At 40.4% G+C, this 52,857-nt stretch overlaps 8 protein-coding genes across 14 annotated transcripts; 4 read left to right on the forward strand and 4 right to left on the reverse strand.

The window, feature by feature from the left end:
- Positions 1-2,680: 2,680 nt before the first annotated feature.
- LOC135649462 (eukaryotic translation initiation factor 3 subunit D-like) lies at positions 2,681-5,054 on the forward strand. The gene has a single exon (XM_065167826.1). It carries the CDS (start codon positions 2,996-2,998, stop codon positions 4,952-4,954), a length of 1,959 nt encoding a protein of 652 aa, XP_065023898.1. The 5' UTR covers positions 2,681-2,995; the 3' UTR covers positions 4,955-5,054.
- A 3,044-nt stretch (positions 5,055-8,098) lies between these two features.
- Positions 8,099-23,630, reverse strand: LOC135582203 (pre-mRNA-processing factor 39-2-like). 5 transcript variants are annotated; one of them, XR_010501272.1, is made up of 14 exons: positions 23,160-23,421; positions 22,285-22,385; positions 19,520-19,749; positions 17,576-17,743; positions 16,930-17,287; positions 16,699-16,842; positions 15,883-16,035; positions 15,687-15,803; positions 15,332-15,409; positions 14,033-14,182; positions 10,607-12,502; positions 9,030-9,141; positions 8,658-8,890; positions 8,099-8,561 (listed from the first exon to the last, which is right to left on the reverse strand). XR_010501272.1 is itself a non-coding variant. In XM_065167825.1 (14 exons), exons 2-13 carry the CDS (start codon positions 23,242-23,244, stop codon positions 9,058-9,060), a joined length of 3,564 nt encoding a protein of 1,187 aa, XP_065023897.1. In that variant the 5' UTR covers positions 23,245-23,278; positions 23,509-23,630; the 3' UTR covers positions 8,488-8,890; positions 9,030-9,057. The 5 variants fall into 5 exon arrangements, 4 of the variants coding, with proteins under 4 accessions (XP_065023897.1, XP_065023896.1, XP_065023894.1 ...); XM_065167825.1 differs by adding an exon at positions 23,509-23,630 and having other exon boundaries at positions 8,488-8,890; positions 23,160-23,278; XM_065167824.1 differs by having other exon boundaries at positions 8,488-8,890; positions 22,285-22,349.
- Positions 23,631-24,175: 545 nt separating this feature from the next.
- LOC103997125 (elongator complex protein 4) lies at positions 24,176-29,627 on the reverse strand. Its single transcript, XM_009418270.3, has 8 exons — positions 29,355-29,627; positions 29,018-29,262; positions 28,860-28,935; positions 28,627-28,777; positions 27,363-27,441; positions 27,064-27,223; positions 26,884-26,975; positions 24,176-24,809 (listed from the first exon to the last, which is right to left on the reverse strand). Exons 1-8 carry the CDS (start codon positions 29,524-29,526, stop codon positions 24,642-24,644), a joined length of 1,143 nt encoding a protein of 380 aa, XP_009416545.2. The 5' UTR covers positions 29,527-29,627; the 3' UTR covers positions 24,176-24,641.
- Positions 29,628-30,880: 1,253 nt separating this feature from the next.
- LOC135649463 (probable receptor-like protein kinase At2g42960) lies at positions 30,881-35,253 on the forward strand. The gene is made up of 9 exons (XM_065167830.1): positions 30,881-31,170; positions 31,254-31,346; positions 31,942-32,617; positions 32,719-32,823; positions 33,541-33,663; positions 33,795-33,965; positions 34,096-34,225; positions 34,456-34,650; positions 34,747-35,253. The coding sequence occupies exons 3-9, from the start codon at positions 31,950-31,952 to the stop codon at positions 34,876-34,878; spliced, it is 1,524 nt and encodes a 507-aa protein (XP_065023902.1). The 5' UTR covers positions 30,881-31,170; positions 31,254-31,346; positions 31,942-31,949; the 3' UTR covers positions 34,879-35,253.
- A 1,709-nt stretch (positions 35,254-36,962) lies between these two features.
- Positions 36,963-37,973, forward strand: LOC135650163 (chlorophyll a-b binding protein of LHCII type 1-like). The gene has a single exon (XM_065169353.1). It carries the CDS (start codon positions 37,026-37,028, stop codon positions 37,821-37,823), a length of 798 nt encoding a protein of 265 aa, XP_065025425.1. The 5' UTR covers positions 36,963-37,025; the 3' UTR covers positions 37,824-37,973.
- Positions 37,974-38,861: 888 nt separating this feature from the next.
- On the forward strand, positions 38,862-43,949 carry LOC135582210 (glucose-1-phosphate adenylyltransferase large subunit 1-like). 2 transcript variants are annotated; one of them, XM_065167828.1, is made up of 16 exons: positions 38,862-39,168; positions 39,301-39,559; positions 39,819-39,941; positions 40,387-40,560; positions 40,633-40,725; positions 40,820-40,903; positions 40,992-41,047; positions 42,066-42,159; positions 42,274-42,386; positions 42,455-42,527; positions 42,615-42,695; positions 42,863-42,949; positions 43,018-43,122; positions 43,319-43,425; positions 43,493-43,553; positions 43,631-43,949. In XM_065167828.1, the coding sequence occupies exons 2-16, from the start codon at positions 39,323-39,325 to the stop codon at positions 43,730-43,732; spliced, it is 1,590 nt and encodes a 529-aa protein (XP_065023900.1). In that variant the 5' UTR covers positions 38,862-39,168; positions 39,301-39,322; the 3' UTR covers positions 43,733-43,949. The 2 variants fall into 2 exon arrangements, with proteins under 2 accessions (XP_065023900.1, XP_065023899.1); XM_065167827.1 differs by having other exon boundaries at positions 38,862-39,559.
- A 5-nt stretch (positions 43,950-43,954) lies between these two features.
- Positions 43,955-45,950, reverse strand: LOC103997291 (mannan endo-1,4-beta-mannosidase 1-like). Its single transcript, XM_065167831.1, has 5 exons — positions 45,429-45,950; positions 45,161-45,355; positions 44,967-45,089; positions 44,680-44,879; positions 43,955-44,604 (listed from the first exon to the last, which is right to left on the reverse strand). The coding sequence occupies exons 1-5, from the start codon at positions 45,738-45,740 to the stop codon at positions 44,148-44,150; spliced, it is 1,287 nt and encodes a 428-aa protein (XP_065023903.1). The 5' UTR covers positions 45,741-45,950; the 3' UTR covers positions 43,955-44,147.
- A 1,146-nt stretch (positions 45,951-47,096) lies between these two features.
- On the reverse strand, positions 47,097-52,618 carry LOC135649001 (GTPase ERA1, chloroplastic-like). Of its 2 annotated transcripts, none has more exons than XM_065167083.1 (9): positions 52,204-52,618; positions 51,124-51,269; positions 50,847-50,987; positions 50,654-50,767; positions 50,403-50,528; positions 50,139-50,237; positions 49,938-50,039; positions 47,384-47,464; positions 47,097-47,290 (listed from the first exon to the last, which is right to left on the reverse strand). In XM_065167083.1, exons 1-9 carry the CDS (start codon positions 52,589-52,591, stop codon positions 47,204-47,206), a joined length of 1,284 nt encoding a protein of 427 aa, XP_065023155.1. In that variant the 5' UTR covers positions 52,592-52,618; the 3' UTR covers positions 47,097-47,203. The 2 variants fall into 2 exon arrangements, with proteins under 2 accessions (XP_065023155.1, XP_065023156.1); XM_065167084.1 differs by having other exon boundaries at positions 47,371-47,464.
- Positions 52,619-52,857: the final 239 nt, after the last annotated feature.

The raw sequence follows: 52,857 nt of genomic DNA on the forward strand, positions 1-52,857 counted from the left end.
AGAGATTCAATCTCGTTAGTCAAATATCCGTATCATAATTCATCCATGTAATGTCTGCATATTATTTATCAGGAGAAGGGCAAGAAATCAGGAAAGTAAATGATCTTTTTCAGAACCGACACGATGAATTATAAGTTATCCTGTGACGCAAGTTTCTTTCCACGTGCTGCGTGCTTCGTGCTTCGTCTTCACTCCTACTGTATCAGATCCTGCTGCTCTTATTTCTCCTCGGCAACGGCATCCCACGGAAGTCTACGGATCAGCACACAACGTAAAGGGGAAAGCCGTCTTCACTTGTTTATTTCCTCTTCGGCTTTCCTGTAATTTGCATGCGTCGACGTCGACGTCGTCGTCGTCGGTGCCTCTCTTGGCCACTCGAGAGATATGGCACATTAAATGTCTCTATCAGAGGCTTCCAAGCCACAACTTGCCGAGCCATGAATGGTGATGCTGTGTCCACGCTGTGACCGGGAATAAAGTGGGATTTATCCTCCGAAGGTCGTGTGCAGATGAAGCCACGCAGGAACAAGCAATATATATATATATATATGGAGATGTGTTTGGTACACCCACCTCCTCAATTTGGAATATAAGACCCCTAATATTTTTTTTATTATAACTTTTATTTTAAAATTTTTAATAAATAATAATGAATACATTATTAGTTAATCATCGATGGAAAAAAAAATATCTAAGTCACCTTCCACCCATTAATTCGTGTTGACAAGAGTCCAAAATAAGTCAAAGGTAAATAGTTCATGATTATCTCTCTCTCTCTCGTCACTCATATAAGAGGTCAAATGGAGATTATTGAAAGCAATTAGAGATTATTTTTCTCATAAAATATTTTATATAAACGTTTATTTTCAATACATGAGAGGAATTTATTTATTTTGACTACTTTCGTTCGAACTTATATTTAGGGTTACAAATTTGGGTAGGATTGGATCATGAAACATTTTTTGATCTCGATCTTCGTGTAGATGATACATCAATAACTTAATGTTTTCATCTTAGAGTCACATCAAACTATCCTACTGACCAAGATGTAAACGATACTTTCCCTCAACAATTGGTTATATGAGATATAATATATCAATTTATATTTTTACTATCAAAAATAATTTTTGGAGTGTTCGAGTCAAATTGATTTATTATTCCACACACTATAGAATAATACGCGTCATGAAGAATATTAATATATATATATATATAAATATATATAAAATAGAAAAAAGAGATATGTGGATATATAGATGATAGAGAATAATCAAATATCATATCATTATCTTTAATAAAAAATAAATAAGTTGATCATTAACATCGAAAATCAAATTACCCACGATTCAAGTTGGAACCATAAATACCAATTTGTATGATCCGATTAAGTTCTTTTTTCTAATGTTGAGTAGTAAAATTTGAATTCATCAATATCATTTTATATAATAGATAAATTGATTAGATGTCTGCATGAGCTAATGATTTATAATCTTATCACATCCACCAATCTCAAGCGACCATATCATACCAATTGAGTTCACGTACACTCCATCTTTGTAAATTTCGATCCATGAGGTCGGAAAAAATCATGAACATGAGATAACTATAAACCCCTATATCTAAGAATAAAAGGATGGCGAGTCAATTATTGTCATCAATCATGATGGATAAAAAGGCTCGAGCACTTGCTCCTTAGACTTCCATCGACTACTCTCTCACATCCCATTTAGCCAAATAAACATCTAGCCATTTTCCCTCGAATCATTGGAAGTGATGTTGTCGTATGTGAAGTTGGCAGCCAAGAGGCTAATTAGCACAAACAATGTGGCCATGGGATACAAGTAGGTGTCGGCTGCCCCTCCGCTTCAAGAAGATTAGATGCATCAGACAAAATCTAGAAAAAAAGGGGGAAAAAAATGAAAGAAAAGATCTACTGTCATCAATGTTATGTAAAGTGTGGATAACATAAGAAAGTACACGAGAGAAGTTTGGAGATTGGATTCAGATGCAAGAGAGAGTATTACCTCTCAGGGACGCACCATTCATTCTCTCTCTCTCTCTCTTCGTTGTCGCTCTCACCGACAAGCACGCTTCGTGGTCTCATGTAATGGCTGCTTTGAGCAACTGAGGTTAAGAGCATGAAAGAGATGGAAGAAACCATCGGAACCTGCACTTATCTTCTTCTTCGTTCTGCTGTCTTCCTCTCCCTACTGTTGCTGTGAGAGGGCACAACTCACACCTCTCGATGAAGCATTTCAGATTCTACAAGGAAGCCTCCGCAATCCATAAAAGCTCACTTATTGATCCTAATGCACACTAGTGGCTTCCACCGATGACCTAACCGGTTGGGCACTGTGCTAAGCCACACCATATACGTGCAATGGACCTTCTAAAAGCTCAGAGGTAGTGGACGGTGGGAGAGCTTAATGCTCAGCCACCAAAGTCCTTTTCAAGAACACCACCACCACCACCACCAACAAAAAGAAAAGTTGTACAGCATATAAGGGAAGACTCACTGGCAACGAAGATTTGTATATCCAACTGAGATCTATCACCACGCATCCATGCATGCCATCTTTGGGACCTGAAGCTATCAAGAGAGATTAAATTGCCGGCCATTTGTCCTCCAAAGTAGGGCAGTGGTCTGTCTCAGGCAATGGAAAATCCTTGCTCCGATAACAGCAACCGAACGAAAGGAGAGCCCCAATGAATTAATGGTTTGTGGCTGTGGCCTCGAGATGGTGAGAAGTGCACCTCCTATGGTAGATGAAGACCACCAAACTTGGCGCAGGCCATACGAAGGCGAAGGTATTGTGTCCATGTCGAAGCAATCTTTAACGAAGGTATCGGTTTCAGTTTCCAAAGGAGGAGGAGGACGGCGATAAATTTTTAGTCCCACATTGGAATCTTTAGAGGCTGGTTTCCATAAATAAGGGGCTAGAAATGGATTGGGCCCGTTATCGCTTCGCCAAAGTCCGGCCCGTTTTATCATCACATGATTGCCAGCGTTCGTCGTTTCCTGACCGTTGGATCAAAAAGCCAGCCTTCGAAAACTGACGAAGGATCTCCAACCCGAAACCGACCTGAAACCCTACAGAAGGCGTCCCCTCCCCGTCGAAGCCGCCGTCGTCTCTGTCTGAAACCCTGCCGAGGTGGCAGCGAAGCGGCGATGGGCTTCGACGTGGGCGTTGTCCCCTTCAATCTCGACGGATGGGGTCCGCCCAAGAGTCCCGCCGCTCCCCTCCTCCTCTCCAGGAACGACGGGGAATCCACCCAGCCGGCCAACATCCCCTTCGCCCCCTTCTCCCGATCCGAGAAGCTTGGACGCGTTGCCGACTGGACTCGCAATCCTAATTTCGGCAACAACGCTGCCCGGTCTGCTGGAGGCCGCGACGCCGTCTTCGACTTCGCCCTTGACGAGTCCTCCGCCCTCTCTGGCGCTGCTGCTGACGATTCTTCCTTCCGCCTTGTCGATGGTAAGCCCCCTCCGCGACCCAAGTTCGGCCCTCGCTGGCGCTTCCAGCAGCGCCCGCAGCTGCCGCAGCGCCGCGACGAGGAGGTCGAGGCTCGGAAACGGGAGGCCGAGAAGGAGCGTGCCCGCCGCGACCGTCTCTATCGCCTTCACCACCGCTCCTACGCTTCCGCCGGTGGTCACGGCGCCGCTGGCTCCCACCGCGATGCCCCTGCCCGCAAGTCCTCCGTCGACATACAGCCCGAATGGACCATGCTCGACCAGATCCCCTTTTCCACCTTCTCCAAGCTCTCCTTCTCCGTCCCTGACCCGCCCGAGGACCTCCTCGTCTGTGGCGCCCTCGAGTTTTACGACCGCTCCTTCGACCGCGTCAACCCCAAGAACGAGCGCCGCCTGGAGCGCTTCAAGTCCCGCAACTTCTTCAAGGTCACCACCTCCGACGACCCTGTCATCCGCCGCCTCGCCGCCGATGACAAGGCCACTGTGTTCGCCACCGATGCCATCCTTTCCGCGCTCATGTGCGCCCCACGATCTGTGTACTCCTGGGACATTGTCATCCAGCGTGTCGGTAACAAGCTCTTCTTCGACAAGCGCGACAGGTCTCAGCTCGACCTCCTCTCCGTCCATGAGACCTCGCAGGAGCTCCTCCCTGATGCCAAGGAGGACATCAACTCAGCATACTCCCTCGCCGTCGAGGCCACGTACATCAACCAGAACTTCTCCCAGCAGGTGCTTGTGCGTGACGGAAACAAGGTTACCTTCGATGAACCCAACCCCTTTGCTTCCGAAGGCGAGGAAGTTGCCTCCGTTGCATACCGGTACCGACGCTGGAAGCTCGACGAAGACACTCATATCATCGCTCGCTGTGAGGTGCATAGCGTGACCGACGTGAAGGGGCAGCGAGCCTTCATGACCCTGAACGCTCTCAACGAGTTTGACCCCAAGTTCTCAGGGGTTGACTGGAGGCAGAAACTTGAGACACAGAGGGGAGCAGTTCTCGCTACCGAGCTAAAGAACAATGCCAACAAGCTCGCGAAGTGGACGGCTCAAGCCCTCCTTGGTGGTGCTGATTTGATGAAGCTGGGGTATGTCTCAAGGGTCCATCCCCGAGACCACTTCAACCATGTTATTTTGAGCGTGATCGGGTACAAGCCCAAGGACTTTGCAACCCAGATCAATCTCAATACCTCTAACATGTGGGGGATTGTGAAGTCGATCGTGGACCTCTGCATGAAGCTCAACGAGGGGAAGTATGTGCTTGTGAAGGACCCGGTCAAGCCGCAGGTCAGGATCTATGAGGTTCCAGCAGATGCATTTGAAAATGAATACGTGGAAGAGCCACTGCCGGAGGAGGAGCAGGTGCAGCCACCTGCGGAGGAAGATGCCACTGTGGGAGCTACGGATGCAGCAGCAGAAGCAGAGCCCAACACGGCAGCTGGAGCAGCGGAGGGGGAGAGGGACGCTATTGCCTCTGCCGTCTGAGGGGTATCCGCAGTTCATCTTTTATTTTTCTTCTTCTTTGGAAATAATATCTTTGTCAACTAATACTATATTATACTTGTGGGGTTGTCTTTGTCATGCATGATTGGTGTGTTGAGGGTCCTCAGACAGTCTTCATATATATATATATATATATATAGTGTTGCAGCTATTACCACGTCTCTTCCTGTCTCCATGAAGACAGGGGACACTAGGTTTCCTCCTGCGGGTTCTGTGGGCTCCGCGAGGCGTTATGACGTCATGGATTAAATAAGAAGCCGATTCTTACGTCATCCCATGCCGCCGGCGTCTCGTCTCCAAAAAAAAAAAGCAGAGCATGCGGATGCGAGATCCACCGTACAATCTTCATAAGCATTGAATCGAACGGTGACTGCTGCGCCAATGCGTAATATACTGCAATTTTCTCCTCCCACTAAATGGGGGAGGACAAACGAACCCGAGATTCCAGAAACCCATCACCGACCTTCCGCCCATCTCTCCCTCCTCCCTCTCTCCGACCGCTCCCGTGGGAGGGCGACTTCTCTGCCGATCCATTCTGACCCTTCTTCCCTCTCTGGCTCTATTTGGTGGCCTTCGTCGGTTGCTCCTGCCCCGTTCTTGCTTTGGCTCTTCGATTCTTCCCGTGTTGAAGAAGCTCCACCTGGGGTCCCTCTGATCCCTGAAGAATAATGAGGGGGAGAACTCTCGCTCGGTTTCTTTGGTTCCTCTTTATTCTTGGATCTTCATGCGGTCGTTTCTTGCAGTTCTCGTTAGGGTTTGATTGTAGAGGAAGATGGTGGTGTCCGATCGAGTGACACCCGGTCAGGTATGGGAAATCTCTGTGCTCTTTTTTCTGTTTTCGGGTACCAGTATATGGGTATTTTGCAAGGATTTCATGGATTCTTGGTTCCCTTTTTTTGTTTGTACGAGAAATTGCTTTGGGGATTCTAGAAAATTGCGGACTCATAAATGCTAATAACAATGGGGTTGATATACGGTAGGCAGATTGGTAGATCCAGATGTTCTTGCATCATCTGGGTGTGAGGAAGTCTCGACATTGGTTGGTGTTGACCTGCTTTTGGTGCTCTGTTTCTGATACTGATGTGGTGAAGAACTTTTGAGTAGATAACATGAGATAGATACACTCGGTATTCATTGGATGAATTGGCCCTGTTTGGATGGTCGTTGTTTGGCCTGTCAGCTAATTGTTTGGGTGAATGCAAGCGACAGAAATTTGTGATTTGAATGCAATCTCACAACTGATGCTCGGAGAAATATAACTTTGGACACTTTTGGTGCAAGCAAGTTTCTCAACCCCTATGTGTATGAGAACTTAGTTATCAAGGTTCCCATGTCAATGGTGTGGGATTTGCTTAGGACCCCTAAGAAAGCAAAGATGTTTGAGGATTTTTGAGGTGAATTATCATCTGAATCTTGAAGATCTTCCTTCCCACCTTTATCGAGTCGCACTCTATTGCGAGGTACCAGTGGGACAGCTGGGTCCACAAAGCTGCCTCCTTCTTCTCCTCTTTGCTTCTTCGTTCAACGCCTCGTCCTCCTCGAGCTCAAGAAGCTCCTTGAGGCTCTCAACCTGTGCTTCTTAGTGAGTGAGATCAACCAGCTTAACCTGTTCCAGAGTATGCGACTTTGCAACCGTTTCTTTTGTTTTTTAGGAATAGGATGGTTAGATTCTTTCTACTTTGTCTTTGAAACTATACCAAGTATATTTGTGCCAGAGTTTTCTGATGTGATGTTAATCCTAAGATGCTATGAGAGCCTGAAATTATGGAGTCATTATTTACTATTGATTAGCTTTATGTCTGACAATCAAATTGAATCAGAACAAGACTCACCGATCCTTATGTGCTTTGAACAATTCCATCTAGGTGTTCTTTTTTGTTTTTTTTAAAGAGAATAGATACAATGGGTTTGCTCCTAATGTCATGTACTATAATTTTGAATATTTGCATACAAATCTACAAAATTTATGCAAATGATACCTTCTCTTCGCTCAACTGTTTGCTGATGTTATAATGGAATCTAAGGGGATTCCATTTTTTCAAAATTTAGATGTTTCATGCAATGTTAAATCATTTATGGAATGCGGTGTCCGGGTGATATACTTGTTATGCTACAATTGTTAAATGTAACATAGTTGAAAGTCGAATTTAGGTTGGGAGAAAATGAGAGCAGAACAATTACTGGACACAGAACAGCTGTCATATATTGTTGGAAAAGAGTTTCACATATATTTAATCTTGTGGAAAAGAAATCCACAGCTAAATAATACTTAACCACGCGTGCAAGCTTTTTAGGTTCTCTTACTATGGAAGAGCTGTTTTGTCTGCTAAAAGCGTTGGGCTTCAGGTTCGTCATCACATGACCACTGATCGTACTCGATAGGTATTAGGTAGAGGTGGAGAGGAGATGGATACCTTCAAGGAGTTAAATGTTAAGATTGTTCAGAGGTACACAGGAACTTCTCAGTTAGCCTTCTGTTTCCATGAATGAATACTGTCGATAAATTCTGATCAAATTGTCATACATTTAGGTATAACTTGCTTCTGGAATAGCAGCAGAGCTTGGAATTGTGATGGTCCTCATCATATGAGTGTTATGATGCAATCGGATGTTTCTTGTTGAACTTTTGAAGCTTTTACCTTCGGTGGGTTGTTGGTTAAGTTAGTTTGTGGGGGGTTTTCAACAGACACCAAATTCTCTGGCGCCGTTTACAATGATCAGTTTCTCTGTGTGACCAACTTGCAGGTATCAAGTCCCTTTATTATAATAGTGTAACCCTGATTATTTAGTGTTGAAACGCAGTTTATTGATGTTGGTGCTGTAGATTTCATTGTGCTACTGCTCTTTGAAACTCTGCAGTATCCATTAATGCATTTGTGTCCTTGATCTTAAGGACTACGATGCTTCTATAATTTTGCAAGATTTGACTGTTCATTATCAGTGATGATTTATTTAGTTGAACTTCCTATTCTCTCTTTTATAAGAAGGCAAAAAGAAGAAGAAAAAAAAAAGGGACCTTTTTATTCCGTGGTCATCTCCAGATTGATCAATCATGGCTTGGCTTATCCCCAAATACTCCATTTGTTGGAGTGAAACAAGTACTCCAGTAGTTACTATGGATACAAATATGAAAAGTATAGATATTTGTGTTTGTTGCAGGTCTTTCCAAGCTGAACAATCTTCTAATGAGGTTAGAGATCCAGGAAGAAGAACTAGATTAGCAAGCATCCACCAGAAACAGCATGATAATGGAGGTGACGACTGCAATGACAGTCAGAGGATTCTGAGACACAATGGTTTTCATTATCGGGATCATACCCAATGAATGGGAGAAGGCGCTCAAAGGAATGTTTCTTTCTCAGCACATTCATCAACATTTGTCTGCGGTTAAATTCTACTGGAGAATTTAACGTTTCTTTCTCAGCACATTCATCTGCTTTTAGTGTCGACTGTTGCTATTCTTGCAATTCGCCGGTGGCTATTGCCATCCTTCAGCATCAAAACACTAGGAGACAGACACGACGCAAGCCATCTGCTGTGCGGCTTTTCCACATGTTGGCATCACTAATATTCAGAACAATTTTAAACCCTAAGAACATTTATAATTAGTGATGATTTCATATGTTAGTCTCATAGGCGATCAAGAATTTCCAATAATATCCAACGATACAAGTTGGCAAATCACCTGGTGCACTCGAACATCTGGAATACTTGATTCTATCAAATCTAGTTCACTTCATGGAACCTGGGCGATCATTAGTACGTCCGCATCACGAATTTCCCCAATGCGAGTCAGTCGGCATATCATTTGGTGCACTCACTCGAACATCCGGAATACTTGATTCTATCAAATCTAGTTCAACTCGGAGGCGGCCCCAAATCATCCTTCGACCGAAGAAACGAAACTTCAACAGATGCCTACATAACCATCTACAACAGGATCAATATAATTTTAATGAGTCAAGACGTAGCTATCGAATCATGGACAATGACACATGCATGATGGCTATTCTAACCTAACGGTACAGCCATCTCAAATGTGCAAGATGTCTCATACCGTAAGTTTTGGACTTGGACAAACATAATCACTGCTTGGTGGGAGTCCGCTGGGGGGTCGATGACTGAGAACCCGTAGTTTGCTCAACTTTCATCAAGTTGGCCTCTTCAGCCTACAAAAGAAATGATCTCATCAGGCATTTTAGAGAGTAAAAGTAATGCATCAGTCGTAAATTTTCTCCATCCTAATTATTCATCACCCAAATTGTCAACTTAGAAAAGATTTCACCTTCTCATTTCTAATGCATCAATACGTAATAAATGCTATCTTATAGCAGTAAGTTCTTTGTACTCCCAACATGTAGGAGTAATTCTATCAACTGCACAGATCCAAGGAGATTTCCCATTAATATAGGTTCTATAAAAACAGTAGAAACTTTATGAAAAGCAACAACCTCATCAATTCTCCACAATCGATGCCAAATTTAGTAGTGTGCAAGAAAAGAATTGCTAAAAGATCAACTAAACTTCAATGGGTAAAAAAATATACCATAATGGCTGCTGCCTAGTACAATCATTATGCATCCTCACAAAATTCAGCTAGATATTGGTGCATCTTAGGGGGGGATGCAACAACGTTTGCTACGTGCAATTATACTACTAATTATAATCCCATAGACATAAATAAGCCAATTTTCTATCAACGACAACCTGATGCATTAGTTTTTTCATGTTCAGACATCAAACAGAAGAAGCCTGGTTATCTTAAAGAAGCTAGGTTCACGTTATGTCAACTGCTAAAAGATCAGGGCTGGGTTTAGGTTTAATTACTATTCAACTAAGTCAATTTCCTGTTGAAGTCTGATTAGGCTTTTAAATGTCAAAATTCAATTTAGGTCAGCTTTATATGTTACAGTCAAATTTAACTTGAGTTTTGTTCAGGTTTATTATTTTGTATCAGTACCAAGTCTATTAAGTCAAATTTAGGTCAGTTTTGTGTTGCGTAAATACTTAGTATATGATACTTATTTTTATTCTTATTTTCTGGTTGAACCCTCTAATTGAAATCTCTTGATATTCCAACTACATATAAATAAGTAGGTTGAGTCTATGGTAATTATAATGAATTATGGATGAAATTCAAGTTTCTTTTAAGACCTATGGCCCAGTCATCGTCTCCATCTTCTTCTTCCTCTAAGCCTGCTTGTTTTAGATCACGGCAAACACCTAAGAGAACTACAAGTTTTGGAATTTACAAGAGAATTGTCAACTTTCTGACGATGATCTTCCTTTTGCTTATTGGTTGCATAGTGTTCAGGCATAATTTGGTGTTCTAAGATTGTGAACTAAGAAACTAATTAATATCTAGAAAATTTCTTGAAATGGTAACAAAAGAACTGAAATCTAATGAAAGTTAGACTTATTACCTAAAAGGAATATGCATCATTCTCCACCTTTCCAAATCTAATTTTAGAAAGCATATAGTCTTCGAATAATTATGGCTTGTTTTTGTTGTTGTCATATAACCTTTGAATACACATGAAATGGCAGTTTGTATAGATGGCATGGTCCGAACAAGAAAATTAATAGATAAGTTAATAAATACTTGTATTTATTACTGTGAAATAAATGGCCTACCTGAAGATGAGAACTAGTCGGTTGAACTTGAATTTCTGATGCATCGAATCTCTGCTGCTGTTGGTGCTCTAGCTGCTGCACCTGTAATAGTTGCTGCTGTTGGTGCTGCTGCTGTAGTAGCAAAAGTTGTTGTTGCTGTTGTTGTAGTAGCTGCTGCTGTTGGAAAAATTGTTGTGGTGCTTGTTGCTGTTGCTGCTGGAGCATCTGCTGTTGAAGTAGCTGCTGTTGCTGCTGCAGGTACAGCTGCTGATGAAGATACATCTGTTGCTGCTGTTGTTGCAGGTATAAAAGCTGCTGCTGTTCTTGTGTCTGATTAGCCTGCTCATTCTGTTGCTGAAGATGAGATGGTTTTTGCTGCGGCTGATGTTGATGGTTCTGGTTTTGCGTTGGCGAAGAAAGGTTTTGTTGCGGCTCCTGTTGGTTAAGTTGTTGGTATTGTTGCTGCTGTAGTTGGAGGAGCAATTGTTGGGTCTCCAGTGACAGCTGCTGAGAGAGAGATTCTTGTGGTTGTTGTGCCTGTGAAATCTGTGATGACTGTTGTTGCTGCTGCTGCTGCTGCTGTTGCTGTTGCAGATAGTACAATTGTTGCTGATAATAATGCCAGATATGAGGTGCAAACACTTGGCCACTTTGAGAATATCCATATTGTTCACTGTTCTGGTGCAGTTGCTGGTAAACTAGAGTTTGGGCTTGAGAAGCAGGTTGAGGGCTGGGTTGGGGTTGCACATATACCAAACCCTGATGCTGCATATTTTGCCCTGCCCAAGCATAGTTGCCATTTTGGTAGGCTTGAGCAGCAGCCATCTGATACAGAAGCTGGATTTGGTTAGCCTGCTGAGCTTGCGTGCTTGTCCAAACCTGAGACTGACATGGATGACTTTGATCCATAAGAAGCTGTGAGCTAGTTCCAGCAGAAGGGTTCTGGATCTGTGCAGGAACCTGCCCTTGCTGAGGTTGTGATGCTTGGCTATGCTGATGAGATGAGGTAACTTCTTCAGGAGCCTGCCTTCCATAGCTCATCTGGGTCCAGCTTCCTCCGCTGCTATCAAGTTGAGGAGATGCAATACTAACAGGTAAATCATGCTTCAATTTAGACTTTGATTGAGCGCTCTGTTGCTGTTGCAATTTCAATTCTGCAGCTATAGCAGGAGGCTCAGTAGCTTGATGCGAATGTGACTCATCTTTCTGAAAATCAGCTTGAGAAGATGTGCTTAATTTCATGTCCAATGGATCAGGTTCATCACATCCAGAGGCCTCAACTGTGTCCATACCATCGTGAACTTTGCTGCCACATGGAACCGTAATTACTTGTTCTGAAAGTTCAGTCTCAACTAGAGTGTTCAAAGTCACCTGCCGACTGTCAGAGTCTGGAGAATTCATTTGGAGATTGTCGCGCGAAGGTGGTCTTATGTTGTCATCTGAATTGTGTTCAGGTTTATCATTTTCAATCTTAGAGCATTCCAAGGGGACATCTGTTACTTGAGCCGTAGCAGGAGCTTCATGAACTTGCTCATTAGTGATGACATGCGGTTCACTCTGTTCCATCATAGGCTGCTCTGGTAATTTAGCATCCTGTCCCTGTATTTCCTTTGCACTATTTTTATCTATCTCCAAATGCAAGTTGCTAGTTGCATCCCTTTCTGAAAGGATATCAACATTATATTGTGCAGGTGAGTGTTTCACCTGATGCATACCCAGGGCTGGATTGCTGTTATCAAAACAACCACTACGAGAAACAGCACTCACTGTTCCCTTCCTTCCGTCCTTGCTCTTGTGTATACTGCTTTTCTCCACAAATGTACGGTCGAGTGGTACTCTCATAATATGCGAGAAAAGTTTCCTATGGCGATCCCATGCCTTTCTAATTTCATGAATATTTCCATAAAGGTCCATGAACTGCTGGTAGCAATCAGAAATAATTAGCAGCAAATATCAAAAGTGGTGTAAAAATATAAATCAAGAGTTAATAACTAGAGAATGAACCATTCTTAAATATCTATGAACTGAGCATATAAGTAAAAGCTTAAATTATTACCCTAATGAGACTCACTGTACTAAAAATTAACAATAGTAACGAAACATTGCAACAATATCAACAATCCACTTGCAGTTGCAGAAAAATTTGAATTTGCCCGTTCACAGCCTATCACAAAAAGGATAGATGATACGAAAGAGTTGGTGCACTAAAATGTCCAGTATTGTGGCAATTGTGCAAAAGATTAACATGTGAGCTACATTCACATGATCATGCACATACAAATCCTAAAAAAAATATGATGATTTTCACTTACAAGTTTTAGAGTGACTACCACCATACATAAGTAAGCAGGTATCCCTAAGAACAGTCCAAGAAGAAACAACTGAAAGCATGATACCATAGTAATGCCCATCCTCGTGGCATTCCTGATGTCTAATGGAAAAAGGGAAAAGAATTCAAAAAATGGGTTTGGGGGTCTATATAACCGTATAGAGTGTCACATGAGCAGTGTTCATGTCATTTAATAATTAATATCCATATAAGCATTAAGAGAGCTAACATCAAGTGACAACAACACTACTGGGCAACTAAGATTCATTGATTTAATAGTTGTGCTTTTTCTTTAAATTAAATGCAGTGAGTTACATTAACAATCATCATAAAAATATCTAGCTTCTAATAAAAGTATATTCAATTTAGTCTTAATTTATCTTATACATTTTAAATTCCAGTCAATAATCATTATTCAGTTTTTCCAAGTGTAAAGAATAGTATAAACAATAAAGTAAAAACATATAGCACTAGACCACTTGTAGTTACATTAGCAATCTTCCTCTGACCCTTCACTGTAGAATTGAGAAGCACTAATCTTGACATAAGTTGAAGTCAAACACCATCCCAGACACTTACAGAACTTTACATGTGCAACTCCTGTAGTTTCTCAAATAGATTGAGGTTTAAAAAATTATTAACTCCACCACACCAGTACTTATCATATTTATGTTTCTGATCAATCATATAAGGCCAAGCTATCTTTGTTCCCACAATCTGTTTATCAGATAAGAGTCAAGACAAGAGTTTATCAGATAAAAAACCATCCAAATGGCTGTTTATCAGAGGAGTCAAGATTTTAAACCTCCGTAACGTATCAGTAATCTGCCGTACTGATATGGTACCAGTGTACCAGGTGGAATATCGACCCCCCACAATGCCTAGTACCAGTAAAAGAAAGCAATTAAAAACAAAACCAACTGGTACTGTCTGCTATGGTCCAATTCCACTCCTTCATTGGATCATTAAATACCAGCCAGTGACCAGTATTTGAAACCCTGATCTTAGTTGCATCCTATACAAACATTCAGGTAGTTGTTGCTAGACATATATTCTTCTGAACATAAGACTCGTACATTTGTTTTAATGAACTCGTGGTCTTGAAAAGGCAATCTTACCTCTAAGAACGACCTAGATATGTCTTCACGATCTTGCAAACCCAAAGCTCCATATACATTTGATTCTGGCTCTATTACATTTGCAATAATTGTGTCCAGTACAGGTATCTCAGAAGCTCCACCATGAATTGTTGCAAAGTGTATCAATCCCTGTAGAATATAAATGAGTTAAATAGAAACATAAAAAAATAAACAAAGTAGAAGAAAAAAAATCCAATACAAAAGTGTCGTTATCAGTAACAATTCTATGAACAAGATAAACTGATGTTCCCAACTAATTGGGGCAGACCACATGGATTCTTTCCCACCAGTGAGCTCTATTGGGCACAATGTCACTGTGTAGACGAAGAATGATCACATTTTTCTTGCTGTTTCTAACCAAGTTTTCTTTAGTTTAGTTTGTGATCCTCAATTAGCACTACACCTAATTTTTTAATAAATACAATCATTTTTTTGTCCTATTCTTTTCCCTCCTGTAGAAAGGCTTTTAGTGGTTAGTATCATCGATATGAATATTCAAAAATATCATAATTTGTAGAAGTATGTACATGACATTCATAATTTTCTTCATTTAAAGGATCTATTTTAGAGAAAACATGGTAAGTATGAACAGAAAACGAAAAAACTTCAGCTTCTGCTGTGATACAGATCTCTGTATTATAACTGTCCCTTAAGGAAGAATCCCCAGCATGCTTATCAATCAAATACTGAGACTAAAGAAAAAAAGTAACACTTCAGCATGAAAGTTTTTGCAACTTAATATGTTGCTTCTGATGGAAGATCAGTAAAAGTCTTCAAATTGGTTACAACTGACATAAAAACAGGACAACACAAAAGAATCATAGAGCACAGAGCATTATTTAGTTCCTTAAGGATATTACTTCAGGTGGATAAAGGGCAAAAAAAGCTCTACGAGAACTTGGAAGGGGAACACAATTCAGAATCATACTTGGCATCTGAGATGTTAATAAGTTTTATTTTTCCATGATCTACCTAACACAAGGCATAACTTCAAGAATACTCTCAAATTTTAAATACACAGGACAGAAAGTGAAGTTCCAACATGAAATACACATTTGGAACTGAAAAACATGATGGTAAAGCTAAAGAAGTAATATTATAATTAACGGATAAGAATACATGCACAAGACTGTATACAAGATATTCCATGTCAGTAGAACTCTACGGTGGCAAGCATACAATCAGCAGCCACTACTTGATCTTCACAGACAAACATATAAACGAATAAATGGAATAGGTTCTAATATAACAAGAAAGCAAATATCAGAAGAATTGGACCTCCAGGATTGATTTGCATGGTAATTGCTGAATACCCTTGACGAAAACTCCTCTAGCTGCCTCAAAGCTACCACTTGCCTGAAAAAAGAGTGAAGTCAAGAAACAAAAAGAAAAGGTGATTAAAAACCTCAAAGCTACCACTGCTTGTAAACGGTTTTCCCTCTAATTAGGACTACACCTAAAAAACAATCTGCATCTGAAGAAAAAGTAGTTTATCTGCAGATCTATACATTTCCTTTGTTGACAGTTAAAAGGAAAACAACACACACAACAATTGTAAGACAACATTTATGCTGTCTGCTGGATATAGTTAAGGTGAGATACAGCCATGACAAAGAATCCCCAGCAGGCTTACCACAAATGTAAAACGAGCAAAATTAGTGTACAAATTTGGAATGATTTTCAGATTCCCCTTTTCTTTAGCCAATTCAATTGCTTTTTCATATATCAGGTAAGCTACATCAGTGTTCCCCTGCAGGAGTATGATGACATTTATTAGTACTGACAATTCCATCTCTCAAAAAATAATAATAATTGCAGCTATCTTGTACCATGCGCTTTTCCATGTTTGCTTCTCTATAAACAGTTTCAACCAAGTTAGAAGCTAAATCCATATCCCGCTGAAGAAATAGAGCACGTGCACCAGAGACATCACCAATTTTCTCCTTAAACATGGCGCTGTAGATGCAAAAAGCTGGGACTTTCTACTGGCAATAACATACAATGACATAAACAACTGACACACAATGACAAAGAAAAAAATAAAAGTTAAATATAGTGTGCCATCTACATGCATAATTCCCATAATGTACTATCAATTACCATCATGGCTTTTGGTGCTTGAATTTCAACAAAATAGCCAAATAATCCTGTTGATGCTGCATAAATACTTCACTATCAGGAACCAATCATCCATGCATGATGCATCAGACATTTAGTAACACGTAAGCATGTTATGGTGATTGTTTGAACAATTAGATCCACTAAAAGGCTACATTAAATGACCCCCAAAAAAAAGGTTCACAGAATTAGATGTCAACATTATGTAATTTGGACCTTAATAATGCACACAGTTATTCTATTTCAAAAGTCTCACTTTAGATGCCTGTAAGTAATAGAATACCAAGAAAATTCAAAAGAAAAAACATTGTGGAATTATGCAAAAGATTACGTATGCAAGATGACAAATGGTAACATATATAAACAGCTTGAATGTCCTTGTAAATACCATCACAGCAAATAAAAGGAGCCAAAAAAATGACAACTTTTCGATGAAATGTAATACAAGTCTGTCCAAACAACTTTTTGCTGAAATGTAATACAAGTCTGTCCAAACAAATCATGTGTGTGTGTGTTTTGGGGGATACCTTAAGAAAGACAGTCACTGCTCGAGTCAGTGCATGATTTGCTAACTCGCGGCCACCCTTTGCTTCCACAAATTCAACATATCGAATCCAGAACTCTGAGTAATTAGCACAAGCAATCAAACATCTCTCGTAAAGTTTTACAATCTGTCATAGGAAAATGTGGTCATTCAGATGGTAAAAGGAAACAGATCAAATTTGAGATAATTAGCATAATATCAGTAGAATTTATACCCAGTCAAAATCTCCTTGTGTTTCAACAAAGTCAAGATAATGATGCCAGTTCTCAAGCTGACCAGAATCCAATGGCTTCACATGAAAATAATTCCTTCTGATATGTGCTTCAAAACAACTGATCTTTTCATCTATCTGTCTTGATCTCTGATATAATTGTTGTCCGATGGATAGGAATTTTTTAAATGCATACTTTGAAGCTTTCTGATCCATAAATTCTCTAATTAGGTTTGAGATTTCTACATATTCACTATCCTTGATATCTATCAGCCCATGACTATGTGTATTTTCTCTTGGAAAATCAAGATCATGCTGGCAACCCATCTCTTTTGACCACATATCAATCAACCTTTTAAATCTGAAATATTTCAAGTGCAGTTTCAAGTTATATAATATCATCACAAACTTGATTCTTCAGAAGTAATTTATGTACTCAAGATAGTACCAAATTTACTATGTTCCCGACATCAAAGTTATATCAAATCAATGACTTAACAGAACAAATGAATTCACATTACCAGTGCTAATAACTAAAAAAACAATTTTGTGACAAGCAAGAAGAGTGTAGCACAATCTTGTATCTTCACCAACATGAGACTAAAGCATTTCATATTTCCCAGATTGGGGAATAAAACAAGATACGTACCTTTCATAATAGCTTTGCAGTTTCTTTGTGGGAAATACTAGTGTTCTAATGTAAAGATGAGCTAGCTGACTCCACTGCTTCAGTGAATATTCAAATTCAATGTATTTATCCCACAGCTGATAGCACAAGTAGTCTTTCTTAACAAAGGACAAAGCTCTCTCATATAATCTGGCAAGTGGTACCATAAATATTAATGCAAAAAAGAATTTTGAAAATGTTAGCACAGAAAATAGAGAAAGTGGTATAAACCAGAAAGTAAGTAAATTTTAACATATAATCAAATGTGAGTTGTGTACTTAAACTTCAAGTCGACTAGATTTCAGCTCTTCCAACAGGAACTCCCCAGTTCAATTACAAATGCGAATATTCTCAAATATTCTAAACAATCATATTACCTAGCCATGAACTTTAGCTTTCTAATCAAGATTTATCCACATTGTAAACCCCCTGCTCTCCAATTATGCATGTAAAGATATGATTTGTTCTGTTTGATGCATTCTTTTCTTAAAATAAAGGAACTCTCTAGTTCAGACCTAAGCAAGATATTTCATTACCTGTCAAGCAATTGGATTATTTTCAACAATAGTTCCAACAAGTAACCATGTTTCACACAATACATTTTGGCTATTCAACTCATTCGATTAGCGAGTGCCCCACCATAATACGTAGCACCTACATTATTCTAGTGAGTTAAGACCTACCAAATCATGAGTACAAACCAAATCCTCATCCATAATTTTATGGAATGCAGATGTCAGATCAGTACTAAGAACAATTATAAGAAGTCCATGTTCATTCCTATTAAACAAAGAGAAGAAGAATTTCTCATGTAAATCAAACAATTCCCCATAAATGTAATGCCTTGCTGAAGCACCTCCGCTATCCTTTTCTAATTCAAATGCAATATGATAAGTTTCTCATGCAAATCATATATCTTCCGTGGCAACATTTTTTTTTTTTTCTTTTGTAGTGTCACTAAAAGCATCAATTCCAGAAGGTATGTAACAGTAGATATGTTAAATTATGAATATGTGAACCAGGGTTTAAAATCCTGATACCGGACCTAACCAGATCGGGATGGGCCCGAGTATGTACAAGCATACCACCACGTGGTAAGCCAGCATTACCAATTGGCACCAAGAGTGGGAAGGAGGAGAAGGAGAAGAGGAGGAGGAGAAGGATTAGGAAAAGTACTGGGGATGGCACGATAGTGGGATTAGTGTGATAGCAGGCGACGATGGTCAGCAGCAGGCGGAGAGAGAAAGAGGGAGGGGGGGGAGGGGGGGGAGAGAGAGAGAGAGAGAGAGAGAGACCAGGACTCGAGAGAATCAAGAGAGACAGAGAGAGATAAGACAAATAAAGACATACCATCAAAACTACAAAAAGGATCATTTCAAACCAGACCTTTTGAACTGAGCTAGGCTAACCACTCAGTTCAAGCCCAATAATGAGTAAAATCCGGTGGCAAACTTGATTTCTTCTGGTTACCAGACTGGACCAAATGAAAAACCCTGGTCTGCAAGTAATAACTTTTAAGCACTTTAAGAAAAGTTTGGAGACCTATAAAATCATAGGCTTCATATGCATCCACAATTAACTGCAATTAAAGTAATGAAACTCTAGAATCCTACATGACGATTGAGAAATGAAATCCTATTAAGCCAAATTATTCATTCGTCCATGCAGACAATCAACTCAATGTTCCAATTTTATCAAAGTTTCTACCGCATAAATAACCTCACAATTTTATCTTGTTATACTTCATCAAGCTTTATTATATTAATTTCAAATCTGTTGCTTGAAAAATTTTCCCCTAAACTTAGCTAAATATGATGTAAGGCACCAGAAACCGTTACCAGAATTTTATATTAAAAAATGGCATATGGAATAAAGCAATATGATTGCATATTTTGTTATTATCAAGTAGAAACTTATATTAAGTACCTCCGTACGTCAGCAGGATCTTCAAATGATAAGGCACCAAATGTACAGTAACTGACCCACAGATTAACAGAATATGGTATTGCTTGGACAGCCCGTTCATAGATTTCCTCAACCTCATGTAAAGTGCATAGTCGTGCCCTATTACTTGCATACTTATTCCAATAACCATAGCATAAAGGATACTCAGACAAGAAGGCATCATAAACCAAACATATCCTTTCCAGGTCATTCTGCAGCACATATATCAAAATGTCAATAACAGAAAAGACGAAATCACAGATAAATTTAATATTTTATCTCATAACAAAAAACAGACAAACTATGACAATTCAGAATGTCACAGTAAATAACGGAAAAAAGAAACAGGCTTCAACGTCACAACAATGAGATTGTTAGTATCCACTGGACCATGATTTTCTTGCTATCTCTGCCATCAACTCGTCACTTTTTGCAATTACAACGGGTCAGGTAGCATGATAACCCTTCTTCAGGTTATATGCCTACAACAAAAGGAATTTGCTAAACTAACCTGGAGATCAAGTCGAATGCATGATGACATGGTTCATCATAGGAATACTGCAATACAGCTGTACGTGTATAATTGCAATACTATTTTGGTCAGAAGCTATTTCCCTTGTATGAGGTTCTGTAAGTTCGATTCTCTTGTTTAAGTGTTCTATGGTCTTCAAATGATATGAGCCATCAAATCTAGTTAAACCACCATTCCTAAGTTTCTTGGGGATAATTTTGTACTCACCAACAGGTAAAACTTTTAACTGCTGTGAGCCATTACTGATCTCCTTGGAAAAAAATGCAGCCTGGGAGCATAAGTGGCAGGTCTGGTTATATACCTACTCCCTAAAACTCTCAACCAATAACCCACAATCATCAAATGCTTGTTTCTATTGCCTCCAATGTAATTTTACCTTTCAAGCAGCTTTCTTTTAAAACTTGATCTTATATTAGGCTTTTTACCAGAATTCTAGAATTTAAGAAAAACATGTTTTCTTCCTACATTTTCCTCCATTTTATTTTGATATAATGTATACTTTGCTATATGCACACATTTAGAAGATTTTAAGTTCTACTATACAAGTTCTTCGCTGTTTGTTTAATTATTGATTGAGTGTTCTAGGAACCAGTTTTGATTGAGATTCTTCACTTTTGTAGGCTTGACCTTGGCAAGTTAAGACATTGATAAGTCATCCTTTCATTTAAAAATCATGTTGATTCATTAACCTTCTGTATTTGTTTCATGACATGCTATCTCATGTGTTATTTTTCCATTTTTCTTTTGGATTTTAAAGTTTTAATTTCAAAGTTTGCTAAAAAGGTTTTTTTTCTTTTTCACAATGCTAAAATTTTTTAGTATGACACTATGACTTTTGTTTCCTAGATGACAAAAGGGGCTTTAATTTTTTTCAATAGGTTACATTTGGACATATAACCTTCTCGTTTGAATTGTTCTTTAAGACAAAATTGCCACCTTGTGTTCAGCTGTTGATTAACTTTCTTCCTTGGAATAGTGTGAAAGGGATACAAGTTGATTAGATCTACTTCTGAACAGATCTAGGAAAAAAAAAATTGGTCTTTTCATTGGGTGCATCATAGTTCTTTGAGCAACAAAAGAGTTCATTGGAGATCCTCCTAGAAATACCACAAATAATTTTGGAAGGTTCATAAATAAGGAAAGAGAAGTGCAAAGATGAATGGGAAAATGTTAGTCATGATTTTAGCAATTACATAGTAGTTCCCACTATATGCTGTTATTGTTTTTATCCAGTTCACTATTACCTGACTTATTTTTATTTTCTGTGCATGTTATAGCAAGCATCAACATCACATTAAAATGCAAGTATTTGACAGAAGCATGTAATGCATTACAGTTCAGTATTGTATTTTTCTTACATTCAAAGTTAATAATAATTTTTTAGTGTACTTGTTGTTTTGTCAATATTGATTGTTTATAGTTCCTCATTTGTGCCTTCTACCATACAGGTTGAGATTGCCGACACATTAAGATTATGAGTTTGTTAACCAACTAGAAGTGTATGATACTAATTGCACTTCCCAACTTCAAGCCTTAGCCAGTAAATGAAAATAAAACAGCAATCAACTAACATTGACATATGTGGAATCTTGGGAATGTGAGTTCTGGATATCTGTTTGTCATATAAAAGGTAACATAAGCAATATTTGTTGTTCCACGTATATAAAAGAGCTCAACAGTAATATCATCTAAACAAGATTACATATGAATCCTTAAGAATCATGAGTCTTAATGAATTGCCTGGATATACCACCTCCATTGTTATGAATTGCAAAATTTTCCATAATAATCCTAATCACAATGCTATATCAGTAGATCCACCAACTGGTATCCATGTCATTCAATGAGGGCACAATATGAGACACTGGTCACGATATTAAAGCAATAGATGATAATTGTTATCAAAATAAAAAATAATCATGTATAAATTTGTTGTGGCAGATAGTGGTGGAGGCTGTTAACATATTGAACTTCAAAAAACTCTAAATGAAACTAAAAGCTCTGTTTTCTATAAATGATTCAGCCAATTCTTTTAGCAAGAAATCTCTGTTATGAGTTGCTCATGAAACTTCAAATGATGATATAAGTTTCAAACACTGAATACAGAATCATATATACTTACATATCATTACATTTCCCTAAGCATAAACAGGCAAAATAATTCAAGAAATCAAATCCACATACAAGAAAATAAAGCAAGATGAATATCACTTACAGGGTAAGCCTTCTCAATATGTGCTATAAGTGAAGTCCAAGATTCAAAATCATTTGGGATGTCACCTAGCAAAGCTTGAAAATTATTCCAATCATAACCAACTGCATGTTGAAATATTACGTCATTAAAATACTCTTAAAATCATGATCCAATTTATTTCACACAAAATTCCACAATTGAATACATCTAGATAATGCATTGAATTTTTGAACTTTCCATTTTTTTTTAAGAATTAGACAACAAAGAACGAAAATCACCAACCATCTAAAAAATTTCATTCTTCAATAACCTCTTTAAAATTACAATAATTTAGATTGTCCAACCGTTCAATACTTTAAAGTAGACCTACATCCCTACTTCATGACAATACCCTAATCACACGAAAACAATAAACATCAAACCAAGAAAAAGCAAGCACTGGAACCTCAGTATACATACATCACCAAAAACTGCAATTAAATGTGTCAAATCAAAATGATCTTCGTAATTTCAAAAGCCACACTGCAAAAGTGAACCCTAAAAGTCAACTCATCATGCAGGAAAAATAAAAAAAGAAAATGAGAACGATCACTTTATGGAGCGCATTCAAGAATTCATCTTCTATGTGAATCGAGAGGAGTGCCACAGAGGAAACTGAGCAACAACCACTCCCTAAGTTTTATCTCTTGTTTCTTTCCTGATTCCACCTGGTTGCCGTGCGTCCCATTATGACCCCCGTGAAAGAGGAACTACAGTAGAGCGCCATCGTAACTCTCTACTTCAATGAACAAGCATGCTCCATTGTAGAGCGTACACTGATTTGGTTATGGTTCTTGCACGCATTTTCGTCAGAATCTTGTAAGTAAAAGAGCTACATGGGAGGGATCAAAACTCACCTGAGACCATTTCCGAGGATTCTTGAGCTCCATCCTCCATCAGCGTGTCTCTCTCTTCGATCTCCTTCGCGTCCGACGCCTCCATTGTGCCACCGGGGAGATCGAGTAACCCCGCGACGCTGGTACCAGGAGCAAGAGTAGCATTTACATATAGTAAGAGTCGATTGTTTTCGAACAAGGCCGAGGACGGTCCCATATTTCCCAAGATATTGCGTATATGCCAGGAATCGTCGCGAAACCAGTGGTAATTCTTGAGAAACATCGGGCAATTTCAACCGATTTCCGCAAGAATCCTGCCAGCCGACAAGTGATCCCCGGAGGAAGGGTAAAGCAGAGGAAGGCGGCTTACCTTCCCCACCGTTGCTGCCCTTCGCCGGTAGCACCACGCGTTCGACTCTCCGGAATCCAGCGAACTCGGGGAGCCTCTCCGCACGTGGCTTCGGAACCCTAGCGGACGGAGGGGAGACGGCTTCCTCTACTTAAATATTTTATATAATTATGCGATGTATAAGTTGTCTTTTTTATTTATTTGAACTTATGATTTAATTATAATATGAATTTTGACTTATAAGTTTAAATCAAACTTATCTGTAATATACAATATAATCATTTTAAAAATATTTTTAAAATTTTTATAATTTATTATAATGCATAACTATTATGTATATTATATAAATTTAAGATAATAAGGTATAATGAATTTGAAATGTACCAAACCATAAGCACATTTCTATACAATCAAAACTTAACTTTAAGAGTGGTTTCTTGATGCCTTCCCTCATATAACATCTTGTTTTCTTCATATAGATCACAAAAGTTCGCAAACAATGTTGTTTTCTTTACAATAATTTACTGCTGACAAGTATTTTTAGATTCTTGAAAGTATTTTCTAAGGAATCGAAAATATGAAACACTAAATGTACAAGAATTAAGATTTGACCAGAGAAAATTTGTTGTCGTCTCCCAGAAATACCCACCTTTTATCGAAACCTAATTGAATCAAAAGAGAAAAGAAATAAAAGAACGAGAGATGGTTTGTTTAAGGATCATCCACAAAGTTCATCGGACATCTAAAGTCAGCAATAACCAGAACATCTTCCAATGGTAAATAAAGACAAAAAAAAAAAAACTGGCTATTCCAGCCATAATGAACAGTGATAACCTAAATCAACCATGCTAAAATGTGCACATGAGAAAGTCTTTTGAAGTACAAAAATTTATATTGGAGAACACTGAGGACCCCTCTACTGTCTGTCTTCTACGTTTTACTTGTTTGTTGGGAGACCCATCAGATCCGTCATGCTGCACAGATGCTTAAACTAACAATGAACAAGGGAGGGAAAATCTTGGTGCCCAACTCCATTGCATGCAAACTATGATTGCAACTCATGAAGAAGCCTTGTGAGACCAACAGCTTTGGAAATCGGAGATGGGTCGATTGTGGAAATCCATCATCCATCATGTTTTCAAGTTAAAGACTTACTAGAAATCAAGAGATGAACCTTTTGATGGCCCAGAACAAGTGCCAGATGTTGAATATGAAGTGCCGCTTGAAGCCTCTACAGGAGCTTGATTTAGACGTTCTAAGACCAGAGATCTCCGCTTCTGAAGCTTTAATGAGAATGTAGATGCCTCTAGCACCGTTGGAACCTGTTTGCATATAAAAAAAAAGTTGGAAGAAAAGATGAATAAACAAATTCATCACTCGAATATTTGTTTTAGAAGTGTGACAGAAGAAAAGTTAGCAAATCTCACTACCACATGCTGATGCTAATGATGTTCTACGTCAAACCCGATTACACCGATTACCAGGATGTAACAAAAAAAATGATCAATGTTAGATTGACCTTGAAGCAGAACTCACGCTGGATAAAGCTCCAAATAGGAATTAACAAAACTTTTACAAAAGAACTTCCCTTAATACCTATCAGTTTGGTTGGCACTGGAGATGCATTTTAGTGGTTGCAACATAAGATCAAGGGCATTCAAATCCCTCTAGGCATATATTACAAAGAAATAATAACAAAATAATGACTCGAGGGAACATAACCAACACAAAAGTTGACCATGGAAATTAGAACAAAGTAATAACTTTAATGAACATGACCCTTAAATTACACAGCAGGTGGAGGTTTAGTTTAAAAGAAAGAAAACAATAATATGCATAACACAGTGGAACTACTAGGAATGAATTGTTCAAAATTAGAACATGTAACACTAATACCATTCATCATGAACTATCCAGAGCTAGCGCACAAATGTAAAAAACTGATGTGATGCACACAATACAAGTGTCATAAGGGAGAAAATAATGGGGAAATGAGCTACCTGCATGGGAGTCCTAATGTGATTATATGGGTATACAACTAGAATCATGAAATATATAATGTAAAAGATGGGACAAAGGAGAAGATGCAGCCAAGTGCCGGCAGATTTTTCAAGTGTCATGTTAAAGGGTCTGAATGAAATGGATATTGCAAATTGGTTTTCACAGGCATTTGCTAGGATCAGAAGGAACAGTGATGTAAAAACTGATACAGCTCTATCTGACCTTGTATAAGCTGAAGCTGAATCAGCTGAAGGCTACAATGTCAAATATGGTCAGCATGCAACCCTTAGTAGTTTTCTGTTGCCAGAAGCCACTATCCCTGGTAATTTAGTCTGAAATCTCAATGATTTAATCCATTTCCGACCATATGGGCATCCCCTGACTGTGCTGACTTACACTCTCCACCTTGCCACTACCTCCTCCTGCATGGACATCCACTCTCCCCATCTTGGCTACACTTATATTGTCTCGGCATCACTTCCACTCAACCACTATCTATTTTTAATACTCTCCACCTAAATGTCTCGTTACTTGAGATATTCCAATATTTGTTGATGAGTCTTCGAAGACTTTCCAGTTTATAAAAAATATTTTTCCCTTCTTTCTCCCTCTTTCTAACCTCCTTCCGTTCCATCTCACTACCTGTGCTCCTCAAGGCCTTTAAGCCTTCCATTCTACCCCACTACCGGGAGCAACTAAAATTTCTCACTGCAACCTGAGTATCCCAGTAACCAATACAGATCAATCTTAAGTCCAGAATGAATATCTCAAGTAAGCATCAGAGGTAAGTAGAAGTTTCAGGACCGGTGTTTGGTTTAGCTAAACAAATCTAGTTTATTCAAGTTCCAACAATGTAAGAAGTTACTGATGATGTATAAGTCAAACTCTGTCTCAGAAAATAGCCAATTCTGTGAATATCTCAGAGGGTAATATCACTGAAAAGGGGTCAAGATTTTTAACTAATAGTGCTTGCAATGTTAAACATATGTAAATTACGTCCCTGCAAAAATATGTGAATATGTCCTAAGAGTTGTTGGCCAGCAAATAGACCCTAGAACACCTCCATTTAAATGTCCTTAACTTTCACGATGCTTCAAAGAAAAATAAAATCCATTTTTTTCCTTAGCTTCAGTCAAGCAGTCAAAGACCATTTTCTTTAGCGAAGTTTTTATCCTACAGCAAAAAAGAATAAAAAAGAGGAGAGAAGCCACGTGCCACAAGTTACAGATTTCTATCTAATTATAACAACACGGAAACAGCACTTCAAATAATGAAAAGAGAATATAAGCAACTTAAGGCTCCATTTTCTTGTCAGAATCTGGTGGAGTTCATTAGTCGGCCACAAACTAAAATACAGACAATGATAGGAAAAAAGAGCATGCAATATTCTTTTACCTGGCTATTGTTCTGAGCAACCTTGTGCACATGTAAAAGCCCTAACATATCTTGGTATCCTGTAAGGAGTTTAGCCATATCCTTATCTTCATCTGATGTGCAAAAAGGAAAAAAATTGGAAATAAGACCAGGCGATCCAATCAATTGAGGGCATAAAAAAAACGAAGCACTTAAACATGCCTGGAATTGCTCTGACAGACAACAATGTATCTGCCAGGTGCTGCCATCTCTTCAGAAATGCAGGCGAAAGAAATGAAGTGGGAAACGTTACCACAGCAACCACATTTGAAGAACGAATAATTGATCTCAGAAACCTGATAAAGGCAACCAAGTCCCAGTCCTACAATTGCATGTCAATATAATTAGAATAAAAATACTTTTTTTTGTCAAACTAACACATCTAAAAGACAATGATACTTATATTCTACAAAGTAACTGGAAATTGAATCTTTTGGCTAAGCGTAAGCAATTATACACACCATTTCAGCGTAACCACATTGTGGAGCACACAATGACTGAATAGCAATACGACCAGCACTTAAGTTGCCACCATCAGACCTAGATGCAAAACAAATGAATTGTCAAATCAACAAAAACAGTAGTACCTATTTCCAGCCAGCAGGGCAAGTATGGAAGGCATAGAAATTTGTCATTATGCTTTTGGTTCAAGAAGTAACTAAATGAGCCTGACATCTAGGAATGCATCAACTTAAAATTAAATTGCCTTTCTGGGAACAATTAATAGTCATAATTTGTTACTCTAAATTTATCATTCAATCTTTCAGCGTAACCACATTGTGGAGCACACAATGACTGAATAGCAATACGACCAGCACTTAAGTTGCCACCATCAGACCTAGATGCAAAACAAATGAATTGTCAAATCAACAAAAACAGTAGTATCTATTTCCAGCCAGCAGGGCAAGTATGGAAGGCATAGAAAATTGTCATTATGCTTTTGGTTCAAGAAGTAACTAAATGAGCCTGACATCTAGGAATGCATCAACTTAAAATTAAATTGCCTTTCTGGGAACAATTAATAGTCATAATTTGTTACTCTAAATTTATCATTCAATCTTTCATTATTCATGCATATTCTACGCACTTGTTCTCCATTGACAGTAATTTAACAAAACATTGATTACCATAATACTATTTTCTCAATGAACACTTAATTGTTAATTCCTTTCAAAAGAGTGCAACACAAAACCCTTTAAGCCAAATATTGGAATTGGTTCTAGTTGTCAAAAATTGAACTTTTATCACTAGCATCCATAATTAAACTTGGATTAATTGTCTATTGAAACATAGATAAAGCATCGCCTGGTTTATCTTATTTGACATGAAACATCACTTCAGTAGGGAAACTGATGATTAACTTGTTTAGCCCACGCCAAGAAGCAAAAGAAGTAACACCTCTAAGATGGAGAATCTCAAGAAAAGCATGTATGAACAAGTGGGAATCTGTTTCAAAGTCTTTATTTTCTTCATTACCATCATCGAAAAGTAAACATTGTTTTCATTTAACAAGAATGATCCAAATAAAATGATAAATTTTGATCTGTCGGATGTGTCATCAGACAAGAAAAAGATTGCTATTGAGCGCAAAAGAGATCTACCATGAGAACAGGCAACTGATATTCATCGAATCATGACTAGAAAGTGTAACATCACCAACAGCACATTCATGTATAAAATTCTTATTTCTATACGTGGTATATGAACTGGAAGAATGGGTCATACCGTGGAAGTCCAGATAAAAAGTTTGAACATCGATTACGGAGTATGGTTAGATGTGGAATATCTTGAATACTCATGCTTTCAATATACTGGACATGCTGTCTTTCAAGGGTCTTTCGCAGATCAAAGTCATTGCTGAATTCCTGCTTAACATCTGCAGATACAATTTATTATCATTTTAGTATTAGCAAACTATCTTATCCAATAAAAAAGATGTCTTTCTTCGAGTGACCAACCTCTGTTATGATTCTGAGAAGACTGTTGGTCCCCGAAATACTTCTTATACTGCCAAGCTATGCGCAAACCCTTCTCCTGCACCCCATCGACCATACATACTACTTGAAGATTGAATAAAAGATAAAAAGCAGATATTGAGATGCAGAGGGAGAGGTACCTGATCTTGCTGATTGTGGTCGACAAGGGTGTCTCGTTGCCTGTGCTCCTTGGACGAGGAGACAGGCGAAGGCAACGTGCCAAGAAACGCCCTCGGGTCCCTCAGAGGGCTGGCGAAGAGGACGGGCTGCCGATGGACAACGCCCTGGGACATGAAGTTCCGAAGGAGGAGGAGATGGTGGGGCGCGTCGGCGTCCTCCATCACCATCACCAACGATCCCAAAAGGAACCCGCCCCCAAGGATTCCTGCAACAGCAGTACACGAGCGTTAGGAGGAACCCTAACACTGTCGTGAGACATCGAGGCGACGTAGACGAGAGAGAGCGAGGGGACAGTACTATCGAGGTCTGGGATTCCAGATGAGACAAAGGTGGCGCCATTAGGGCCGAGTTTGACGCCAGGGTTCGGAGGCGAGGGCAGCACCGCCGAGGGCGACGACCGGGCTCGCGAGAAGCTACTGGTGTTGGCGCTCCTAGCGCCCTGAAGACGGCCGTCCGCCGCCGTCGCCATTACTTCTCGGGTTCTCTTCCGCTCGTCCGTTGCCTTCACTCTCAAGCCGAGAGCACCGCCGTGCCCGCACCAATCGGAACCGGTATCGTATCGGCCCAAACGACAGCCCAAGAGATATGCATTGGTGGATGGACGGCCTCGATCGCGTTGGAAGATGACAGTTTGGAAACTGACCCAAGCCCATGTTAATTTGAACCTGACCCGACTCAAACAAAACCCAGCCCAACCCAATCAACCTTAAACCGGACCCGACCCGACCCGACCCAATACTGTTTCTTAACCGCGACTGTATCCCGACGTAAGTCATGATCCTCGTAGTCAAACACGAGCGAAGTCACGACAAGAACGAGTTATCTATCCCTCCTTCACTGCCCGTGACCTGTTCGCGTAAATGCCTCGTACAGAAAGGACACATTTGTTCCTCTCCCAGTGCTTGAAGCGAAACCATCGAAAGGAACCAAGCATTCAATGGAGATGGGAACAGCAACTCGGTGGTGAGACCGGCCGGCGGTCACAAGCTGTAATCCATGCATCCCCGATTTGCCTCCTCAACAACTCAGCCAACCTGCAGAGAGAGAGAGAGAGAGAGTGTGTGTGTGTGGTTCATATGATGCACCTGATCCTCTCCATTCTTTTCCCTGGACTTTGTGGGTCATTAGCTATCCCCGAGCTGTCACGATAGCTACAGCTCTGGAGTGGCTTGGGCGTGGGGAGCATGTGACCAAAACGTCTTTCTCCCATTCGCGACAACGAGGAGGAGGTGGACCATCGAAGGCAATGATATCTCCACAGCGGCCTGCTGTTTCAGCCAGGCTAAGTTACAGCGTATGATAGCCATCCCTGTTGTGGTTCCCTCGCAGGCACGGCTCGTGGGGAGTGGAAATGATGAAGGTGGCTCTGTTTTCCCCCCATCTCGTGCAAGGAATCAGTCCATCTTTTTCACGGAGGAAAGAAAAGGAGGCAGGCGGTGAGGAGAGACGACGAGAGAGCATTGCAGGAAGGTGATGCATTGAATGGTCCTTCTTGTGGTAACTGTTCAAAGAGCTTTCTCGCGTCGTTAATACCTAAATGTAGATATATGTTGACCGTTGACTCGCTTCGATGTTATTAGGACACACCAAATGGTCGTAGTCAGATATAGCCGTTATGAGGGTAGGTTGGTCTTTTAACCGCACAGTGCAAGGCAGTCGGATTTGGTCGTGCAGTGGAGGGAGGACAAAATGGTAAATTCAGTAACGGCAGACAGCAAGCTGGATTTGGAGTTTTTTGTCCCACCGTGTTGACCTCATCCTCTCACTCTCTCTCTACTTTTCTTCTCATTTAATTCTTTTTCTCTACCATTAATCCCATTTTTAATGTATTCCTTCCTCTAATTTCCAACCTCCACGTTAGATGCCAACCCTGCAACCCCTCTCTAGCTTGCTTTCCCTTCCACTGCTCTCTTCCTCTGCCACACCTTTGTCTCTCTTTCCACACATCTTACTATCTCGGGCTTTGGCTTCCCCATTCTCTTAGCAACGTAGAAGAAGAGAAGACAAAAAAAAAAAAAAATCCAATTTTTCCACAGATTTTGCCTTCTTTCTCTGAGTTCTTAAAGGTTGGGGTGGAAGTGGTTCTTCCTGCGGCCTTCTTTTGCTTCAGTAGGTTGTAAGCTAGACCTTTCTTGTCACTCTTGGCTTGGTTCTTTGATTCTTCTCTGACCACGCTTCTCCTTGGTTTCTTGCTAGGGTAACTGCGCTCGAGGTTCTTTGATTCTTCATCGGTTGAGGATGCTCTTTATTTGGGCTTCGCGATATCATCAAGATTAGACCATCAAAAAGGTTTTTTTTTCCTTTCTATTGGATTTTTGGATTTATTTTTCCCTTATGTTGCTATATGCATCACAATTCTTCTCTTGATGGTTATGGGATTATCTCTAGATTTTCTTTTTCCATGTACTTGTTTTTAGGGGTTATTGCACGATCCCTAATTATGGACTTCTGGAAACAAAACTCTCGTATTGCTGATACTTCATTCAAAGCTTTGAATTAGTGATTCAGTGGGAGTTAATGTTTCCTTTAGTACCATAGATTATACTGTGTTGTTTATGTTTGTGACCAAAAATGTTATGGACTTGGTTGTTTTATCGTTATATTTCATGCGACATAAATTCTGAGAATATGTTCGGTTATAAGCTTGGTTTATGCTGGATAAGTTGCATTATGACTCGTTACAATAGAAGGAAAATATTCCTTAGATTTCACAAAAAAAATTGAGAATGATTCATGGTCGACAATGTAGGTAACTGCTTAGCATCCCATCAAAAACCTGCAGGTTTTCGATCCATGGATGCTAGCATTTAGCAGATTCATGCGTCTGTGAAAAGGGTAATTTTTGGGTTCAGTGTCAGGTAATAACGTGCTCTTTGATTTTCAGGAAGAAGAATGTCATCTGGTGATTCTCTAAATGCTGAATTATCTGAGAAGACACCAGTCCTTGGCCTGAGACTTTGGGTTGTGATTGGCATCTCGGTAGGTGTGTTGATTGTCTTCATTCTCTGTATCCTATCCATATGGGTTACATCTCGTCGGAAGACAAGCAGAACCTTTGACAAATTACCAGTATCGCAAATTCCCAATGTCTCAAAGGAGATTACAGTAGACAGAGTTGGTACACATAGTCTTGCTCAGAGTCTCCAAGAGCATGAGGGACCATTCTTCTCCTCCTATGACAAGTTTAGTGAGAAAGACTCTGGAAAGAAGCTCGCACATTTAACAATGAGTAAATCTAGTGATGCTGACAATATGAGCCAATGCAGCTCAGTTCACCACAATGACAGGGTTGGGAGTTCATATTCTGGTGATGAAGGTAGCTCAGGACATGCAAGAAAACCGTACTCGCCATACAGTCGTGTCTCTGCATCTCCTTTGATTGGCTTGCCAGAGTTCTCGCATCTGGGATGGGGCCACTGGTTCACTCTACGGGATCTCGAGAATGCTACAAATCGTTTTTCAAAGGAAAATATCCTTGGGGAGGGCGGATATGGTATTGTTTATCGAGGCTGTCTGGTCAATGGAACTGAAGTTGCAGTCAAGAGGCTTCTAAACAATCTGTAAGTTATATTTATAGGTTCACTATTTATGATTTTTCACTGAAAACAGACATTGTTCTTTCACATAGATAATTTAATTTTGTGAGTTTTGGGTTTTCCAGGGGACAAGCAGAGAAAGAATTCAGAGTGGAAGTGGAAGCTATTGGTCATGTCCGGCATAAGAATTTAGTCAGGCTTTTGGGATATTGTATAGAAGGAACTCATAGGTGGACATTTGTTATTATGTGCTTGCTTTACTATTATATTTTACCTTGTCAGATAAATAAGCACCTAAAATACAATTTATATCCAAGTATAGAGGATGATTTCCCATCTATTCATGGGCAGCTATAGATCAAACGGTAAGCTTGCTATTGTAACCAATTTTTGTTCATACTAAATGAAGATCTCTTGACCCAACGGCCTTTGGGATATTGTATGGAAGGAATTCATGGGTGAACACTTGTTCTTATGTGCTTGCTTTACTATTGAATTTTACCTTGTCAAATAAAAGGAGCACCTAAAATACATTTTATATCCAAGTACAGAGGATGATTTCCCATCTATTGATAAGTAGCTATAGATCAAACAATAATATCGATGCTGTAACCAATTCTATACATACTACATGGAAGAATCTCTTCTATTGTTTGACAAACCAGAGCAATCTGGTGAGATGTAAACAAACTTATAATCTATGATTGGTTACTTGATTCTCAACAACCTAGTGTTGCAAAATTTGGTCATAATCAATCATATTTTGGAAAAGAAATATATATTTTCCTTGTCAATGGTTTTATAAATAGGCCATTTGTTGTTGAAAGAATATGACACTAGTACGGCACATACACAGAACTTCTTTAAAAAGAGAAAAAAAAAGACATGCAGCTTGACATAGTATTATGTTGAATAATCTCATCTTTTATATTGCCTAATATGTGTAGGATGCTTGTGTATGAGTATGTCAACAATGGAAACTTAGAGCAATGGCTTCATGGAGCTTTGCATCAACATGGTGTTCTTAGTTGGGAGAACCGCATGAAGGTTATCCTAGGCACTTCAAAGGCGTAAGTCTGGACATTAAGATTATACTTGTATCACTGTTAGTCTTCTTTATATTTTGATCTCATATCGACTCAAATATTAACCATTAGGTGATTTTTAGTTAACTAATTTGTGTGATTGTATGGCTTTACAGCCTTGCTTATTTGCATGAAGCCATTGAACCAAAGGTTGTTCACCGTGATATAAAATCAAGTAACATCTTAATCGATGAAGAATATAATGGAAAGGTATCCGACTTTGGACTGGCTAAGCTCCTTGGTTCCGGCAAAAGCCATGTTACTACTAGAGTGATGGGAACATTTGGGTATGCTGGCTTTCCCTTGATGTTTGTGCTAAGTTGCATCTTATAATTAAAGAGGCTCTTAGTATTTAGTACTTATCTAAAAGACAATCAATTTCTAAGCATGCAGAAGTTTTATTTCTGTTTACTGCAGGTATGTGGCTCCTGAATATGCTAATACTGGACTTCTGAATGAGAAGAGTGATGTTTACAGTTTTGGAGTATTGTTATTGGAAACCGTTACTGGCAGGGATCCTGTTGATCATGGCAGGCCTTCAAATGAGGTACGTCTTTCAAACTCTGGATGCAAGGATAACAGCTGAATTGTTCATGTCCTTTCTACTGGTGCGGTAACTTCTGAACTAGGGAACTACTTGTATTTGTATATACGTAGGTGTCCCCAGTGGAATATAAGGCCAATGGATCAGCTTCATAACCGGCAAACTGACTGCAATTATGTATTCTTACACTTGTGTTACCTAGTTCTGCTATGCTTAACTGTCCCATTTGACAGGTGAATCTTGTGGAGTGGCTCAAATTGATGGTTGGAAATAGGAGAACAGAGGAAGTGGTGGATCCAAATCTTGATCTTAAACCACCTACACGGGCTCTTAAGCGTGCTCTGTTAGTTGCTCTGAAATGTCTTGATCCCGACTCTGACAAAAGGCCCAACATGGGTCAGGTTGTTCGAATGCTAGAAGCGGATGAAGTCAGTTTTAACCCACAAATCTTTTTATTATTCTGTTTATTCATGTTTTGTGGCAGAATGAAATACTGATGCTTACTTATTTTCTTCCCCAAAAAGGACCGGAAAAGCCGACGGAATCGTGCAGCAAGCATGGAGATCGAGTCTTTGAAGGAGAGTAACTGTTCAAGTGATCTAGAAAATAAAGTAGCTGGATCAGATAATTGGTCATGTGAGAGATTCCATGCATAAGTAATGGTCATCAGATGGCGTGCATCAGCAAATCAATCATCGGCATTGTCTCTTTGCTAACGAAGACGAAAAAGTTCCACCAACTGTTATTCCACAGGCATGGATGCAAGAAGATAGATGGTGTCAGAGTGAAAGCTTGTCATTTTGGGTTCTGGAGCTGTGCCCAATTTCTGCTTCCAGCATGAAAGGTGAGGAGATAAAAGAAGAGGCACTCAATACCCAGTTAGATATCCTGTACAGATTATCCATGTACAATTTCAAGTTCTCTCGCATCGTTATCTATAATTTTTTGGTTAATTTTTCCCACTGTTCCTGACTCTTTGCTGATCTTGCATTTATTTTGTCTCTGATAAAAGCATGATCATAATTTCTTTATATTTTGGCTGAAGTTGCTTTTTCTTTATAGGTGTAGATGCCTTGCTCTATTATGATGTCTCCATCTGATTAGTGAATATGTTCCTGGCTTTATCAAAAATAAGTCTGAATTTGATCAGAACAGTGAATGATGTTAGACTTCATATAGTCATTAAGCTTGTTGAAGAAGCATTAATGATGAAGAATGACTGTCACATAGAAACATAGCAATATGTCTACTGAACCAACTACATGGAATTGCATCTTCACTTCAAATGTAAATACTTACTGTTTCAGCAACAAAAGACTGTTCCATCTCTTTTTACTGTTTATGCTAAATGCTGAAGGATACTACTATTCACTTAATTATACCCTCATAATATTTCTGGGGTAGAGGTTGTATAGCATGCTGGTGTCAGCAGACATACATGGAAAGCCCTTAAAACATGGAATTGACAGCAAAAGTAACAGTTGATAATATGTTGTGCCAAACCTCTATCCTCAAGACTCAGATGACATCTTTTCTTGAGACTTTTAGAGAATGAGAAGAGGTTGAAGACATCCCATGAATGTACAGCATTCCACTGGAGATGGAAGAAGAACAGAGCACAGAGTACCAAATTATAGCAGAAACAAAGATGATGAATTAGAGCATTGCTTCCTTTGATAACATCCACAAACCTTTTTTACCTTGAAATTTGTGTCAGGCTTCTGAAAAAGAAGTTCTCTTTTTTATTATCCAAAGCTCAATACATTGATATCAATTCTTTTCTTCAAAATGCACATAAGCCCTTCAAAAGTTTGTGGTTTTTGTCAGAATATAATCTTTATGTTGTTAACTATATATGAGATGTTAATAAAATGTATCTAGCAAAGTCATTACCTCCACATCTTTAACCTTGACTTGAAAACATAATTGGAATGCTTGATGCCAAATTGGATCCTTGAGACTCAATTTAGATGATCCATCAATACCAAGTGACCAATACATAAACAAATACCATCAATACCAAGTCAATGTGACATAATTAAAAGTATTAATTCTCAAATAGCATATGCAAAACTTGATTAAGGAGAAAGTTAGGTTAAGCTAATGATATCATCAACCAAAATAGTAGTAGGAGATTGCTATTGACATTTTTTTTTGTTTTTACTATTAGCAATCATAAAATATAATTTTACTAAATACAACACCTCAATTATCAATTATTATTATTTTAGATAATTTATTTCATCTATCGATCAATCAGACATCGAAACTCTAAAAAGAGAATGGAAGGGAAAGAAAAATTGATGTGAAAAAGAGTAGAAACAGTTGAAGTGATAACTTAAGATATTTACATCCGATTCATAGATGTGTTTCTTAGAAATATTAAAAGTTCGATTGTAAATAGAAAAAAAATTGCTAAGCCTCCTAAACTAAAGATGCTTTACACTGTGTCTGCGGGCGATCCCACCTGATCTATCATCCATCTCCAGATAACAAATGGCATGCTTTGATTGGTGAACGGAGGAACAACCGGAAGACGTAGGATATTGAGAGAGAGAGAGAGAGAGAGATAGAGAGAGAGAGAGAGAGACCAAATGAAGCCTGACGACCGAGGAGTTGTCACACATCTGGTTGAGTTGTGTGCAGGACTGAGCCAATGAGAAGATGGACGAAGATATGAATGAGATAAGCGTTCGTATCTCTTCTAATCTCCCCCGTGCTATTTAAACGTCTCTCCGCTCTCCATCCCCTCACCACCAGCAGCTAAAGTTCACTCCGCAGGCCCCACCTCAAGAACTCCTCCATGGCTGCAACAATGGCCCTCTCCTCCCCCTCCTTCGCCGGCAACGCCGTGAAGCTCGCCCCTTCCGCCTCCGGCGTCCTCGGCCAGGGCAGGGTCACCATGCGCAAGGCAGGCGGCAAGCCGGCTGCCTCCTCCGGCAGCCCATGGTACGGCCCCGACCGCGTCAAGTACTTGGGCCCCTTATCCGGCGAGCCCCCATCCTACCTGACCGGCGAGTTCCCAGGCGACTACGGGTGGGACACCGCTGGCCTCTCGGCCGATCCCGAGACCTTCGCCAAGAACCGGGAGTTGGAGGTGATCCACTGCCGGTGGGCCATGCTGGGCGCGCTGGGGTGCGTCTTCCCGGAGCTGCTGGCCCGCAACGGGGTCAAGTTCGGGGAAGCCGTCTGGTTCAAGGCGGGGGCGCAGATCTTTAGCGAGGGGGGGCTGGACTACCTGGGCAACCCGAGCTTGATCCACGCGCAGAGCATCCTGGCCATCTGGGCCTGCCAGGTGATCCTGATGGGCGCCGTCGAGGGGTACCGCATCGCCGGGGGGCCGCTGGGGGAGGTGACCGACCCGCTGTACCCGGGCGGCAGCTTCGACCCGCTCGGCCTCGCCGACGACCCGGAGGCGTTCGCGGAGCTGAAGGTGAAGGAGATCAAGAACGGGAGGCTGGCCATGTTCTCCATGTTTGGGTTCTTCGTGCAGGCCATCGTGACCGGGAAGGGGCCGCTGGAGAACCTGGCCGACCACCTGGCCGACCCCGTCAACAACAACGCCTGGGCCTACGCCACCAACTTCGTGCCCGGCAAGTGAGAGCAGGCGCTACGTGTGGTCATTCTGGTGCACCGCATCGAGTGTCTGCATGGAGCCTTTCTCATCTCTTTCTCTTGTGCTATGTGAGAGGAGGGCAATGTGTACTAGTATTTGTTGGAGTAAGAAATCTTAATGATCTTCTTCTCTCTATCTAAAGATTGAGGATATCAATCCGACCTAAGACGAAGAAAAAGCTCTATTATTTTTTCTATAATTATTCTATTAAACCAATGAATTATAACAACAGGACGTATCATAATGAACTATAACAACAGGAAGGTGTTCTTGTGTTCTTACGGCATTCATGTGGGCTTAAACATAGGGAAGTCTTATAACAACAGATATGGGCCGTCCGTTAAGGGTCCAACATGCAAAAGTACATAAAGATCGAGATCGAAAAAGATTTTTTGACTTAGTCCCCTGTATAATGTTAAAATAAACTTTTGTCTTTGATTATAAGAAAGTAAAATATTTTATAAAGTATTATATATAAAAAAAAAAATCCTCGATTGTCTGTGATAAAATCTTTTCTTCGCATAGTCGATAAGAGAAAGACTATTAGAATTATCTTCGACTATTATCCACTTAGATAGATCGACGAGAGTTATCTTTTTCTTCGATTTATTTCTGTTGTTGCTAAGAAAAAGAAATCTAAAAGCTCGTCCATTAGAGCTTACCGCGTGACATACGACAGGTCACGTACATGCACATTCGACAGATGAGAGAGCATGTGTCCCGAAACATCCTCTCTCTCCTCCGACCACGTGTACGGCTCCAGACCCCGCGGGCAGGGATCCTGGGTCGACTCACGTGGGGGCCCCTACGAGCCGTACACCTGTGCGTCCGGTGATGTGTCCATGTCACTGAACCCCCCTCCCCCTCCGCTCCCCTCGTTGCGCGTGCCACCTCGTCCCTTCGTCGAACGAGCAACGACAACCGTCCGATCTACGGATCACGATATCTTTCGGGAAAATTCATAAAATGGTTCGTCGTATACTTCAGTCTTCGTATGCGTGCAGGAAGATCTACGACAGGGAGTCGTGGAACGCCATACGTATGTCATGCCTTTTTGGGATCTTCGAGTGCTGCGTGAAATCTGCGGCTGAGAACAAGCAAGATTCAATGGACATCATTATAGGAATAAATGTAGATCATATACGAAGTCTACGTAGCTTTTGATGGTTTGCTTTGGAAGTCCCGTGATTCAGGAGACGATATCTTTTTTTGGGGATTTCTGTCTTCGAGAATTGGGAAGAGAGAAGCCGACTTCAGATCCTAAAACAAACAAAAAGAGTCACAGGATCCAATTTTTACGTGACTGATCACACGCCCTTCCCGTCTCCAAGTAGCAGCTCGCTGCATACTTGCCCCTGCATTTCTCTTGAGGCTCTCCTCCTCTGCTTCTTGGGACGAACACAGTGTGTGCTTTAGTTCTTGTCGTCTAGGTTCTTACCGTCTCTGTCTGTCGTTTCGGTAGGGAAGCTGTGAGCGTACCTGCAATGGATGTCTGCTGTGTGGGATCGATGGCAAACGCGTGCTTCAGCCAGGTGAAGAGAGCAAGTGTTGGCTGCCGGGAGAGTGGGATTTGGGGAGACGGGATAGGAAATGGTCCGAAAACTACAAAGGTGTGGGATTCCAAGGTGGCAAAGAGTTTGAAGACTAGGAGCTCGTTTGGAGGGCGTAAGACTGGAGTTGCATTCTCTGTTCTCACTTCAGATGTCGACCAGGAGACCATGGTGAGTGAATCACTGCTAGACATTTTTACGCCGTGCCCAAAGTCTGTTCTCACCATCTAAGGTTGTTGTTATGATCAAAGATCACAAGTAATCTCTAGGAACTTATATATTATGCTGTGACCTGCATCTGCTCGTATCTTCTTTGAGTTTGATTCCTGTGTCAGCTAAATACATGATTTGATGCTTTTCTTCTGCACCATGAACTCACTTCTGCTTCTATTCTATAAATCGGAGTGCTAACATTCTGTCACAACTTCAGGTTTTTCATGCACCAATGTTTGGTAGGCGAACCGCAGATCCAAAGAGTGTTGCTTCCATAATACTGGGGGGAGGGGCTGGCACTCAGCTTGTTCCTCTCACTAGTACCAGAGCCACTCCTGCAGTAAGAATTTAGTTTCTATGTTCTCATGACTATGTTTTCTGATTACAAATTGGATGCTTATTTTATGACTTGAGTTGATATTCAAGTCGAATTCACACCCTTTGATATGAGTTTAATGTTTCCTCAATTTTTGTCTTCATGAGAAAGGGATGCTGATGATAATCTATAAAATCATAGACGACAACTTGCATTTGTTTTTACAATGGTTGTGGTGTATAAGTACAACTGTACAAGTATTCAAGAAAACCGTGCCTCTTTGATGCCTTTGAGGAAGGGGATTCTGGATTGTTCTAATTGATCACTCGTATGTTATAATAAATCATATGCCAATTCTTTCAGCAAGTAGTCGATGAAGCCATCAGATTGAGGATATTATCATTTGCAGGGTTTCATTTTTTTTCAGAATCAATTTAAGAATTGAATGTATGCTTTTTGCAACCTGTAGGTTCCAATTGGTGGATGTTATAGGCTAATTGACATTCCAATGAGTAACTGCATCAATAGTGGGATAAACAAGATCTTCATAATGACACAATTCAATTCAGCTTCACTGAATCGCCACATTTCTCGTACATATAACTTTGGAAATGGAATCAATTTTGGTGATGGATTTGTTGAGGTAATGCTTCCAAACTGGCCAGAAATTATCGAATTCTTATGATGGTTGGACTCATCAGAAGCTGATAAGCAGGTTTTAGCAGCTACACAAACACCTGGAGAAGCCGGCATGAACTGGTTTCAGGGTACAGCAGATGCTGTCAGGCAATTCACTTGGGTATTTGAGGTGGGCACAAAGTTATAGATCACATTTCATGAATTCATTTGCGTTGCATGAAAATTGTCAATTATGTTAAACTCCATTCTTGCGCCTTTGTCAGGATAATAAGAACAAGAACATCGAACACATACTGATCTTATCTGGTGACCAGCTTTACCGGATGGACTATATGGACCTCGTGCAGGCATGTCTGAATTCACACAAAGAATTCTTTTTTACTTTGTTCAAAGGAGACTAATTACCTAAATGATCATGTACTATGGAATATGCAGAAACATGTTGATACCGGTGCTGACATAACAGTATCATGTGTGCCTGTGGGTCACAGGTAAATGATTTAACCTTATCAACTGTCCCTTATGATGATTTTGCTTTTCTCTCCTTCGTCTAGTAGTTTTGTATTGAGAAGGATCATAGTCATCCAACTATTACTCTTGTCATGTAGAATGGCTAGAAGTATCCATTTGCTGATTTAATATTTGACATGTTAACTTACCATGTCTAGTGTCCTTTTCTGTGTTCCTCATGGCGTACAACTTGGTCTATGGGCCTAAGGTCACACATGGTTTAAATTACTGGGTTATTTTAATAGAGATTAAACCAAGAAGCCCTCTCTAGCTAATCGTTTGTTCATCATCTGTGTTACTGCCCTATCTATTGTTCTTGTCTTCAATATATTCGATAAATTACTTGATACCATACGCAGATGGGTTACCAGTTCACAGATGTGGTACTTGATCACATCGAAATGCATCAATCAACTTTGCAACTGTTGTCATGGGTTTTATGAGCCATCTGATTATGTTTTCACCTCTATTGAGTTTTATTCTTGGTTTGCAAGGCTGGCACAGTTTACAAGCTTGAATCATCACCGTGAGGCACCAAAACATCTTTGATCAATTTGTTATGTGCATTCCATATTGCCTCTCTGTTTTTTGACACTAAATTTGATTTTTGATCTTTCCAAAGCTTATGCAGCATACTCGTTTCACTCATCACAATGAGGCACCAAAAGATGTTTGATCTATTTGTTATGCAAATTATGTTAGTTTCGTGGCATATGAAAATACAAGTCTTTGATTCCTGCCATATTTTTCAATAAGCACATCGTTCAACATTTCTGTAATGTTTCCAATTTTTTCCTTTATTGAACAGAATAAAACAAAGCTTAGTTTGTGGTCAAATCTCTAATTTTTCTCATAATAGTATTGCTTGGTACGTCGCAAACCTGACTTGCCCGAATCAAAGATCAATAGGTGGTTGCATACTTTTATACATACTCTTATTTGTTTATGTTGAATTACTAAATTTGCTTAATACTGATCTAGTAAATTATTGTCTATAAGCCGAGCATCTGATTACGGATTGGTGAAGATTGACGAGGCAGGCCGCATTATCCAGTTTTTTGAGAAACCCAAGGGTGCAGACTTGGAAGCTATGGTAAATTAGGCCACTTTTTTTTTCTTTTTCCCTTTTTTGAATCAAATTGATGAGAATGTATGTGGCATCAAATAAAACATATCAGTAAGTAACAAAAAAAATGTTGAACCGCAGAATGATAATGGAACATTTCTCAGACTGTCACATCAAGATGCTATGAAATATCCATATATTGCATCAATGGGAGTCTATGTATTCAAACGAGATGTTCTTTTAAAGCTTCTAAGGTAGGTGTCTATTTCTAATGTTATTCTGCCATTATATTGTCCATATCTTATTCTGTCTTTTCTTCTAGGTGGAATTATCCGAAATGTAATGACTTTGGATCAGAAATCCTTCCTTCTGCTGTAGAAGAGCATAATGTTCAGGTAACAGAGAATGTTTTTACTTGATCTCTCAGATCTGTAAATGTAATTTGCTTAAGTTGGGCATAAGGAATGTTGACAACTCGGCAGGCATATGCATTCAGTGATTACTGGGAAGACATTGGAACAATTAGATCGTTCTTTGATGCAAATTTGGCACTGACAGAACAGGTTGACACTAACCATGCAGATAATCCTTACTAAATGTTGTTTGTTTACTCTTCACATCATCCTGTCTTAATACCGAACCAATGAATACATCTGCATTTACATCAGCACGACTTGAGTTTTAGCTTAACAAGCACTGATGAAACGATATTACCATTCTTTTGTTGCAGCCTCCGAAATTTCAGTTTTATGATCCAATGACACCCTTCTTTACATCACCGCGATTTCTACCCCCAACAAAGATCGAAAAGTGCAGGGTATGCTGTCATGAACGACCATTTTACTGCATCTTATGGCATGTTTAACCAAGAAGTCATATGCACAGGTTATGGATGCAATCATCTCACATGGGTGCTTCCTGCGTGAATGTAGCGTGGAGCGTTCTATAGTTGGAGTGCGTTCACGTCTAGATTTTGGTGTCGAGCTCAAGGTTTGCTTTCGCTTTACCGAACTTGTTGAAATACCTTCGTATGGATTAGCTAAAATGTTCTTGATACGGATAATGTGATTCGAATGTTTGTAATGTACATCAAGATTACTGCTTCAATTGAAAGGAAAGCTTGTTTCATCACAATTTCTGCCTGATATGATCATAGACATGTATTTATTTCACATCGGCACCACAGGATACGATGATGATGGGTGCTGATATCTATGAAACCGAAGCGGAAATTTCTTCTCATCTGGCTGATGACAAGGTCCCAATTGGTGTAGGACAAAAAACCAAGATCAGGTGAGACCTTTGAAACATTTTTACGACGAACACAGGAAAATACTGACTCTCGTTTGCTGATCTCCAGGAATTGTGTCATCGACATGAACGCGAGAATAGGAAAGAATGTGGTCATAGCAAACAAGGATGTAAGCACTCTTACTTGACCTCGTCTCCTGAAAGATTCTGTCGATGCTAACCAGCATAAGATTCACCATTGTAACAGGGAGTCCAAGAAGCTGATAGGGCAAGTGAGGGCTTCTACGTACGATCGGGGATCGTGGTGATTCTGAAGAATGCTACCATCAAAGATGGAACAGTAATATGATACGAAGGATTCAGCAAGGAAGAAGAAGAAGATGCATGCCTTACAAAGAATAAGCTGCAGTAGTGCAGCTTCATCCTCGTCTGTGAATTACGAGTTTCTATTTGATTTGGTAGCTTTGTATGTGCCCAATAATAACTTCATCAGCAACCTGCTCTGTTCTGTAAATAGAGCTTTGCTTTGTGGTATTAATATGAATCTGCCCTTCATAATTGCTTCATCTCATTAAGAATTAACTTGTCAGATCATGAGATTTGCACTTGTAACTTAGGCAGATCGATACAACGTTTACTAGAAGGCATGCATGATGGAGATAGAACATCATCGTATCTTCCAATTCTCCTGGATGACAAAGATCATCCATCACAAGGAGAGTCACGATCTCACCTGTTGAGGTATATGGAATCCTACCGCATGCTCAGTTTCCTGCACCCTTTCCCTTGTGGGCAGCCTTCAGTTGTTTCTCTCTCATGGCCTTTGCCTTCTTGAGCTTGGCAATGTTTCGCTCTCCGGCACGCAACCTCCCCAGGTAGCGAAGCTGCCGAGACTGGATGGTGATGATTCTGGTCGTCGATGGTGCTTCGCTGAGAACCACTTCATACCCGTCTCTGTACGAATCCATGCCTTGGACCATCAGCTGCCAGAAGCAGCTACCTGCGGTGGCACCGCCGCTGCTGGCCGACGAGTAGATCTTGGAGTACACAGCTCCGAACATGGCGTCCCTCTGCTCGCTGCTGAAGCCGGGATCCTTGGATGACTTCCCGAACTCCGTCACCAGCAATGGCTTCCGCAGCACAAAACGCGCGTCCTCGATGTGGACGTCGAGCCAGTTGTTGAGGAACGCGAGCTGCGATTGATCGTCCGAGTTGGGTAACCTGTTCATGGATTCAAAGCCGGATCAGGGCATAAAAAACGGATGAACCGCGTCGCATCTGATGAGGACAGCATACCATTGATCGGGGTAGGAATGAAGGGTGGCGAAATCGATTCCAGGAATCTGGTTGTTGGCGATGAAATCAGTTCCCACTTGGAAGCCTGGATTGGCTTGCTTCTGAGGAGATGATTCGCCGTAGAACCCCTCTAAACCGGCTTCCAGCAAATGGTTGCTGTCTATGGATTTCAAGTAGGCAGCCATCTCCGTGATCCAATCCTGGATAACAATCAAAGGAAGGAAGAGCTCCTTTTACGCTGGTGACAAAGAAGAAGCCCCACGAGGTTGTAGTTTGTGCCAATTAACCTGTATGCTCCTCCCCGACAGATCCGAGGGGCATCTGGGCTCATTCATGAGTTCCCATGCAAAGACTGTTGGATCATCCTTGTAGGCAACTCCAGTTATGTTGTTGACTCTTGTGAGCACAGTCTACAGAAATGGAAGAAGCAACAGTTGTTAGCTCGCCATGCTCACACGAATGGATTAATCATTCGTATTACCTTGACATGATCTTTGAAGTAACCTTTGACAACAGGGTCGGTGAAGAACTCATCTTCAGATCCAATTTCGTGCCCCTGATCCCTTGCCCATTGGACATACTGCTTCCTGCCTCCATAGTTGTCATAGCTGTTGACCAAGCTCAGTATGAGCCTGATCCCATACTTGCCGGCCTCGGACACCACAAAATCCAACCCCTTGACCAAGAGAAAGCGATGGCGTAAGATAACAAAACAGATCTTTCAAGGATGCACAGAGACAAGGGGAGACCTGAAAGGTCTGTTCATTGTAGGAGCCTGGGGAGTACTGCAAGGCATTGCTCCCTCCATCACTGAAAGCCCATGTCCTGGCCACAGAGAGTTCATGGCTGGAGGCGTCACTCAGTGCAGAGGAGACCTTGTCTCTCTGAGAAGGATCTGAGGCCAGGGTCATCAACCAGTAGGCATTGAAGCCATTGGCAAAGAATGGATTGCCATTGAGAACAAAGTGCAGCCCACTTATCCCAATGAACTCTCCTCCTGCAGCCTCAACACCATGATGTGGGCCAAACAGCAGGACCAAAACGACAACTAAAAGCTTCATCCTCCTCCTGCGGCTTCTTCCTCTCCCGTAGATGGCGATGCAGGAAGAGGAGGCCTCGGTGGGAGGGTATAAATAGCAGCAGCTGCTGCCTTCTTCCTCTCTGTCCTCGGTGTCTGGTGCAGAGAACCTAAGGGATAACCTGAGCACTACCAAGGATCAGGCATCCTCCATTGTAGATGTTCGAGGTTGTCAGGCTCTGCATGTGACCTATCACTCGACCGCTATGGTAATTTGCACAGTTAAGAATGTTCTGTATTCAGCAGAGATCATATGTTTCTGGCAAGTGGTTGGATCACCGCGATTTTTGCTGTGGCTTGGGATGGTGGTTATGTTTCGAGGTTTACTGGGTCAGCTCGATGCAATCCCATGCCCAAGTAGGACCTTAGTTGGATCACTGGGAACGTTACTTGACAGACACCAAGACAAGCTCGCTCGGGAGATTGGTTTAGCTAGAGGAGAAGCTCAGGAACAGTATGAATCAGACACCCATCACTAGAGGAAAAGGGTGCAAAGCTGCTTTGAGATTTGGCGCCAACGCGATTAGGATCGGTGGCAGGGCTACCGCCATTGCACGTGATGTGTCCACCGCTCCCCCATGCAGAGTCGCGTCCGCGTGCTCGAATCTATCCATCTTTTTATCCGCCTCTCTACGTCGAACCCCGGGTTCTGTCAACTTATCACATTGGGCGAAGAACAAGATACGACATTGGCGAAGGGTGATGGGTAAGCACAGGGACTGATGGGAAACCAGATGTAGACCACCACCACCATCATCTTCTTCTTCTTCGAGGAAGAACGGTGGACGCGAACAAATGCAGGGCATGTTCTTCGTTCAACATCTGTGCAGATTGGAGATAAGCTTTGGGTGGGCGTTCAGAGAGTCGTATGACCTCTTCTGGTTAGGGTTTGTGGTGCGTGTTCGTAGGAGGTAGAGAGGCTCGTTGCTCGTGCCAGCATCTGCGGCTTTCGATGGAAAGGAAGGAAATGGGAATGGGCGATGTGACGAGATGACATGGGAATGCGTGATGAACTTCTTTGGTCAGGCGAAGCAGTGCGGCTTCCACATGCACATCGGTGCGGCGGAGTTACGCAGCAGAGCAGAGGTGATGGGAGGGGGGGGGGGTTAAAGATGGATCTTTGTGGAGAGAATGTTAAATGTAATGACATATATGGATTATATCATTTTACATTATAAGAGATATACCATAAAAAAATATTTAGTCTAAGAGAGGATCGGCCATCGGATCTCTTCAATTTTTTGTGTGCTGATCTCCAGAGCTCATGCATTCACATTTTTTTTCGACTTAACATAATTATCTGATGATTGATGTAAATATGAACAATATGAGGCCAGTATAACTAAATGGAATAAAATTATTTGATATGTGATATGAGCCATTTTGTTGCAAATAATATGTTCCACGCAAAGATTAGACATAACAGATGAGTTACAGTTGACACTTCTACAAGGCTCGTATCTGACCACCGTAGCCATAGTATCTGAGAAGACCTTCATCCTGTCGCCAGTTTTCTTTCACCTTCACTTCCACCTGCCCAATCCATGACACAACAGTGAGAGAAGGATGTCAGCATAAAATGCTAGAAAGAGTTCAGAAGGCAGAACATATGCCTCTGCACAGGACCTCAAGAAAGACTTTCTTTTGCAGAAAGTCTTCGATGTCGAGCCTTGCAGCTGTTGCTAGCACCTTCAGCGCCTTCCCACCCTGCATTTGAATGGAGAAGTATGTATAAGATTTCGATATGAAATGATATGAAAATATCGTAGAATACCTTGTTAATATAGGTATGAGAAACAAATAACTATAAGCAACAACTTTTAGGGTGTATGTGAACTATACAATCTTCAAAGATAAATATTTCGGAAGCTTAAGCTTTTCCCATAATTTGTGTTCTTGAGTTTCATTAACACTTCTCCCTTATGAGTCAAGTTGTTCGGTGGTAAAAAAGCAAAATTAGCATGAATAATTGCCACAAAGTTAAGATCATGCATCTGTGGAAGTTCAGAAAAAGCATTCAGTTTTAGTCGGTACATTGGTTATTTGTCAATAAGGGTTTAGCTCATGACATGTTTGGAAGTCCTCAACCATGCTTCCTGATCAAAAAAAAATGAAAGAAGACTTCAATATCCAAGCTTAGCTCATACGTAGCTTGCTTCCTTCTGGGTGTAATGCAGTGCCAAATTAAAATATCCAACAAGCATAAGCACGAGCTCTCCTTGAAAAGGCAGTGACTCAACCGCACCTACCAGTATGACTACCTTCACATCGGTCACTAGCCCTCCCTTTGGCATCCCCTCCTTGCAGTTAAAGATGACAATTTTGGACATGGCCAACTTCCATAGTGTGACGGTTGATGTGTAGAAGGCCTGGGAGCTATTCCATTGTCGTATACGATTATTAGTGATTTTGGCTTCATGCAGGCGAGTTGCAGCATGATGTCAGCAGAAGATTAAAAAAGAGTGAAGATTGTCATTGTATTGGCTCGATTGACCCAGGATAGAGATACTTGCAATTAGTGGCCTAACTAGTAGGAGTTCTACATTCATTCATGCCCTGATGATTACCAACAATTTTCATGCGTAAGTCTATTAACAAATGTCCCTTGATAAGAAAGAATAAGCATTTTACATTTTGAGTTGGAAAATCATTTGAAACAACACTTGCATCCTATGAAGATGTGACTGTTAGAACATAAAGGAAAACCCCAAAATTTCCACTTGTTGGAACTGGCAGAGGAAAAACTCAAAATTTTCCCTCCTTCCGTAAGAGCTTAGTCCCACACCACCAGGGGAGAATTCACTCCCTCTCCTCATCCATGATCCATCCCTCCTTTTAGCCAACCAGGAGCCTAAATAGAAGGGTTAATTGGATCTACATCCATCCCTTGCATGTGGGTTGGATTGAGTCAAATGTCGATGGATGCCGGCTTAACCAAATTAACTTTATTTTATTTTCTTTTACCAATTTATCCTTGGACTAGGTATGACATCTTGCATTGGATTCCCGATTTTGTTGCACGATCCAATGCATGTGATCCGACAATTGCTGTTCTCATTGCGTACAAAATCTCATGCAAGATGTTAATACCTAATCCAAGAACAAAATTTAAAAAAAAAAAAAAAAGTAGAGTGAATTTGTGAAGCCTGTATTCATCCACATAGGTTAACTTGATGAAAACTCTTCGGTGACACGGTGGACTAAAGTCCTCAAAGAGGCGGAAGAACAAGAAATTCGAGTTTTTTCTTATTGTTCCAACAATCTCTACACAAAAACTCAAAAATTTCAAATTCTTATATAACTAAATAAATAACCAACAACATTTATTTATTTATTTACTTACTTAAGGATTTAAAAAAATTGAGTGTTTTGTGGGGATTGTTGGTCTTGTAAGGGAAAAAAACTCAAATTTACTCTTTTCCTCGATTCTTGTTAGGACATTTAGTTCCAGTTAATCCCACATTGAAGGTAAGGACATCCCTCTTAAAATCCACTAAGTACTTTAGTAGAAAGGATGGTTGGATCTAACTATCCAAACATGCATGATTTGGATCAGATTGAATTATATCCTAAACTTTCTTTTAATGATTTTACCTTTTGACCCAATTTAGTGCCACAGATTTCACCGTTGCATCCTGCAATCCAGGAACACATCCCAGGGAATGATTCCTGGGGTGATGTGGCATCCCTTGATTTGGTGGAGGGCCCAATCAAGAGTTGGATTGCTATCTTTTTCTTTCTTCTCTTATAGTCCATTTTACTATCTATTTTCTTTCAATTTTTCATTTGATTTTGTTGGTGTTGGAACGTCTTTATCATTCTTCATGATCATGCTCATAGAACAACAAATCTTGATTGTATGTTGGGAAATTTACTGACCAATGCCTGCATGGGATGAATAAATATACTAAGGTTGACGTTTACACACATCTGAATTTCATTTCTTTCAACTCTGGTTTCAATTTTGTTTTATAACAATGTAATCGAAGTTAGACTCATATCATTTTTCCAATAGCAACAGGAAGCCTAAAACATGAATTGACATAAGAATGCCAAAAACATTCCAATGGCCATGCACGGAAAGTTGTCAAAGCATAACTGGAAGAACAAAAAGTGAAATGCCTTTGCAAAGTAAACGAAGAAGATTCACTATTTACATCAACAAGGTTTCGTGAGATACCTTGCCAATGAGAATGATCTTTTGTGATTCCTTCTCGACCACAATTTCAACTTGAATGAAGTCTTTGGATGTAGGCCTGCTGATGTAGTTCAAAACATTGACCTATAATGTGTGAAATAGAATTAACAATTACTTTGTTAAACCATAGAATAGGAAAGCTTGTTTGTGATCAATCATCTTAGAATCATGGAATAAAAAAACCTGGCATGCATATGGAACTTCATTTCTGTATTGGGTGAAGATTTTCTCCCTAACAATTTCTGCAACAAAGAATCTCTCAGGATGTTCGCTAGCTATATCCTGAAACCGAAAAGATGAGAGATGGGTCTTCTTCTGAATAGAAGTTTTCATGTCATATGATGACTAAATTAATAATTAATCAAACTAAGGTAACTAAGATATTCAAGCAGTGCAGTAAGAGTATAAATGTAGGAAACAAATGAGAAAAGTCAAGGATGCAACAACCTTGGGATAATAAGCAGGACCAAAGGGGAGTTTTGAAAGTATCCAGTCTTTGACATCATCCACTCCCTGACCAAATTTGGCACTTACAGGTATGACATCATCAACATTGGTAAACTTCTGGTACCACTGCAAAATGGACCATTCTCAAGTTAACTATTATGACAAAACATGTAAAGAATATACAAATTGTTTAAAACATGAAAAAAGTAAATCACGGCTATCAACTAAAGGAATGAGTATAGAAGTGCAACCTCAAGTCTCTTTGCAATTTCTCCAGGTTTAATTAAATCCTTCTTGTTCAATACCAATAGAATAGGAAGGTTATCCCTGAGAGTTCCAATACCTTCTTCTAGCACATCATCGATCTGAAATTCCAGAAAATGTACAAGTCAAAAAAGTTTGATGTTGATTTTTAGATTAAAAAAATATTCACATAGAAGTTACCTTGTGAGGTACTTTACAAGCATCAACAACTACAAGAACACAGTCTGCATTAATAGCTGCACTCCTGACATTTTTCATCATCATAGAGTCCAACATATGCATCTTCTTTTCAATTACACCAGGTGTATCATAAAGTATCATCTGCAAACTAACACATTAATGAGATTAGAAACCAAAATAAGCTCATCAGAACTTCATGTGTTAATTGCTTCAAACATCTATTTTTTATCTTAACAAGTACAAAATTATAATTGGTCGATCAATGAAAGTATAGTACCTGGTATTCGGGACCAGAGCATATACCAAGAATTCGATGGCGTGTGGTTTGAGGTTTCTCTGTTACAATCGAAAGTTTTTGGCCTATCATCTGGTTTGAGAGTGTACTCTTCCCAACATTGGGCCTGCCTAGCACAGCTACATAACCTGCAGTTACAAATTCATACATCAATTTCTATCACAAAGCCACATGACATGTAACAAAACACAGGAATTTCAAAGTTCTTAGTAGTACTAATGCACCCTGAATACACCAACAGAACAATCATCCTGAATTCAGTCTCCATATCTCTAAATTATGCACTACTCATCCTTTCTCTTTTTACTCAGGACATGTTCCGACCCCAAAAGGGCGAGTTGATAGAACTTCAGACTTAGCCACTTTAGATCATTAATTCACAACGAAACCCAAACGGCATAATCCTTATCACCCTTCAGTTCCACTACTTGCTTTTGAAATGTGACTCCAAGTTCCATTCTGCAATTTCAAATAATAGAAAATTCTGGTCTGATAACACGCGAAGGTAGCCAACACTAGCATGCACTCACCAAATTCTGAGAAAAAGGTTGTGGAATGCGAAAGTTTAAGAAAACCATACGTGCAATATGGGAATCAGTACACTTCAGAATGACCTACACTTTTTATGCAGAGTGGCGATACTTTGTGCAGGAAAAGACAGGGTTTGCCAAGGTACAAATCCTTCTACCGAACATAATGACCTCCCTTTGTATTCTTTCTATGTCACCTCGACAGAACAATCGTTCAACTTAGTTCTTTCTTCTGTATTGCCCAGATGTATCACTCAATCGGAAAGCAAACGCAGAATACATGTGGAAATGAATGATCCGCTTCCGTCATCACCCGCCAAACCCTTTTCTATCGTTTCCATCTGCGGAACTAGGGCCAAATTGTGCCACATTATCATGTGAACATATCCAGAAGAAGAAATTTCCGATATCAGGACCAATGAAGATTCAATTTTGCGGCTCCAAGATAGTTAAAGGCATCAATTTCATGACTAGAAGACCGCCTACAACCGAAAAGAAATCGGGAAAGAAGAGCGCAAGGAGAGGAACTGACCGCTTCGGTGATTACGGCAAGTGGAGCGGTCGGGGTCGAGCTCCTCGAGCTCGTATTCATCGAGCAACGCGAGGCTCCGATCCGGTTTCTCGCTCAGCGAGAGCAACGGAGCCGAAGGATTACTGGAAGTCAAATAAGGCTCTCCCTCCTCCTCATCCTCGTTACTTCCACAATGGATGATATTCCTTTGACTGTTCTCGAGAGGCGCGGCCAATCTTGCAACTGGGGGGCGAAATGGGCTTCGCGAAGAAAAAGGAGAGAGGGAAGAGGACTCGCAGTGAAAGATGCGTGAAGAAGGAAGGAGGAGAAGGAGGGGGGAGCCGCCCTCCCTCGCGGAGGTCGGGGGCGGCGCCGCGGAGATGCGGAGGGCCGCCAAACCCAGCTTCATTTCCCCAGGCCAAATCGGGGGATTCCGGCGAGGAGCCGAGGAGATAGATAAGATAACTGTTTCCGGGTCGGATCCATTTAGAACCGATCCGAATCCAGTAACTAATCAAGGTGTGTCACCTTCTTCCTCGAGCATCTTGATCACTCAGGGTGTTTGATGTCCTCAATCCGCCTTCCGCCGCCGTCGTTCTCGTCCAAGTCGAGTAACCGCTGCCGGCATTTGCCTCGCCGGCTCTTGCGACGACCCGAAGCATCCGACATGGCTGG

Source organism: Musa acuminata, chromosome BXJ3-9, assembly GCF_036884655.1.
Source record: "Musa acuminata AAA Group cultivar baxijiao chromosome BXJ3-9, Cavendish_Baxijiao_AAA, whole genome shotgun sequence".
In the NCBI taxonomy this organism is placed as follows: domain Eukaryota; kingdom Viridiplantae; phylum Streptophyta; class Magnoliopsida; order Zingiberales; family Musaceae; genus Musa; species Musa acuminata.

Coding starts and splice junctions, on each gene's coding strand:
- LOC103997291 (XM_065167831.1), bottom strand. CDS start 45,740: ATGAAGCTTTTAGTTGTCGTTTTGGTCCTGCTGTTTGGCCCACATCAT. Junction 45,356..45,428: donor ACAATGAACAGACCTTTCAG/GTCTCCCCTTGT, acceptor CTCTTGGTCAAG/GGGTTGGATTTTGTGGTGTC. Junction 44,605..44,679: donor CATTCCTACCCCGATCAATG/GTATGCTGTCCT, acceptor ATCCATGAACAG/GTTACCCAACTCGGACGATC.
- LOC135649462 (XM_065167826.1), top strand. CDS start 2,996: ATGATTGCCAGCGTTCGTCGTTTCCTGACCGTTGGATCAAAAAGCCAG.
- LOC135650163 (XM_065169353.1), top strand. CDS start 37,026: ATGGCTGCAACAATGGCCCTCTCCTCCCCCTCCTTCGCCGGCAACGCC.
- LOC135649001 (XM_065167083.1), bottom strand. CDS start 52,591: ATGAAGCTGGGTTTGGCGGCCCTCCGCATCTCCGCGGCGCCGCCCCCG. Junction 50,988..51,123: donor GCTCTGGTCCCGAATACCAG/GTACTATACTTT, acceptor GTTAGTTTGCAG/ATGATACTTTATGATACACC. Junction 50,529..50,653: donor AAATTGCAAAGAGACTTGAG/GTTGCACTTCTA, acceptor TCCATTTTGCAG/TGGTACCAGAAGTTTACCAA.
- LOC135582203 (XM_065167822.1), bottom strand. CDS start 23,421: ATGTTTCTCAAGAATTACCACTGGTTTCGCGACGATTCCTGGCATATA. Junction 19,750..22,284: donor ATATTGAGAAGGCTTACCCT/GTAAGTGATATT, acceptor TATGTGCTGCAG/AATGACCTGGAAAGGATATG. Junction 17,288..17,575: donor CTGCAAAGCTATTATGAAAG/GTACGTATCTTG, acceptor GAAATATTTCAG/ATTTAAAAGGTTGATTGATA.
- LOC103997125 (XM_009418270.3), bottom strand. CDS start 29,526: ATGGCGACGGCGGCGGACGGCCGTCTTCAGGGCGCTAGGAGCGCCAAC. Junction 29,263..29,354: donor TGGAATCCCAGACCTCGATA/GTACTGTCCCCT, acceptor CTGCTGTTGCAG/GAATCCTTGGGGGCGGGTTC. Junction 28,778..28,859: donor TTCTCAGAATCATAACAGAG/GTTGGTCACTCG, acceptor TTGTATCTGCAG/ATGTTAAGCAGGAATTCAGC.
- LOC135649463 (XM_065167830.1), top strand. CDS start 31,950: ATGTCATCTGGTGATTCTCTAAATGCTGAATTATCTGAGAAGACACCA. Junction 33,966..34,095: donor AGAGTGATGGGAACATTTGG/GTATGCTGGCTT, acceptor TGTTTACTGCAG/GTATGTGGCTCCTGAATATG. Junction 34,226..34,455: donor ATGGCAGGCCTTCAAATGAG/GTACGTCTTTCA, acceptor CCCATTTGACAG/GTGAATCTTGTGGAGTGGCT.
- LOC135582210 (XM_065167827.1), top strand. CDS start 39,323: ATGGATGTCTGCTGTGTGGGATCGATGGCAAACGCGTGCTTCAGCCAG. Junction 39,560..39,818: donor ATGTCGACCAGGAGACCATG/GTGAGTGAATCA, acceptor TCACAACTTCAG/GTTTTTCATGCACCAATGTT. Junction 41,048..42,065: donor TGTGTGCCTGTGGGTCACAG/GTAAATGATTTA, acceptor ATTGTCTATAAG/CCGAGCATCTGATTACGGAT.